The following is a 63923-nucleotide window of genomic DNA, read 5'->3' on the forward strand; positions in this document are numbered from 1 at the left end:
CAACATTTAATCGCGTTATTCGGAGTGTCAAAGCGGAAAATAAATTTAAAGGTGTGGGTGTGATTTGAGTTAGACATATCGCGTGTTAAGTTTAATTTAGGATAAACAAGATCCTCAATTAAGATAACTTGCATCAGTCTAATATTTCTTTTTTATTCATCCATAAACAGAACAGTATAGTCTTCGGGTATTATGTGGAGGTGACAAGTGAGTGACGTTATGGGTGTTTGTTGTGTTCCGTCTGTGTTATTCCATAATCTGTATGTTAAACACTTCACTGTAAAACCAATAAACTACAAAGAAAGGTTTGTTTGAGTGGCATTTTAGAAGTTGAGGTGTTCAAATAGGACAAATTGTTATGGATAACAACTTCTTTATTGCGTGAGTGCGACGTTTCGATGAAGATTCTTGTACCGTTGTCAAGCAGGAGTGATGAGTCATCATGCAGACGTACAAAGAAAGGCTGTAACCGACAGTGGAATAACGAAATTCACTACGTCTATAAATCAATACAAGTCACTGCAAAACAAAATGGCTGTACAGGTTTAATGGCAATATAATACCAAACAGTAAAGATATTGGCAATAACATCAATGATATTACTTCTGCCTAGAAGTTTCAAAATAGGCCTTTGTTGTATATTCAGGGTGGAGAAAGTATCTTCACTGGCTGCTGGTGTGTGAGATTACAGAAGCACTGATGAATAGTCATGACTATTCTACACTTAGACAAATCTAGCTTTAAGGCCACAACACGTGCCCTTCTCCATTAGTTAAACAGCTTTCATATATTGTTATACAAAGTCAGGGTATTTGTTGCTGTTTTTCAGGTTTCACATTACTCTTGACTCCAAAAGTGTCTGATTGCAGCTTATTGCAATTTCACAACTTAAACAATGCTCTCCTCCGTTTCAACAACATGTAATGTTGTTGCTGGATATGGACACATGTGAAATATGACAGTTGTTACCACCCGATCGTCATGTAAATCCACTCTTACTGCTCGGGCAATAGAAAGCAGACAGGGACGTGTCAGGGAGGAAGAAATGGCACATTTACAGGATGACTTACATTGACATGATTCGTGAAAAGAGATCGTCATATATTTCAGAATGCTGTGCATGTTTACGGGGAGTCCAAAATGTTCTTATCCTCTGACTTTGTCATATTGCAGCATTTTCACAGATGGCTGTCAGTACTCGAGTAAGGACCAGAGATTTATTGAACAAATAACTATTGGTTTCTTGAGGGAAGTCGACAAATGACACATTATGAGCACCCAGTCTGTATTTATGACGGCTCTCATGACAAACATGCCACACTGGGGAGATATTTTACCCTTAATCCCAGCCGGGGAACTTTAAACAGCTTTCAACATAAACTCGGGTATCGACGACTTCCATTCTCTGACTCCCTCAAGGCTTAAACTTGGACGGCGTGCCACACACTCACAATCTTATGAAACTTTTGACAAACCTTTGTGCTTAAAATGTTTGCTCAAAGACCATTATTCTTAATGTATACAACGGTTAATTTAAGGCAGTTTTGCTGGTCATCTTGCCTGGGTCGACATGTACCTTAAGAGGACACTAGTATTTATTCAAGAATGGCGTAGATTCACCAACGTCATACAAGATCGAATGCCAAGATTAATGCTGCCAGTTCATTCAACATTAATTTCAGGCTTTAATGTGACTGTCATAGACTGTATCTTTGCCACCAAGTGAAACGATCTGAAATCAGACCAGTCGAGATATTAAGGAAGGCGTCTCGATCCTAATGACAGGCGTCAAGAAACATTGCACTTCATCAAATCCAGAATTGGGTCCAATTTCCGCTCGTGTCAAACAAGTTTACGTACATCGGATTCAAAGATTTTGTGGATGGTTGAAACATATGTGTCGTCCTTTTATCTCCTAATGGTCTCTATCTGTAAAGGGTTAGCTGGAGTTTCAGACGCACAACTCAATTTCAAAGCCATGCCTGATACTTTCAAATAAGGAGACCGGTACCAATCTCCACGCCAGGTCTCGTTATCACCGATAATTGGTCGTTTATATGTTAGCATACACTGTTAATGTCGGTGCATCTTCTCCTAATAGCATCACTTCTCCGCTGTAAATTGGAATTGACAAAGTTTTAAACTGTTGTCTACCTTAAGGGGCAACTGTGACTGAATAGAACCCACACGAAATTATGAAAGACGTTTCAGATGCTTTCTTAACGCACAGACTGAGAAAAAACGAAAAAGCCATTTCAAACTATCGAGGATAAGTCTCTAGGAACCCATTTGTTTTAATTTGTAGTTGCCAGATCTCTGACACATAGGTATTACACCTAAAGAAAAAGGAACTCTTTGGTCACCAGTCACCTCCTACTCGTCAACGCAAACGCCTTTTTCTTGCCTCCGCAGAAATTCCGCCGTATTCTGAACAAAATCTGCGGATACACACGGGGACCGTACATATGTTTTATACACTGTCTTCGTCGTTCGCGAGCGCTGAGTATAATTACTGCGGATTGTCTAAGGGCACCCATTCATAATCAAGTGAAGCAACGTCAGTAATTGTCACTCAGAAGAGAGACTTTGATAAGTGTTCTAATCGTCGACGACCATCAAGATCTATATGTAGCTCTCTGACAAGTTAATATTCTCTAGAATGAGTGGAGCAATTGCCCTAACTTTCATCTCAACACCTCGCGTCATATAGGATAGACTAAACAGACTGTACCTCAAGGCAATAGGAGATCGAGAGGTCGTGATCAATCTCTGTGTCTCTGCTGATTGTGTTGTTGGAACCTGATGCCTTGAATATTTGTGCATGATTTCAGCGACTACTTTGTGTGACCCTGACTCGATTATTTACACGTAAGTGACTTACTGACGACTGGATGTTGCGATAAACTGACGCTAAAAAGAAAGTAGACACAGATTTTGAGAAACCATGGAAGCAAACCTAAATAAACTATGTCAGAAAGAAAACATTCACATTTTGGAGGTTGTAAAGATGAACAAAAACCAAGATCTTTGAACAGCCACATTCATCATCGCAGTGTTTCAGAGTAGGTACTAGCACTGTCATGAAGCATGTGATGCCTATGTAAAACATAAGCATCTACGAGGGGTGATTGATGAGTTTTGAGCCTAACAAGGAAAACATAAACCATTTGATATGAAACCTATTACTTATGCATCGTTGGAAACTGAATATGGCCAACTCGACCATCAACGCAGCCATACGTCACCGATAACGTCACACACTTCAGCGCTAAAGCGCTCGGTTCAAACGACATCTAGAGTGCGTTGCAAGCCAGGAATCGCTTAGAGTAAGCAAATGAATCACTTATCCCAGGCTTGCAAAAGCTTGAAGCGTTTCTCACTCTTCCAAAATGGCAGAGGGATTACGGTTTGCTTGCCTGGCCCTAATGAAATAGGTAAAGCAAGAGTCGTGATGACAAGCTGATGAATGTTTGATTGTTGATGACTGCATGGAACCTGTGGAACACGCTGAGGATGCAAGGATGCAAGCTGTCTTCACCATTTCCCAGCTTACAATTCTTGTTAAGCCGTCGAGTTCATATTTCGACGAAGCGACCTCATACAACGATTGGTGCGACTGCAAGCGGCTGAAAATTAGCACTCTGTTGTCAGACAAATTGCTGTACGATTGGTTGTTTGCAACGCACCCCTGATTAGAAAAAAAAAACACAGCAGGTCTCCCAAATGCCTGTGGGATTTTCTATGTCGTCTTGGTTGTTAGTTGTTTATAGCCGCACTATTCCAACTATGTGTGGGCGGTTTGTAAATAATGGAGCCTGGACCAGACAATCCAGTGCTCAACATCATCAGCATCAATCTACGCAACTGGGATAAAGTGGCATGTGCCAACCAAGTCAGCGAGTCTGACCACCCGATCCCGTTAGTCACCTGACGAGCAAGGGTTACTAAAGCCCCTTTCAACTCATGTCCTTCACATGTCCAATGTGTTAGTGGGATATGGCTCCAAGGTATCTAGGCTGAGCACTGGCGGTTTTACAGTTGTGACTGCGTGCGTCAGATGACACGATTACCGAGTGTAGTCGATGTGTTTACTGTCTGATTTGGATATAAAGACACAAGGGTTCTTCCACTCTTTTGTCTGCTCTGACACACTAAATGCTGTTCAACTGAATGCTGTTCACTGTTGACACATGGGCATGCGTGCACCACCGGGCCATCTGACTAATGGCTGTTGTAAGAAGCACCTTCTTCGTGTTTTTGTTCCCAATGTTCTGCCAGCAGCTTTTTATTTCAGTTTTGCATCTATTTATGTTTCGATCTAGAAGCGCTAGATTTAGAAAACATAATTCACAATGAATCCGTGCCGCTGTGATCTTTTTGAATGGTTTTGTAAATGCCTGTGGTCACATAGTATTTTACGGGTACTTGCGTTTCAAAGACATGCATTTTTTGCCTGAACACATACGAAGACTGGTCAGTTTCGTCCTGCTGCGCAACCCATTTTGCGCTACAATTTGCCTGTGGTTTGACACAACGTTGAAAGGCATACTCTGAACCGTCCACTGCATATTCCATATTGTCCTACCGATGTAAATGCTGGGGAGGTAACCGCATAGGGGGCGTAAACAGTGAAATAAGAGTAGAACGTGTTAACAGATAATCCATTGAAAGGGGTATTTTTTGTAACTCTTTAACCTTGTTTTTCTTTCGATCAATTCCTTTTTCGATAGGTCTCTTAAATCTGAGGCGACATAGGGATTTATGGATACTGGTAACGAGTATTCTTGCAAATCTAATGTTGCCTGCAATTGTTGGCGTGTGACACGCTGTTTTTGTTCCATGTTTTCGCATTTCTATTATGCTGTTAACTGTCCAACGTGTTTTTCATCGATAGGAGTGGGAGACTCTAAGACAGTGTGTACGTACGGTATGTTGCCTTGCCTCCGCCTCGCCGGAGACAGCAGCTGTTCTGCTGAATGTATCTGTTCGCAGGAAGGCGACTTTTTAGTTTTAGTTGTTCTAGGGATAATCTACAACTAGATTGATCTACAACTAAAGTTACTTTAGTGACCTACGGTATTGCTAAAAGCGGGGTAAGACCAAACACACTGTCTTCTTTATTGTCAGGTGTAAAGCTTCGCAACAAGTTTAATGTTAGTATTACATGCATATGATTGAGCGGTGTGAACGTGCATGAATACAGCGTATGTCTCCGTGAACAATTAATACGGTGGCTGTTTGATGGCGTCCAGTAAACAACTGGAAGTAAACAGACAATCAATCAATCACCTGTTCAGAGCACAAAGTAGTATGAGGAGTTTAATTGCTATCTGACTCCGCACTCAATATTCCAGCAATATGTGGACGGTTTGTACATAATGGAATCTGGACCAAGTAATCCAGTGATCAAGAGCATGAGCACCGATCTACGCAACTTGGCTACAATGATATACGTCATCTAAGCCAGCGAGCCTCACCAGCCGACCCCGTGAGTTGCCTCCCACGGCATGTGCGTCTGAGGAAGCTCCCGGCAATCTTGGTTTGTGTAATGAGCAGTTACCATATTCAGTCTCGGTGAATCGTTAACTGAATTCATTGCAGCTAATTTAGAAAAGCTTTTGATTATACATTGCAAATAGTGTCCTGCTATTTTCATTATCACGATATACCATGCTTTGAAGTCGATCTGTAATCGTGCAATTACAAAACATCGACAACAATCTTTCAAGCTGTTTCTTTCGTGTTGTTCGTAATTGGGATTTAGCTCTGGGAGGAATACTTACTTCACTATTGCATGTTACGTTCACAAGCTTTCCAGCACACACAACCATATCAAAAACTGCCAAACACAAATATGTTTGTTAAAAACATTTGATACATTTGGTACAGTGTCAGCAGCTAATCAGGAAGAGAGTGTCATGGTTTCTAATGGCTAATGAGATGGATGCTTGAAACAAAATTGAAAGCCAATTTCAAAGCCAATTCACGGTAATCTTAGTTCCTGCTCTGTTAGCCATGCAGCTTATTTTCAGAAGAATGTTTTGTCATATATATGTTTTTCGCGACCTAACATGAAAGTTTAGGAAAACCTGTAACTTTAACGGAATGATTATGATACAAAGGGCTGATGATTTTTCATTCACACAAATACTTCCCTAATCTCGATCCACTACATCAAACAATCTCACTGAAAATCTAAACAGCTATCCTGACGAGCTGCATCCATGCGAGCGATCGCTTTGTCAACAGGCCTACCTCGATCAGCCCCGCTGTTTTCATGGTGACACATATAATGAAGAAAGGCTTCGTGTGTAGTATTACCAGACTGTGGTAATCCAACTTTGGGGTTAGAGCGGTGGGACACATAGGCATCTGATGTCGCCTGAATACTAACACTGATGTCCCCAACTTGTGTCTCCGTGGCGCCCAGAGAACATGGGAAATTGGACTTCGGTTTGAGATAATTTACTTTACTGTAACATGAATACTTTCAATTGATTACTTTTGTTGTTTAATCGTACCTCTCGTGCGTCGCGTGTTAAGAACTGATCTTCGATACCAATAGAAACATGAAATCAAAGACGAGAGGGGCTCCCACTGTAGCATCACGTGTCTACGTACAAAGGGAGATCAGCCAGGGTGCACTTGAGTCATCGTGGAATGGAGGACAATCAGTATCACCCGTCGGGGTATTTCTCACGAAATAAAAGCGGAATGTTTCAAATGATGGATCCCTGCTCGAGGCGTCTGGTGTGATTTGATATCAGAAAAAATGAGTTAATACGGACAAAAGTTGTGTTGAAATCTATCGAAACTATTGCCTTTCTTTATCGACTAACAGTATGAGTTTAAATCCCTAATGTGGAAGCTGTTTTTATCTATAGACAGTATCAATACCCACAATCTAATATGCCTGACACAAGTTTTAGAAACTGAAGGCCTTAACAGCTGCCAGCGCGCCATCGGCTCTCTGTGTGAACACACTGAACTGACACAGCTTGTAAACCCCCTTCATGTGGTCAAAATCGGACACAGAAATATAGCAAAGAAGCGGCGTTTTGTGATCTGGCCTGTTGTGATGGATAGCCATGTTGTTTTTAAAACCGAATTATTTGTACAATGCGGGGTAACATACGCATGCATTGAAGAATGAGTTGGACCAAACTATTAGAAACTTTATCAGTGGGCTACAGGATTGGAAACTGTCGCTATGGCACTCCACAACACAACTATAATACCCTACCGTAGTCTTCACCATTTTATAATGCTTAAACATTTTCTTCTTTGTATTGATTGACACCTCGCATTCGCTCGTCTCGCCGAAGACCCGGGTTCGATTCCCCACATTGAAGGGCAGTCTGATGGCCCCCGCAGTGATATTGCTGGAACATTGCTAAAAGCGGCGTGACTAAACTAAACTCTCCCACTCACACTCAGCAAATAGGAGTGCATGCTGTATTTAGCCCGGACATATATATTATATCAACGACTGGCACGAACTTAGTCATCAAAATACCTAGAAATAATGTTTAAATATTTGAAAGCAGGATGGAATCTGAAGCTATTGCCATTATATGTTGTTATGCATTTTAAACAGTCTCTCATTTTATTGTGGTCAAAATCTCCAGGAAGAAAGTAAACACATATATCCAATCCGATTTTCAAAATAATTAACAGCGTCCCTTTTGACCAGGTGAATCATGTATGATTCTGCTCTTCCTAGTTTAGCAGATCGTGTCCTTAGTATTCCAAGGTACTCATATCCTGAAACAAATTCTTCTATTTCATTACGATAGTACCATTGTCACATTTTAAAAGACATTCCACCTTTACAAAAAGCAATTATGTAAGGTGACATTTAACTTCAAGGATTGACAGTGAACATCTGGTATATTCCCTTGTTTTTTTGTTTCCCACTAATCGATCAAGCATATAAATATCATTATCAGGAAACATCAATAGAATGTATTCATGTAAGTAAGGACATAACTGAACTCTTTCTCATTTATGAAGAATTTCAGCAGCCACCTTACTCAGTAAACAAAGCTGGGTTTAATACTCCGCCCTGTTATAGTCAAAAAGGACAATCAAAACAGTCAGTCCAATCAGCGTTAAAGCGTAATTTTAACAGGAGACATTTAGGGAACATTCTTACGTATATTTCCCTCTTCAGAAACAAACGCCGTTTTGAAGAGTCCAAAGGCATCGTAGAATCTGCCTTCTACCCTAAGTTTAATACTTCTGTATAGAAGTAGTTGGCGTAAACATGTTATCCGTTGTTGCATAGCCAGGCCAGAAACCTGCGTGTTTCCACTCATCTTGTCTTATTCTGTCCATATTTTAATGTAAAGTTAATTATCAAAGGCACATAGTTATTGGGACTTTCACTTCAGCCGTTTTGTTAAAGATCGGAGCAGTTAAACCTTTCTCAATGCATGTGGAAACTGGCCAGTCGAATGTATCTTACGCATACAGCATGCATGTAATGTATAACTATTTTCATGATGAGTTGAACATGCCGTCTAAATACATATCTAAACGTTATGGATTGCCCTTTTTATGACTTTACCCCAGTTAGTATATCTTCTTGTGTACGCTCCTGCTCATTATGGAGGTCATTTCCTTTGCAACAACAGGCGAAACTAAGTAAGTTACATTCCACCTTCGTCCAAACCTGCAACTTCAACAAATCCTGAAGACAGTCAGGACACTTATCTGCAGCTATATATCTTTGGTAATATGTAATGTAAAATGCAAGTATGAAATATCTCAAAATTGGGTATCAATTCATAATTTGTTGAAGATTATAGAAAACATGGAGGCGTTCCCAAGTAATATCAAAGTAATAAAAGTTACGCTCTGAGAAATTGTGAATATGTTTTATAGAACCAAAGGGTGAAGTATTTAAGGCAGAGACTGGCATTTCGGGACCAGCACTTGAACTTTGACCGTATTAGCAGATTTTATATTGATTAAAGTCGCACAGGAACGGTTTCACTGGGCAACTGAGACACTCTGATGAATGGAGGTATCCCCAGAAAATCATAAGCTCAAGTATGGCTGTTTACATCTTTGTGTGTTTTCATCATCATCAAAGGCTGAATCATTGGGAACACTTCTTGATCACATGTCTAGATCCTGTAGCAACTTTTTATGGTGATGTCCAGCCAGATATAGTCTGTAAGTTCAGACAACAAGATTACACTGGAAGTATGGTATACATATGGCGAGCCCTGCCAGTGGCCCAACTCCAGACGGAACATTACATCGATGAACCGCTCACCTTTGTAAGGTGAAAAAAAAACCCCACTGGGCCAATATTTGAGGCATACGCAGCTAAGAGATGCAAGCTAACTACGAGGTCTGTTTGACTATTCACAGTGTTACAGTGAGGCAAATCACAAACGTTCGCACATGAGACACTGGGACATCTGAAACTGTTCTTACATTGTACTCCCTATCATTGTATCTGAATACATTGGCTCGAACATCATCGTCAAGACTTCCAACAGGGATAACGGCAGATGCGATCGTATGATATACTCAGTAGAAGGAAGTCGTGATTCATATGAAGTTCAGTACTGATGAAAATATTCTGAAACTTGCATCTGTCAACACATTTATATGAAAACATCGAGTGTAAGGATGTTTGTATGTGTTTGTGCCTGTGTATGCACGACGCACAGCTTGGATTTCCTATCTGGTGTTTCTGTACAAATGAAACAAAGTATTTCACCCCGGTGATGTAGGGGTAAGCACTTTTAAAATTTGATTAACTTTAAATACTGTTAACGTATCGCCGTAGCTTGCTGAAAGTTGGCATACTGAAGTGGTCATTTATTGCGACAACATCATCTCTATGGAGACGTCACCTACAGCTGGGCAACTGGACTAATAGTTAGTCTCTGAAATGAACATATTTTACTGAAAAAAAACGTCCATAGTGAAAAAGAAAATAATATAATGAAATGGAGCCCTGAGACTTTCTTCATTTTCAGAATCTTTCAGAAATCTAGACTTGCCACATTTTCTAGACTTGCGTGGGCATTCTTGGATATATATATACTTCAGGGTCTGTACGGCAGACTACTCGGCAACACTCATGACTGAGTTCAGCCTTGCCTTATCTCGAGTATCTGTGTGTTTTCAATGTCATGTTTGTGTTTCAATTTCAAATCCACGGAAAAAGTATCAGTTTTTCAGTTTTTTCGTTTCGAGCAAACTGAAAATGCCCCGCCCTGGCAGATATGTTTTGACAAGTGATGGTGAAATAAATGAGCTCTTGGGCATGTGAACAGAAATACAGTCACAAGAGATCAACGAAATAAGGACACGCACTTGTCTATCGGGTTGTTCAGTATAGTTGTAGCGACTGATTAAGAGCCGGGGGGGGGGGGGGGGGGGGGGGGGGGCATTTGTGATGCCCATCTATGTTGTGCTCACCCGCGCAACACATCTAATGTATTTCTCATCGCACTTACTTGTGTATGATATGGTTATTATCAATGCATGTCTATATTCTAAACTGTATAAAACACAGGGTTATAAATGTTAAAAGGCATCAGAAAAAGGGTTATTATTACAAACCACAAGAATTTGGAAAGTATGTTATAATGGGTTCATTCTGAAAAATACAGTACATGTGCTGCTTAATGACTATCTCTTTTGAAGTCCTGAATAGGTACATACGTAACTTATCATTACCCATTTCAACAATCACAATTCCAGTAGAATAGACACGATAGCGTCTTAGAGTATAGTTAGGCAGGCGGTCGACATTTGTCCTGATACATTACGGCTGTTATTTCTACGTAAAGTCATGATTTCGCTGAAAAAAATATCAGCTGTAAATGTCAATGATTATTTTATTCCTGATAGTTTTAGTTAATTCTTGCTTTGGAGTCACTGGTTAGCATGGTGACCTCGCTCCTGACACGCAACTGTACAGAACGTATTCTTCTCTGGGCTCAACCTCTATCATAAATGACGTCAACAGACAGTTTTAAAGAATCTTGACGATGTTGTGTAATTGCATGATTACAGACTGGCTTCAAAACATGGCGCATCGTGATGATGTGATGGTCACGTGAATGGCCTCACGCTGTTTGTCATGTTTAATCAAAAGCTTTGTTAAACCAGTAAAAGATTTGCCAGAACTGTTTATGGTAGCTGCTCATTACACAAAGAAAGATGTTACAAAGGATTGTTGAACTGTGCTTTGAATTTGAGTACGACGTACTTCGAGTTTGTTTTTGTTGATATTATTCAAGGGCTTTGAACCATCTGAAACTGACAGGGAGTGGAGTCACATGCTCTATTCATCTATATTCTCATGTATACAGTTATCGATTTTACACGCAATTTGTTGCGGAGCCTAGTCTTATAATGGCTGATCTATTCTCGAATCTCTCACTTCCCCTCCACCATTACATATCGAAGACACGACAAACTGTCGTGAGTCTTTTACGTCCGCTTCTGCGATTTGTAGATTCTGCCCGGATTTTAGTGACCGGAAGTGCTGCCAGCATTGTCAAACATGGCGACGGTGGGCACGTTGGAAGATGCCGCGAGGAAACGAAAAGAACGATTGAGAGCCCTTCGAGAGAAAAAGCATGAAAATTCAGAAAGTGAAACCTCGGAAACGTCTGGCAATAATGAAAGTGAAAGTCTACCTCGGTAAGGATTTTTCTCCTGAGAGATCTATATTTTTATCACGCAACTCGATCAAGATAATCATAGGCTAACGGTTATTGTTCTGTTGTTTACAAATGCAGAAATGTTTTGTGTTGTGGTAATTATGTCAAAGATACATGTTCAGTGTAGATACCTCGATTTGTCACTCTGGATCCAACACCTTTGAAACTTTTGAACAGGACTCTAAAACTCTCAGCGTCATATTTACACAGTTCAGCGTTATTGTCAGGCTAGTTTAAAGGGCTATCAGATCATACCCACTTTTAACAAGTGCCTACAGTTGCATGCTGATATCAGCAGACAATTTTCGTTCGTTGCATGACTTAACAGTGTATCACCTATGCTTCAGACCCGTATTTAGAAGTTATAAACCACAAGATGACGGACTGAAGGAGCATGCATTGGACACAATTAAACCTGGAGATGGTATGAATTATTATACTATATCAGGCCTGGTCTCACATTAGAGGGCAACGTCTCCATCACCCAGACTCCATCCTGATTTCCTAATTCAATTCCCTTGAAGGATTATCATACCTTAACTGATATCTCATTCTGCCAGCCCGACCCCAACTATCACCTGTAACACCCTTCGTGGTCTTGCTGTTGAGACGACCCCTCCTACCTGTTTCTTTTTATGCTGATAGCGAGACTCCGTTGTAGCCACGTCCTTAACAGTTTCAACATAAGTTATCATTTTTCTACGACAGCTATCGTTTATGATGAAGCTAAGTCTAGTTTAAGAATTGGCATTTAAAGAGTGCCTTTATAATACAATATCATAGCACACTGATTTGCATAAAGCCATGGTCGTTTCCAAATAAATTGCTTTGGATTTGTTTCTGCACTAATCTCTCCTCAGTGAAGTGCTTTTTCCACGTTTCCCATGTCCCTGCCACTGAAACTGTAGTCAGGCCAATCTTATATTAAGAGATACTTCACACTTTTGCATACCAACTATATAAATTTCAATTTCCACCTGTACTTTAGTACAGGAATGATCAACAAAGGATGTAAACCATGTAAAGTGTATGTGAGGTTCACATATTGGTGTACTTTTCAGTTGAGAATGAAGTAAAACATCAGATCGAAGCTGGAAAAACAAAACATGTTGTTGAGGAAGTGGTGAGTAGTCTATGTTAATTTTGTGAAACAAACGCATTATACATGACACTCGAGAGGTTACTATGAAAAAAACAACTGAATAATGTTCATTGTGAAAAAAAGGGGAAAAAAAACTTTTACATGTTCACCGATATACTGTGTTGCCAGTGGTAATTGTTATAAGCTTCTAAGTTGCTGTGCTCTTGATCTTTACTCATGACACATTCTGGATGGTTGGACAAGTAATGACAAATGTTAATGTCAGCTGTAGTGGTATCCTGATTAACTGAAATAATCAAAGATTGTTTGCAGTGACAAATGAGGAAGCAATCGATCGCATTTTCTCACAATCAAACTCAGGCGATTTTGAAAGTTGATTCTGTTGGTATAGTCATTGAAACACTTGATGATGGAACACATCTTCAAAGTTGTCATGGCCTGAAAACTTGTTTAATTTTTAGAAATCTCACTTCATGTCATGACTGAATATTTCTTGAAGACTCCAGAAAGTGTATATTCATGATATATTAGACATTACTTTAAAGTATCTGCAATAGCAACCTGCATAGGCAAAAATAATGCTAATGAGCTTTTGTTGATTGTTTGTTGGTATTGAAGCAATCATCATTTGTGAGATTTCAACCAATCATGACACTAGTCAGCTGTCTACTGGCAAGTGCAGCCCTTGGCCGTTGAAACCAATGATAATTGATTTGAATCATCGTTCATCCTCATTAGATTTTCTCTGATTTGTCGGCATCACAGTAGTTCCCCAAAATGGCAGATATGTGAGACCTGCATCACTTTAGACTTTTCTCCCAAATTAAGCTGACACACTTTACTATGTCAAAATACTGCTTAAAGCGGAATTGTATCATACCCTTCAGTCACTCTCTAGGCTTCAAGTTTTAGTCAGTGCTGTTAGAAATTAGTAGCAGTCATATGTATACAAAGTGTATGCATTTTAGCAAGCAAACTACTGGCAGTTATCAGCATGGTCAGTGGTTGTGAGCATTCTGTTGCCCTAATAATAGTGGTATCTTACAAGTTACATTGACTCATGTTCTCATTGCCTGCATGTGTTTTGTCATGGTATCCTGTGTCAAAATTGTGATGTAAAAATTTGGGTTTATGGGTCTCTTACTCAAATTGGGTGCGAGCACTTGTTCATTGATTGCTGTCTGTCCAGGACCTCCTGAACCTGGCACCCAGGAAACCAGACTGGGACTTGAAGCGAGATATTGCCCCCAAGCTAGAGAAGCTGGAGAAACGGACGCAGAGAGCCATTGCTGAGTTAATCAGTCAGTTACTTGTTTCTTCTGTTTGAGGCTGCATAGTGAAGGAAATAAAAATGTACTGTTATTTTGATGAAGCTGAAATATCAGTAAGAAATAGGTACTATGTCATCAATATGAGAATGCTGAGAAATGTTTTAAAGATATAAGTTCAATATTAGCAATCATACTAAATAATCATCTAATCAGGGTAGGTAATGAAGATAAGTGTGATTATCTCCCTTTGTTCATTCCATACATCTCCAAGTCAAGCACAGGTTTTGTCAGATGATTTGTGTCATGTAAGGAGTGCAGTCTTGTCAGTGTTTGCAGCAGACATCATGTAGCAGGTCTCAGTTGATGAGCTGAACACAACTGTCAGCTGTCATGTTACTTTTGGTATTTGAAGATATTGAGTGGCTGCATCGAAAAGAAAAAACCCTCACCTTCACTTGATTTCCTCTTCTGATTTGTGTTTCCAGGAGACAGATTGAAGGCAAGTCAGGAAGATTTAGCCAGTGTGGTCAATGCAAGTGAGGCAGTCGCCAGAGCTGATGCTGATGATGATGATGACTGATTCATAAGTTTGGATGTCGTGAAATTGAACGGTTCACTGAACTGGTGTCAGGAATGAGAATGCACAGATCTGAATGTGGTGAAACTGAAATGTTCACCGAAAAATGTGTAGTGATGAGTCTTCAGGTCTTGCTAAGCAAGAGATCTACTGTGAGAGTTTCGTCATCTTTGTGATTGTTCCTGAGATCGCAGCTTGTGCAAGATGCTGCTGATATACTGAGTTATGTGAGGATGAGTGGTCACATTTGAAACGAGGACACTCTCTGATTTGTGTGCCTGTGTAAAGACAACTGACAGCATATTTCATATACAAATGAAGATAAGATCCTTTGAATGCATGGCAGTGCATCAAGCAACCCTTTGACAAGAGCTGGGCTAAGTTTCTTGTGTGATTTGTTTTGGGAGCTGTGTTTAATGGTGATAAAAGAAGTCTAGTAATAACATTCCATATACGCAAGTCCATATACCCAATGATCATAGAAGAGTAGTCCATGCAACATTTTTTTACTTTATGTTACTTGCTGCTTTCCAGCCTAGTACAATGAGTTTGTTAGTATCTAAGTGAAAGTTACAATACTTAAAGCTGATATATGTATTGATATTTTTGGCTCTAGTAAAGATGATTGTCATGTCATATTGTGAGAATAAACTGGTAGAGAAGTTGGTCAAACCTTTCCTATGCATATTAAGATGAACTTCTGAATTGTCTGGTTACCAGTGACACTGCTCTAGTTAGGAAATGATGCTCACCAAATTGAACGGAATCATCAGTTATGCTACACATAGCATCCACCGACAATGTACCTTGTAACAACATGGCAGCAGTGATGTCAGTATAACCATTGGTAATACACCATCGTCAGGGTGAGGAGGGTACCTGTATGAAACTGACTGTTCCAAATGCTTCATCATCTGTCATGTCATACATTTAAATGATCAGTGTACCACAGATAGTATTTCTGAATAAAAATTTACAAGACTTTGTGGGTTTGTTATTATCCCCTGCAACACATTTTGCAGGGGGTATTAAAATGCATCCCGTCCATCCAAGCATCCATCCGTGTACAATAATCTTTTTTTATGAAGCAGAACTTTAAAACCATTCAGTTATTTCTTCACCAAACTTGGGACATAGATAGATCTGGTGGTGTATTAGTGCCTTTTGGTAGTTTGGGTATTCTTAAAATAATGTGGGGGGATTTTGATGACTGTGTCTTCTTGTTTAATTTTATTTTCATCCTTGTATCTGCATGATCAGCTATCAACTTTGATGGGACAGACAACCACTGAAATATATATTTATATTAAAAGATGTTTAAGCACCACGCAGTATATTTTACCAAAATACATGGTCTGATACAAAATCTTTCCAAAAAACAATAACCATCATAATTTAGTTTAGTTTTCAGTTTAAAAACAAAACCATTATTGATATTATCTTTTAATTTGAACAGCATGTATGCGCTTATGGAAACCAAGACATTTTGTTTTCCTCATACAAGTTACCTTGTTTTGAATGTGAAAATCAGAAATGACTTAAATGGTCAGGCAGTTGTCATTTTTGATAAGTGAAACCGAAACTGCTATGTTGCTTTGAAAAGCAGTAGCATCACATCTTTAACACTATTTCCTTTAATGCAAATAGAAATGACGATGGCATCATTTACTAGATAAACCTTCTCCAAATATGGACTGGTCTTCCCAAGTATAAATTTCCACAGCATCACGTCTCAGTTTTGAAACAAGCTGGTGCTTAACTTTATATTCTGAGTATAGTTGTGATACAGGTGCAGTTCCAGCCTCCTGAGTACATGAAGTTCTAATACTCATACCCAATCACTCACATTCTTAGAATAGATGCAACCCTTCTTGTGTTGTTCTAAGCCTAGTCAAACACTTACTTCCTGTGTATAGATATCAAATTTTATATGAAATTTAATAATAGTCAAAAACAAAGTGTGGATTACTTCTGTTCATGAGCATTTGTGAAAACCTTGGTCATACACTGTCCACACATTTTAACTTTCATCATATGGACCAGAACTAAGGAAACATTTTACAGTATTACCTTAACAAGGTGCTCTAGCATTATACTTATTGTGGAACTGTTTCTGTTTTCCTATATCTTGTAATATCATTTGTTTTCCTTTTTACAGTTTCCGATTTCTCAGTTTCTTGAACAGTTTATAAACTGCTCTTCGCCTCCATTACCCCTGCCGGCTTCCGGTTCAAAGCAGTGAAGGAACAAGTTATTATTCCGTATGGAATACATTAAGAGTTACCTCCCATGCTTCATACGCCCACTACGCCTGAAGTGTGTTTATTGTAGAATAAATGTTACAAAATATCTAACAACAACGACGACACTTAAGACAAATACATTCCAACAGAATCATGATAAAATTAGGCAATATGGTATATCTTTATAATTTCTGCTTATTCTCGTTCCTTCACTGCGTTGAGCCGGAAGCTGGCAGGGGTAATGGAGGCGAAGAACGAACTGAATACCACGAGTGGCGCTTAAAATGTTGAATAAAACATATTTCACGTGAGTAATTATTAAATATGGGGTTGGAAATCGGAGAGCACAACCTAGTGAGGAAATGGGAGTGTACCTTTGATGGTGGCGACATTTTATTTTGACACGAAAAATTCTTTTGGAACCGAAGCGAGGGAAGTGTGTTGCCAACCTTTGCTCGCTCCGCTCGCACATAAGAAGACTGGTCATTTTCTCTACGCTGCGCAACCACATTTGCGCTACAGTTTGCCTGTGGGTTCCACTACACTATATCAATATCACATGCTGCCCGAGCGAGAAACAACTCAAACGGACAGAGGCCTACGACAGCTGTGATTGGATGAAATAGTGTAAGATGTGTATGTGTTTTAAAAGAACATCTACCCTGTTATTAAAACTGACCACAATTTTAAATATTTAATGCTGTCATTTTTATCACCATGGGTTATGCTTATGTGTGTACATATATTTTGAAGTAGGTGACATTCGGTGCGGAGCTGGGGGGTTAATGTGTTCCGCTTCCTGTGCTTGGCAAATGTGCCGGACAAGTTGGCCACAACTTGTGTTTTATTGTAGGTTAGAGGCCAGACTGCCCATGTGTACATGGAATGGCTGTTGATAGCCTGGATATTTTAAAAAAAAATATAAGGTTACTATAAAAGTCTATGGGAAAACATTTGGTGTTGTGTAACCTGTGACTGAACTGACATGGCTGAATGATGATGGAAGAGTAGTCTCCTGGGGAACAGGTCAAAATGGCCACACTGACCCTAGTCAAAATGGCCACAACCCCTTGTCAAAATGGCCACACAGAAAAGTCAAAATGGCCATACATTGTTTTATTAGTTTTTAATGCTCATGACATTTGTATTATTTGATATCAAAGTGTGAAAATGACAAAAGAAGCTATATCACACTACAAAACGGTGTTTATTATTGAGGTGCTATCCTAATTGATACTTTGAGACTGAGGTGGATGAAAGGTTCACCCTTCTAGAGACTGACTCACAGAAGGGGAAACCTCTACTGATGGAGTCTAGTGGATAAACCTACGTCCAAAAGGTACTCTAGCAATGTTTTCTTATCTACCACTTGTGGATGTTTAATTAAAACATTGCAATGTTTTCTTTCTTAACACTTGGAGATTTTAATTAATCTCTCAATGTTTTCCTCCTTGATACTTACAGGTGCTATTTCAAGACCCTTTAATCATTTGGTAGTGTTATGATAACAATACTATAAGTAAGCAACTTACTTACTTGACTCAGTTGACTCAACTCAGTGTCACGATACATTACTATATAACGCTGGACAGATATGGACATGATATCACTTACCTCTATCATGGCTGTAAAGTGTGTTAAGTGTACCAAGATCGTCAGGAAAAAACAGCATGCAAATGCATTTGCATGTGCATGTGATGAAGTGCCTTGCAACTGTAATTCATGACTAAGGCAGTTTGTTAATTACTGTTTAGCATGTGATTACATCCATAATTAAGATGCCTCATTAACTAATTAAGCCTTAATTGATTGATTCATTGTTCATCGCTGTGTTTATTGTAATTGTTCATATACAATCATGTGGAAGGTAAGTATAAATAAATAATCAGTAATGCTGTACATGAATATAGAACATGCACATATATATTTGTTGAAAATAATTTAATAACATGTGTAATAAACATCAAATTCTGCCTGATATAACTTCTTATGTCTCGTTTGACAAATAAGTACAAAAAATAATAAAATAATGTATGGCCATTTTGACTTTTTTTTGTGGCCATTTTGACTTGGAAGATTTGTGGCCATTTTGACATGTGGCCATTTTCACTAGGACCCGTCTCCTGCACCTTATCAAACTCATGTAGTCGTCCAATCACTTGTACTTCGGAGGAGAAAGGTTTTCATATTCAGGTATTTCATTTATTTGGTGTATGGAATTGTTTTTATTCATGGAAGAAAGAACGTGAAATATTAATCATCAATATTTCATATACACTGTGTATGGTTTCTGTCCTGCGACTGCAATCAGGCTTTCTGAAAAAGAGAGAGGTATTTGCTAACGTATGACCACACCTGAAATTACATTAATTTTATATACATCAGATGATACCATAGTGATAAAATATTGAGACTAATGTCGCATTATGATGTTTGAGAAATTATCTACGAGCGACAACGAAGGGCCTGTGATAATCACACCACGGCTTAGCAATCGAAACCAATGAAACGCGATAGCGTCAAAGTTTGGTGGTAAACCGCTTTTCGTCAGACTCAGCAATATCCTAGTCATGTGCTGTCGCAATGTCAAGAATAGATTCCCATGAACCATCGAAGGTCATAAGGGACGATTAAATGGGTCGGATGTAGCTCTGTGACAGGGTTGGATGAGTGTCATAGTACTTGACACTGTAGATCGTTTACAATCCAACACCGGATTGCCTGGTACTGTTATTTGCAGCTGCAGTTGAGGTAAGCAACTAACACGTTTACAAGACCGACGTAACACAGATCAACACTTGAGGGTGGACCACCTCAGACCGCTTCGCCTTTACAAGACTGACGTGTAACAGGTGACCAGTTTAGGGTAGACCACTTCAGACCACCGTTACAAAACTGGCGTGTAACAGGTGAACATTTGAGGGTGGAGCACCTCGGACCCTTTTCCCTAACAGGACTGACTTGTACGACGCCACACCACCTCACCCTTATAGCACTGACAGTTACGACTCATTGGTGGACTATCTCAGATCAGTTCACAATACAATACTGACGACCACTTGAGGGTGGTCGACTTTCCATTTCAAGACTCACCTGTCAGATTTCAACAGTTGAGGGTGGAGAGGAGGCCAATGTTGACCTTCTGGGTTCCAACCATCTTGCCATTGTCATCAGTGCAGAAGCAGACGGATCCCTCGCACTTGTACTGTTGGTAGTTTCCATTACTCTCACAGGTGAACGTCTGGCCTAATAACCCGGTCTTGGAGAACTGCTCCTTGTCACGGGCACACTCTGAAGTTAGACGACAACAGCGTGGCTATCTTGTCGGTATTCGATAGTGTTGCCTACCCCAGTTCGACATTTCACCATTTCGGTTGATCGTAACGCATGAACATATAGATCTCCCCACCCACCCTCATACACACAAGGGAATTACATTCAAGCCCACGAACCATTCATGTTAACATGAAGCTTATTTCGACATATAGTCTTATACACGTACAGCCCCTTCACAACCCTCCAACACACGCTCGCACTTTAAACTCCGTGACGAGTGGAGATTACTGCTTGATGTCATCCAATAGACATTGTTGTTAGCTTTATACTAAAGCTGCTAACACTGTGAAAACCATGTAAATCCATATAACACAGTCAATGAAAAGGGAGATGTAGACAAAACTGAGAACTTCAAATCAGTGCACGAAAAGTGAAAGTGAAATCCAACTCATAAACAAGTGACGCAGGTGATAGTGCAGGAATCGCGTGTTGTCAGTTTGACAAGACACAAGAATTTCTGGTAGGAAGCGGTGGGTCCACGTGAAAACTTAACTGCCATATACCCAACCAATCTTCGGGAGCGCAAGCATTTCGAGTACCTTGTGTCGGAGGCGACAAGAACCGTCTGACACTAATGAAGGTAATCGTTCTTTGTGAAAATGAGTCTGATATTATAAGGCTAATGTTCACGGCCATAAACTTGATTTTGATAGATCAAGAAATATGCAGTTCGCGAACGGTTTGTTAGTGGCGTCACTTGAAAGAACTTTAGTCTTATTGGATTACTGTGTCGCCACTCTTCCGCCTCATGAGCGAAAGTTGTAACGATAGGAGTTTGATCCCCTGTTATCCGATGTACACTGTCGCATATTGCTTCCTCATAATACGTCTGCTGCACATTTAGACCTTGAAACGTCCGAAAATGGAACAAAGGGAAGTTTCACAATTTGATTAGTTCTTCCAGTCGTTATGATCCAATATCGTTTTGGAAATACTTGAAATCTGGGGTACAGGGTGTGAAGTACAGCCACTTGACGAGTTATTCGCCTTTCCGAGCGACCAGCACAATATGGCGAAGGACATGATATTAGTAAGTCTTAAGTATCGGGGGCATGGATAAAAACATTTGCATGAAAAAATCAAATAACACCAGCAGAAACAGAACACCGTGTAAAACAACTAATATAGAGTTTTCCGGACGTGATAGAATAATACATGAATACATTGAACATTCCTTAGAAAATATTGATAAGAATAGCAAGATTTACGGTTCTCAACTTGTCAATAACAACGTATCGGAGTAAATGCTTTCTCCTTCTTTCTCATGATGATGACATCCATTCATCTTCCTTTGCTTATACTTTCCACTCATGAATGCACTTCAAAGATTTTGAAATATTGATCTTCATATAAGGTAAATTATCATATGTTGTCTTAATCCTGAATCCATCGTAGAACCTATATTAACAAAGGAGACCATCCCACCCAGAAAGCTGTAGGCAAGTTTGTGTTTCATGTCTGGGAACATTATTCAGTAATCAATAACGTATAATCGAAACAATGTATGAAATTCGACTTTATCGAGTTGCTGATGGTGTGGTAGAAAACATTTTTTTGTATATTGATTTTATTCGTGGCAAACAGAGTCTGAGCAGAGGGTCGGGCTTTGAGACAAACAAATATCGCATAATATTTCAGGAAAAACCCGTCTCACGATAACTACTTTGTGTTCTTTCCCAACTCGTCTAGGGTGTGTCAAGGCGAAATTCTATCGCCATTAATATTCTCACCTTTTGTAAATGGACAATAGTACCTTGACGGTCATAAATGTAATGGTATTCAAATGATTCGCATCCAATAAGTTCTTATCAGTCATTTTTCCCCGGGTATCAATGGTAGAAAATCTGTGTTTTGTACACGTATGACTGGTTCAATGTGGATGTTATATAAAACGGAAGGACACAAAACAGAATTAGTACTAGAAGCTGTACTTTATTGTGAATCTGTTCGCTACTGAACCGGATACCGGGGAGCGTAATACGACATAAACCCCCCACCTCCTCTCTCTCTCTCTCTCCCTCCCCCTTCTCTCTCCCCCTCTCTCTCTCTCCATTCCGCCTTCAAATAATGAATCAATAGAAAAGAAGGAAAAAGGTAGAATCTCGACAGTCAGAGAATTGCGGGTATTCCACCCATATACTCACGACAGTTCTTGGTTGGGAAGTCGGCGGCTCCGACGCTTGTTCTGTAGCCAGCAATCTCAACCCCGGCAGAATCCACACAGTAGCATCTACAACAAACACAGCTCAGCAAGGCTTCAATATTATGGACTGGAGAATGCCAGTCACTTCAAAACGCATTCAGCTTTTCAAATCTGGTCACGGATTAGATTCTTCATTATGGCCTGTTTCTGGTGTCGATAGTAAAAATAGTTGCCACACTGTTGCCAAATTATGTCACCATCCGTTATCCAGTGCATTATATCTGTTTGTCAACTAATAAATACCCTGGATGAAATCACCCGAAAATAACCGTTTCACTTATATTTCCTTCCCAACAGAACCAATGGTGGGATATGAGTTTACAAACATGTATGCACGCGCGCGCGCGCGCGCGCACACACACACACACACACACAGAGAGAGCGTTACGACTTGTTCACAGAGACATTGTGGTCAAATATATAGTTAATGGCGTAATGTTGACGTACTCTGATCCCATGCACTGTACGGCCTTGTAGGACCCGTCCTGGTTACACGCCGGGGTCTGTACACCAAGCAGTGGGGTGCCACTCTGTAGCTCTTTCAGTTTCAGTGCGCAAGGGCCAAGTGCTACTGTTGAACCGGTAGAGGGAATACATAAACGCAAAAACGAGAAAAATGTTTTTTCCTTGACGCCTCAAATCATAAACATATTATAAATATCATTTTATTTTCATATATTTCAATACGTATTTTAACATGAAAACACATAGTTATCAAATAAGTGAATTCGCACAGCACTGGAAATACGTATGTCAGTCACAGATATGTACAGTCACGTACTGCCACGCAACTTCCCATATAAAGAAAGGCTGAAATTGCTACGCCACAGACCTTGAGACATTCTATAAGATATTGTTTAGTGGTGCATTTGATCTCTCCAATGATTCTCATAAATATTACATCGCCAACGAATGTCGATTTCATGTTCATGTTTATTTCAGCTACCACCAAATTGGGTACAACCATTCTTTTGGCCTAGAGTCGGTAACACAATTTTGAATTTCGAATTCATCTACACTTACGGTGTGCTCATGGCAAAAGTATAATATGTAATGTTAAAACGTGAAGAATCTGACCTTGTCTTTTGACAGTTTTGACACAAGTCACGGTGTCAAGGCTACAGTGTAAACCAGGCCCACATTGGGAGCTTGAGGGAACGCCCAACAGGAAGCTGAAGGTACACTTCTCATTTTCACCTGAAAAGGTAAAATTCCATTGTCAACAGGTATATCTTCTTCTCTAAGGGACTAAACTCTGAACAGCAACTTGCAGAGTTTGGAAGAAGGGAGGCAGGGTAGATGTTACTTTCAGACCCTTTATTATTATTTATTGTTTCCTGTGTTGGCCTACACCACTTTACCAATTCTTACACAAGGTCAGTGTGATCGATTGCCAGTATAATCTAGTTTTGAACAGTTCAGGGGGCAGTAACGCTTGTAGTGTCATGTTTACAAGATTTACACTGTCAGCCCGCCTGGTGCTGCTGATAAGAACGTTCCTTGTACTGTCCTCCATTCAGTATGGGAAGATTCAGCTGATAGCCACATGGCCACACTGACCGTAAAGCTTCTAAACAATACAGAATAAATATGGCATCAGAATTATGGATGAATTTGTGCAAAGAAATTCCTGACAAGAAAATCTCTCCAAAGTAGAAATACTCACTGTCATTCAAACACTAAAGAACATCTGTTATTATAATTATTTTCCTTTCAATATACTTTGAAGACATACTTTGAAGAGAACATTTTCACGTGTATTTTCGCAATTATTCGGAGCTATGAAGAAAGCAGTACAACTGGTAAGATCTGATAGTTTTTCCTGTAAGAAAGTCCAGGTGTTGTATGGCGAGAGGCGTATCACCACGGACTGTGCGGACATTATGTGCACCTGTCTGGTCTTTGACCAGCTTATACATACCTGTACTGTCGTTGAGCATGTACCTGATATCAGCTGACAACATCTAGGTCTGCTCACAGTGTTATTTGAAACCACGGTAATATGTTGCGGCCCATACTAATTAGCAGATGTTTCATTCAACCAATCAACAAAAATGTTGCAAAGGGCATGTTAACTTTATTATGATTACACACAGATCAACTGTATTAGCTCCCTAATTTCAGAATTTGTAGGTTCTTTTCAAAAGAGATAATAAAAATAACACCTTCTTTTATCTTGTGCGTATGATCCATAACGTTTGGAAATTATATAAAGCAGCAACACCATTTAAAATAGTGGGCGAATATTTTGTATGATATCAACTATACAAATTGAATAAAAAATATTGCATCTGTCTTCTCAAAATGAGTCATGTATAAAATAATGTTATTACGATATAAGTAGTCCTGGCGGAAGGAAGAACATCGTGAATCCTTACCAAGAAGATTAACACAAATATCGCAGCAACCACAGAACCCGCCATTGCGCTTGACCGTGCCTTTACAGTCGCTGACGTCAGGGCAGCTACCCTTGCACATGTCAGGGGTGCACACAATGGCCTCGGCAGCCAGAACCCCACAGGCGGCGACAAACAGAAGTAACATGGTGTAGATGTCTTGCGAAATGAAGTGCTCCCAGCTGAGGTTACCTATATAGCAGCGGTGAGAAACCTTATCTCTGTGTGAAGGTGGTGTGATAATGCAGCATTGACAGTAACCTGTACTGTAACGGGACTTGACAGGTCAACTTACAGACATTGCTAATCCACGCCATTACAACACTTCTGGAGTAAACCTGGACCTAAAGGAGAAAACACACCTCCGAGGTTTTTGGTAGGCAGTATAAACCGACTTAGGAGGGAAAATCACGTCTCTAAGGGTTTATATTTGCTACCAAAACCTCGGAGGTGTGTTTTCTCTGACTTATAAACCGTTATGGATGTTGAACACAAATGTGTATTGTTTTCAGTTTGTTCAAATGTTTTATGTACATATACTGAGCAGAACAATATTGATGGAACAGCCCACAAATGATGGAACATCACGTGTCTAATGTGACATCCCGTGACGCGCAACTGCACGTGCAACATGCTCCGTCATTGTGTATTTCAGACGACGTGTGGCTAACGACACTTACTCTTGTCCGCAGGAGAGACGTGAGTGAGTGAGTTTAGTTTTACGCTGCACTCAGCAATATTACAGCTATATGGCGGCGGTCTGTAAATAATCGAGTCTGGACTAGACAATCCAGTGATCAACAACGTGAGCATCGATCTGCGCATTTGGGAACCGATGACATGTGCCAACCAAGTCAGCAAGCCTGACCACCCGATCCCGTTAGTCGCCTCTTACGACAAGGATAGTCGCCTTTTATGGCAAGTGTGAGTTGCTGAAGGCCTAAATGTATTTTAATTTAGCCGGGCACAAGATAACGATAATGCTTTTAATTATAAATTGGGAAATCGCTTCACTGACGACTAATTTCAAGTTTGTCGCCATAGCACCCTTCAAAATACCGTGAAACGTAGGTCTAATACTCGGCATAAAAGTCAATGGCTGAGGGGATGGTGTAAATCCAGCTAGGGTCCATCCAGGTAGCGAAAGTAGTATTAGTCCCCATGGTCCCTAGTGTGGTGATCTACGTTCAGCTGATGGCGATAACCAGCCCTATACTTTGTATAGTCCAAACATATATATGCTAGCTAGTTTTAAAACAATATGTGATAATCTAGTAGCTTTTCTGTCCTTCGTTGACAGGATTTTATACTAATATCTATCTGTTCCAGTTCTGCTGGTATCCGGAGTCGAAACACGAGTATACAATGGACAAGCAACGTATTTGTGAACAAACAGGTATTGTATAATTAAGACTTATCTGTATTAAAATATTTATATTAAGCATTCTTTGTTAGTTTAGCTGGTCTATTATATGTGACATGTCTGTATTTTAGTGAGAAATGCGTAATGTCCATCAGTGTGTGATCTCAAGGTAAGAACGGACGTTTTTAAACTGCCAAAATAATCACTATCACAATTTTTCATTCAAATTCCTTACATTTCCTGGTCACCGAATTAAAGCCGTAAGGATCTACTGAAGAACTAGCGATGCCCCCAAACAACTAGTCTCCAATATGTTGCTTGACAGTCAACAAACACACAAGGTGCACTGAAATGGAGCGACGGTAGCCACTTCCGTAACAACGGTAACCACTTCCGTAACGACGGTAACCACTTCCGTAACGACGGTAACCACCTTGGCAGTGAAGCTACCTTCATCACCGACAGCCAAACACGGCTCGACTACCACCCCTCCCTTGGCAACTTTCATGGTAAACGAACAGGCGTTTACCAGCCCAACAAAGGAAAGTTACTTCTATTACAAATGTGACAACGTCTTTAGCCTCGGTTTCTCTTGTTCGGCTCTTCAGTATAATGAAATAAAAAAAAGCTGTATTCACCCTTGTTATTTGTCTTTACTGTGCAAGAGTTTTACACCAGATCCAGAGGTTTTACTAAACGTAATATCACCTGCTGTAGGGTTAAATTTCAACCTTTGGTAAAACCTGGATATGCTGTCATACCTACGGAGAGGTTATCTCAAGAAATGAAATGACCTGCACATAAAAAATAAAAAAAATAAAATAACAAAAAAATAATAAAAAAATAATAGTAATAAAGAAATTAAAAATTCCGGAGGTAAGTGTATCAATAGATTACACATGCACTTCTTATTTGTATCCACGTATTTATTTGCAACATCCAGATGACATCTGGCGTGATGCCTTGCTTTTGCATGCAATATACAATCATGCATTATGTTGAAACATTATCGAAACGTGTTACAAACTCCTCATGAATAAGAACAGATGTAGTGATGCATTCGGCCTTCTGTTATTGACGTAACATAATTGTACAACAGATCTGGATGTATTTGTTACATCAACATTAGATTGACCTGCAATGATATTGCTCCAGGTGTTGTCCTATTCACTTCCTGAATATTGTTTCGTATCCCGTTTAGCAGATCCACCTTTAATATAAAGGCCTGTGAATTAAAGCGATCTGAAACTGTGATCAGCCAACGGTGTCCGCTATTGGTGTAAGACTGCATATGCTACAGAAAACCTTTGCCCTGACCATGTCCGTGCCCACTCAAGCAGATACTACTAGGAAGCTATATTACTCTACAAGGGCATAGTTTTTGTGTGTTGTTTTATGCCACTCTCAGCAATATTCCACCTATATGGCGGCGGTCTGTAAATACTCGAGTCTGGACCAGACAATCCAGTGACGAACATCATGAGCAACCGTGATACGGTGGCGTTTCTCGACCATGTAAGCGAGTCCTCTCGATCTCGCCAGTCGCTTCTACCAAGACTGGGTTGTGAAAGCCTAATTCTAACCCAGATCTTGACAGGTCCAAGGACTCACAGGCATCAGATACAGGGAACCCACTCTGTCCTTACATGCTCGCTCAGATATTATTGACTTTTTCTACTCCGGCATCCACACGGGTAGTATACTCAGCAATTGCAATCCTACCAGAATACGGAATACTACCATACGGCCCAGGACCCGTGTAACAAGCCTATGTCTTCAAGACATCAGATATGTCTAGCTGTCAAACATGAGGTGATCATGGTTATACCATGAACTGTCTAGTGCTTGTAAAATATTATCATCAGTCGGTCATGTCTTGTTGAAGAATTTCGTGTGGGAACATGGTAGTCCTCTGGTCGTGCCCAAACATCAGTGTGCAGGCTGTGCTTGTTTGCCCTATTTGTTGTTATTGTTTCTCTCGGATTGTACTTGTGACGATCTCACGTCACACATGTTGAGGCTTATCTCTTCTCACACTACCCTTGTTTCCCGTACCGCATGTCCTGTTGTTACTGTGTGAGTCATAGGTGACTGGGTACACAGCTACAATTGCTGTACACAATGTAACCAGGCGAATCCGGACAGTTCCGCTTCCACAGAAATCGTCCTTAATTAAAACGACGGCCACGTGGTTGAACTAATGAAACAAAACCAAGATAAAAACACGGAACCATGTCTGACTGATCGTACATTTTTACATTTGACTATATACACAGTCACGACTGTCAGGTTGCCAGTTTGACTGCATCTCTGTGTTTGTTGTTTCACGTCGCACTTCTAGCTATAAGGCGGCGATCTGTATCTGGTCGCTTCTTGACCAGACAATCACAATATTCCAGCAACATGGTGCGGGTCGGTAAACAATCGTGTATGGACCAGACAATCCAGTTATCAACAGCATATTCATTGCCCTACGCAACTGGGATATAACGACGTGTGTCAACCGCGTCAGTGAGTTTGATCACCGGATTTACAAGAAAACTGTAGACAAACATTACATAGGCTATATTAAGAAGACACAAACAGAAGTTGGACTCATGGATAAGAATGATCCACTGCGTTTTGGAATTACTTAAAATCTCAACCGTCTAAAGATGAAAATATCTCTTTAGAAAAACTTTGACTATTTTCGGTCACTAAGTATAAGCAATGAAAGTGACGACGATAAGAAATCATTTGATATTGACGACATTACAGAATCAAACGAGGAACTCGATAGAGACATTTCTACAGACGAAATTCTTTTTGGCTACTAATAATCTAAAGAATAGGAAAGCTGTAGGTGTTGACAAAATAGAAAATGAACATATTATTAGCACAAAGGACATCTTCCTTCCTTTTTATTGTGAGTTACTTAAGTTGGTGTTAGGAAGTGGATATATCCCGGAAACCTGATTAACTGTCATTATTAAGCCCATTTACAAATAGAATGGCGAATGTGATAACCCAGAAATTTATCGACCAATTACTTTATTGTCTTGCCTTTCGAATTTGTTTACCTCTGTCCTTAATGCAAGACTTACTAAGTATGTTGAAGGAAATAGCATTCTTTCTGAAATACAGGCTGGGTTCCGAAAGGGTTACTCAACAGTGGACCATATTTTTGTCCTAAGCAACTTAGTGAATATTCTTAAATCGGTTTAAACTAATCGACTTCCAAAAGGCATTCGACAACGTTTGGAGGTCCTGTCTTATGGTATTAACGGAAGGTTTTTCAGGATACTATTACATATGTACGATAATACTAAATCATGTATTAAATATAATAATAACACTTCCGTGTATTTTAGCTGTGGAAAAGGTGTCCGTCAAGGCGAAAATCTATCACCCCCTTTTGTTTTCTTTATTTTTAAATGATGTCGAAACACATATGCTTTCTTATCGATCTGAAGGAGTCACACTTGAAACAACTACTGGTATTATTAAGATATTATTGCTCCTATATGCCGATGATACAGCTTTGTTATCCGACAGCCCTGAAAATTTACACCATTACTTTAATGTTTTTCATAATTACTGTAGGCAATGGAAATTGACAGTAAATATTTTAGAAACAAAGGTTATTATCTTTGGAACTGGACCAGCCAAAATGACTAAGCATTGTTTTACACTAGATGATAAGAAGCTTGATATTGTAGATAACTATGTATACTTTGGTGTTAAATTCCATGGAAACGGCAAACTTAAGTTTGTTGTTAAAACATTACATGATCAAGCTTTAAAAGCAATTATCGCTTTATTATCAAAGTCAAGACATCTTCATTTACCCACGGACTGCATGTTTAAATGCTTCGATAGCAGGGTTTTACTAGTACTGTTGTATAGTTGTGAAGTATGGGGTTACACAAATGCCGATAATTTGGGAAAATGGACATCGATTATTTCTAAAGATTATTCTGAAACTGAAACTACGGAGAAGCACCCCATGTTATATGCTCTATGGTGAAACAGAACGGTTAATGTATACATTAAAAAACGCATGGTATCATATTGGTTCAAAGTTGCCACAAACACAAATAAGAATAGAATAAGTTGACAGCTATTATCTATGATATCATTATCTATAAGTTTTCCCACGATATGTTTTTATCGCCATGGATATTATTTGTCAAATGTATTGTAGATGATTGTGGTTTGTCTTATGTGTGGTTTAATCCCTACAATTTTGAACATCAATGGCTAACTTCCACTGTTTTCAAAAGATTGTTGGATCAGTTTATACAGAAATGGCAGGCTGACCGGTCAATTTCGCATAAAGGTTACCTGTACTGTTGTATAAAACCCACGTTCTGTTTGGAGGAATACTTATTTCTTTCATCAAAATTGTCCCACCCTCTCATTAATCTCCGTACATGTAATCATCAGTTGCCTGTGGAAACTAGTAGATGGTCAAATATTCCTTTTGAAAACAGACTGTGTGAACTGTGTGATACGCCACACGTCGGCGATGAATTTCATTACCTTTTTCAATGTCAATATTTTAAGGAAGAAAGAGAGTTGTACATGCAACGTTTCTATTATGTTAACCCCAACTTTCATAAGCTTGACTTGCTACTTGGGCAACTGTCACACCGCCGCATGTCATATATCCGCAAATTAGCCAAGTCTATAAAATGCATACTCTCCACCTTCATCTAGAAATATTTCTGTTGTCCCCACAAGACATTGTGAAAGTGTACAGCTACATTATATTATAATTTTAAACTTCTGTACATCCATGTACCACGGTGAGTGGTCTTTGGAATAAACTTGATTGATTGATTGATTGACCCGTTCTCGTTAGTCGCGTCTTAAAGTACGAATAAACTCAATTTGTGGGTACTCTTTTCACCACTGCATATGAAAGATTTCTGGTTAGTCTTAAACGGAACACAATTTTAAAAAACAAAAAAAAACCCCAAACCCTTGTGGTTAATTAATGCCAAACGCTTAAAAGTTAAATAACCGTCTTCTTCTCACTCGCCCGCAAACGAACCCACAGACAGGTTACGTAACTCTGTCGAGCCCTGCAGTGACGTCATAGAAGGAACGATTTTCATTTAGTTGTATATAAAATGTGTAGGAAGCGCGTCATTTTGCTGATTTCTCGACGTCACCAAAGACATGCCGAATTGTTAGCGTTGTGTTGCTGTCAATTGCTCCTTGGGGTCGGGTGATGGTGTCACTATACACGTATTTCCACCGGACCCCGTAGTTTGTGCTTAAATTGGTTGTTCATGTGTGCGAAACGAGCGTTGTGGAAGCCTGTGGTATATACTATATCGGATGGTTCGCCGCCTCCCCCACCCCCTTACCGCGCTTCCAGGATAGAAAATGTAGTTCAAGTTTCATCGAGTTTATAAAATCAAGACTGCTTACTACACATTGCTGGCCAAAAGGATTTTGCATGAATATAACGCTTTCTTCCTCGGTTGTGGTCGAAATAATAAGCAATGTCATGTAAAATCCTAATGTGCATCAATAAAATGCATATTTTGCTACCAGTGGAAAATAATTTTGATTTTGTAAGTCGGTGAAAACAAACTTCGATAGCATCTATTCTTGTCCCACCATGTCTAAAGTCCGTTAGATTTATTGAGATTATGGTTTGTTTTTTCATCAAGTTAGAAAATCAAAACTACTTTTTACTAGTAATTAAATATGTATCTGAAGCCAAAAGGATTTTGCATGACACAACTTGTAACAGAACGACTTCTTTCATGGAAGCAAGGTGGGGGTCGAAGTGACATTAATATTGCAAGCACTGTTATATTGACCTCCACCTCACTTCCAAGAGTAAAATTGTTATGTTATAAGCAATGTCATGCAAAATCCTATTGTCCATCAATAAAATACATATTTCACTATCAGTAGAAAGTAATTTTGATTTTGCAAGTCGGTAAAAACAAAATTAAATAGCATTCATCCTCAGAGAGGGCGCCGACATTTTTGAAAATCGTGAAGTCACCCACTAAAGTATATTGGAATTAATGAGATTACGGTTTGTTTTCATCAAGTTAGAAAATCAAAACTACTTTCTACTAGTAGTTAAATATGTACTTGAATGGTGACCAAAAGGAGTTTGCATGACACAACCTGTAACATAACATAAGCGAGGTCGGTGTCGAAGTGAAAATATTGCGCGATAAATTTCTTCACTTGCTAAATTTACTTGGTTTGTAACGTTCACTCATCAGTATGTAGACACTTGTCAATATACGGCTTTATATTTGGTCTCATATTCCTAATTACGTCATAATCATACTTGTATGCATCTTGAAACTTAATAAAAAGAAGCGATCTGCGAATGTATAACAGGAATGTAATATCTTGACATTTTATAGTTTGCCTATATGAATCATAATTCGCACGCACGCCCTAGTGTATGTCGTCTGTATCATTACACTTCACGACGAAAACAATGATTTTGTTGAAAACTACAACTTAATAGAAACAAAATGCAAATATTAAAATTAAAACAAAAAAATAAGTTATAAGAGCAATTTCAGACTATTACCTTGTTCGAGGAATGCATCCATCAATATACACAAAAACGAGTGATATATAATTCATCTAGTCTTTGAAGGGCACTTAAAAGTGAAACACATAAGAATGAAGAATTTTATGGGTATCAACTTCTTTATTATGAGAACACAACGTTTCGGAGTTAATGCTTACTCCTTCATCAGGTGAATGAGAATGGGGTACAGAGTTATATTTATATGTACAGGTAAACAATAACAAAATTCGTCATTCTTATAATTCATTTCCCAAGTGATGCGTCTCTAAACAGTCTAATATACGAAAACGTGAAGAATCGTTTCAGCTTTTTCACACTGCTGTATAGTCTCATTGGTCACCCAAGATAGCACACCTGGCAACTAATTGCATAATGTGCGTCATTCTTTTTAAAAAAGTTATTTAGTTAGCCAATAATGAGCAATCAATCAATGTATTGGCCGTTAATCTTTTGAAAGAAAGGAGGTGTTTTTACATAGACACAAACACGACAGAGTGTATTAAGTATAGATTAGTAAATATACGTACATAAACACTACCTTTTGACAAATCCTCATTTAAATCCGCATAAAAGTAATTAATCAATCAGCGTGTTATCGGTTAATCATTTGATCGATCCAGATGCAAGAAACGCCAAATGGGGACCTTTGTCGGGTAATCTAAGTGGCGTTACCACTAATTATACCTGTTATAAATTCATTAACTGAGCATCAAGTGAATAATGACAATTAACGTGTAGGTTATATACCTCCTAACACGGATTACGGGAGCAGGACAATTCCCACCCGGACAAATGCCACCCAGACAATTTCCACATAGGGCAATTCCCACATAGGACAATTCCAACCCTGTTATTTTCACTATAATCCCCACCATACCATATGAAATTTTTACTTTGTGCAATACTCACTTTGATAAAATATAAACTTGATGAAAGTTTAAGATCAAATGTTTATAAAACCAGTTTGTTTGAGCTTGGGTGCTACTGTTGTACAATATACATAATCTAAGATGGTGCCAAAAGAAGACCTATTTATTAAAATAACATTGAGAAATGTGTCTTGTGAGCAAGTGCTTGGCAGATCAAGTGTTTTTAAAACCAATTTATTTGAGCTTGGGTGCTACTGTTTTAAGGGTACATATTTTGAGATGAATCTTAGTGTGAATGTTCTTATAATGTGAGCATACATACTTTGCTATAAGAACAGTGGAATTCTACAGGTTTTATCCTTTTCTTTTTCAGCAACTAATTTAGTAGTGTTTGTAGTAAATTAGAGTTGTGCATAAAATGGTCCGACTCTGTATTCCACATGCACCTCACTTCCACCCTGGATAACCAAGTAGAGTATGTTATGTCGCAGACAGATGTCAAGAAGGTTCATTTCAGGGCGGTATCGGTATGTTAGACACAAGGATCTGAAGAATGGCGTTGTCAGCTACCACTGTTAGCTGAGACGGAATGGACAGTGCAGTGTGTCCATTAAGGTTCTCCACGACCAGCGTGTTGGTGTCCTGCATGAACATACACACCCGTCTGACCAGATCTTATCAGAGGTATGTTGTATTGTGTACACACACACGTAAGTGATAAAAACAGATAAATAAAATACACACATCTTCAATTTTTCATTGAATTTAGATTTACAATACAGTGATACTTTAGGTGCAGAAAACCAAACCAGGGCGTTCATCAAGGAGAAGGCAGAGACTTTAAGAGGAAACTGCACAACAGATCCTGACTGCAACAGCCATGTCAACATCAGACGGTGCCAGTGCCATGATGTCAGGTGTACCCGACCTGCGTCGATGGATCACTCCCCGAATCTGTGGCTCCAGCCACTATGGTTATGCCAGACAAGTACAAGTTGGCTGGAGCGGGAGAAACCTTCCTTCAGTTTGACGGCGGAGAAGACAACCAGAACCGCATTTTGATCTTCTCTACGGCACGAAATCAGCGCCTGCAGTCAATCGCCACAGACTACCCCAACAGACGGTGTCTAGACTTCTTACGTTGCTCACAATATTAGAATGTGCAAACATGATATCAGTAAACGTTACAATAACCCTATGTATGTCACAAAATAGTCCTTCGTTACTTTAAAAAATGCTATCATTTGTTATGTATTAAATAGGATCAGTAAAACTGAAACTAAAGCATGTCAGGAAGAAGGCAATAGTTCATGTTTGTTTTATATGGAATAATATTATATGGTACCTTAGTTAAAATGAATAAATGTTGAAACTGAACTATGTTCTTCATGTTACTTTTATTTTGGGGTGGGAAATGTCCCGGTGGGAATTGTCCTAGGTGGGAATTGTCCTAGGTGGGAATTGCTCTAGGTGGGAATTGTTCGGGTGGCATTTATCCGGGTGGGAATTGTCCGGGTAGGAATTGTCCTAGACCCACGGATTACAACCTAGCGACACCAAGTGATTTTGACGGAATCGTCTATGAAAACAAGGGTTGTAACTCGGAAAGCAGGCAAAGCAGGAGACAAAACTAAATGATAGTAGATTGTGAGAACATATAGCTTTCATTTTTCACAACAGCTGTCGCGATCTCAGGTTTGTACAAACCTGTAAACGAAATACTTTAGGCCCTGAAATGTAGATGAATTCTGCATAGACCCGGCACCCGTGAACGACCACCTTCTCGTGGTGGGTGCTGGGTAACGCTGAGAGCCGTTCACATCCGTTGTGGACCCGGGGGGATAGTTGGTCCAACACAACCCTTCGACCCTTACTTCACCCAGACGGGAGGTTGAATGGGCCCGGTTCAGCCAATCGGCTGGTCATGCCAAGCCCCGTGTGTGGACTGTATATATGTCAATGCACAAATCTTATTTGGAATTGTTTGATTTTCGGATTTGAACTTATTATTACAGTGCAATGATTTGGATTTTGAAATATGGTAATATGTACTTGAACTTTGGCTAGAGTCGTATGCCCAGAAGGCGGTGGCTCATGGGCCAGTCTGGTGGATTAGTTATTTATAATTCTTCCGCTAGCGTATATCATCTGAGTATCCTTGGTGCTGCAAGTCGGAGACACACTTGTTTTTAGCATTGTCCTTGTGATACTCCATGGTTGGTGGGGAGCTCAGATGATGAACCATACTACAGTACCCATGGCTTACACAACCCCCCTTAAAAGAAACAAACGTCAGCTTGACTATGATGATGATGATGATGAACCTCGACCGTCCAGCTCAAACGAATACTGGCCACGATTTCTCGTTATGGAAACTCTTGACAAATCACCTATTAAATTAAACCCTTTTGCAGTATCAAAAGGTATACAAGGTATTGCGGGTGGGGTCAGAAATGTCAGACGATTACGTTCAGGCTCTCTCCTTATAGAGTGTAGTCGAAAACAACAATCCACCAACCTGATGCCCGAGTTGTTCGTTGGAGTTCCGGTCGCAATTTCCCCTCACAATAATCTGAACACGAGCAAACTGATTGTCAGAGATAGAGTTCGACTGTTTTCTGATATATCAGAACTTGATATCGTGTCAGAAATGAAAGAGCAAGGGGTGACTTTTGTCAAAAGATCTACAACACGAATAAATATTGCAATCTCAGTGGTGATACCTATATTCCCAATTCATTGAGATGTTTCAAATGTCAAAAGTATATACTAACTCAGTAACATGCGCTCATTGCAGTGAGAAAACTCATGTTACTGAGAACTGCAATAACAACATTTAAAAATGTGCAAACAGCTCTGGGACACATTCATCTTTCTCTAAACAATGACCATCTGGACTCAACAAATGGAGATAAAGAAAATTAAATTCACGCAAAATATTAATTTTGCTGATGCCAAGAAACTTGTTCTTTCCCCAACAGAACAGACCACTTCGTATGCCTCAGTTACGAGACTACCCTCAGTAAAAAAGCAACAGTATCCACTTCATCAATGGTGAGCCAAACTGATCTGATGGATACATGGATGGATACAGAGAAACCTGAATTATACACACCCAAATAGTCGACCCAGATCGCTAAATCACTTCCAGAACCACTTGCCCCATTTCAGTCACGGTCATCTTCTCAAGACCAATCATCATCACAGCCCATATCTAAACGTCAATCACAAAATAATGAGAAAGATATTATCAAAAATAAAATCAAAACCAGAAATGACTTACAAATATGTCAAAGTAGCAGAACCTCCAAAGATTCAAATGACACCATCAAACTTTCTAATAAGTTCGGATCCTTAGAGGACATGGATGTGTCCGAAAACATCCAAAGCAGGGCACATAGCTTGTCACCCTCAAGGAAATCAAGGGGTAGATCCCCAATAAATAGTCCGATGAAATAGTTTCTTCATATATTATTCAGTGGAACTGCAGAGGCCTAACGACTAATCTTAATGAGCTTTACCTATTAGTCCAAGACTTTACACCATCAGCATTCTGCTTGCAAGAAACGTATCTAAAACAGACAAATACTTTTAACTTACGTCAATATAATGCGTATCATTACTTTTCCCCACCTGGTGATAGAACCACTAAAGGTAAAGGTACTAAATCTAGTGTTCTTCATCTGAAACATGGAGATCAATTACTTACCGGTAAATCAGATATTGCAAATAAACTGGCTGAAACCCTCGCTAAACATTCTTCCACTTCTAATTATGTGTCTAAATTCCAACAATATCAAAAACGACAAGAAAAGAAAACTATTAATTTCAACTCAGATAATGGGGAAGATTTTAATGAAACATTTTCTATTCATGAACTCCATACTGCCCTTGATCAAGCTCACGATACTGCTATAGGAACTGATAACATACATTATCAACTTCTGAAGCACTTACCAGAATCATGTTTACAGACGCTGTTATATATTTTTGATGATATTTGGATTTCAGGAAAATTTCCTTCTTCATGGCGTTATGCTATAGTAGTATCAATACCTAAACCTGGACGTGACCGTACGGATCCATCCAATTATCTACCAATTTCACTAACCGGCTGTGTTTGCAAGACCATGGAACGCATGATAAATCATCGACTTGTTTGGTACTTGGAAACAAATAACCTTATAACAGATATACAGCGTGGTTTCCGTAAAAACAGAAGTCCTGTCGATCACCTAGTGCGTTTAGAATCATTTGTAAAAAACGTGCTGATTAATAAACAACACGCTGTGTCTATCTATTATGATCTCGAAAAAGCATATGACACAACCTGGAAATATGGTATTTTAAGAGATTTACATGATTTCGGTTTGCGAGGCCGTTTGCCTGAATTCATAGCCAACTTTTTAAATAACAGACAATTTCAAGTCCGCGTGGGTTCTATCCTGTCTGATCATTACAATCAGGATCAGGGTGTTTCACAAGGCAGTATTTTGTCTGTCACACTTTTTAGTATAAAGATAACTAGTTTATCAAAAGTTTTAAACGATTCAAATGATGGATCGTTATTTGTACATGATTTTAATATTTCTTGTCGTGGTAAAAATATGCATACTATTGAACAGCAATTGCAGCTGTGTTCATACAAAATAAATAAATGGTGTCTTGAAAACGGCTTTAAGTTTTCTAAATCGAAAACCAAATAACACGTCATTTAATTCTGGACTCACAAAAGTCCAGAAACTCTCAGCACTGTGGCCACTCTCTCACAAGGGATTTCGCAAAATTAGACAGGCAACTGTTATGTATATGTGCTAAGGATGAAAAAATGAAATATTTTTTTTTCGAAAACCCAAAATTTAAACTCGCTCGCCCATGGGCACGCCCATGGGCGAACAGTGGCCAATGGGTAGGCCCATGGGCAGGCCCATGGGCGAAAGTGTTTCATTTCACCCAGAATAAATTTTTTGGAGGTTGTAAATGAATGAAAAAATGTTGATGAGTATCATGACACAAATTTCAGCTTGTTGTGACTTGACTCTGCTAACTGACAGCGATTTTGAAAAATCTCGCCCATGGGTGAAAAACATATTGGCCCATGGACGAGAATAATTATTTTCATTGAAACTACACGTTTTTTCCAGGCTTTGCAGCTTTTCAATGAATGAACGTGTATTTATTATTGTCTTGACACGAAATTAAGCTTATTTTGACTTAATTCGGCTAATTTAAAGTGATTTTACAAAACGCCTCGCCCATGGGCGAAAACCATTTGGCCCATGGGTGAGAATATTTACTTTTACTCAAAATACACCTTTTCCCATGTTTTGGAGGTTGTGAATGGATGAAAGTATGTTCATAAGTATCATGTCACAAAATTCAACTCATTTTGAATTAATTCAGTTAATTTAGAGCTATTTAACAAAATCTCACCCATGGGCGAAAAACATTTTGGCCCATGGGCGAGAATATTTCCTTTCACCCCAAACACATCTTTTCCAATATTTGGAGGATGTAAATGAATGAAAGTACATTTATGAGTATCATGACAGACATTTCAACTCATTTTGACTTAATTCCTCTAAATGAAAGCAATTTTGAAAACTCTCTGAGTGAAAGCAAATATTCTCGCCCATGGGCCAAAATGTCTTTCTCCCATGGGCGAGAATATTTGCTTTCACTCAAAATACATCTTTTCCTGTGGTTTGGAGGTTGTAAATGAATGAGAATATATATATGAGTATCATGGCACAAAATCCAACTCATTATGACTTAATTCTGCTAATTGAGACCGATTTTCAAAAACATGTCGCCCATGGGCGAAAAACACTGGGCCCATGAGCGAAAATATTTCCTTTTCACTCCAAATACATCTTTTTCTAATGTTTTGGAGGATGTAAATGTATGAAAGTGCCATTGTGAGTATCATGACACAAAATTTTGACTTACTTTTGCGAGTTCAGGAAGATTTTTGCCAGAATAATCACTTTTACTCAAAATACATCTTTTCCTGAGTTTTGGATTTTGTAAATGAATGAGGATATATTTGTAAGTATCATGGCACAAAATTCAACTCATTTTGACTTAATTCTGCAAATTTGTAACAAGTACAAGAATCTGGATTTCCACTTAAATTTTCATAGGTTTTTTTTTATTGTCTTGGGGGTTGTAAATTTATGAATGAAAGTGTGTTTATGATTATCACGATAAAAAAAATGAAATCATTCCGGTCTTAATTAGACTAATCTCTCTCGTGGACGAAAATATTTTCGTTTGCTCGTTTTCTCTATTTTGCAAACGTATGCTTTAAAAATAGATGAAATTCTAATGTCAATTCAGCTTAATTTCGTGAGTTTAGTTTTATGTCGCACTCAGCAATATCCCAGCAATATGGCGGTGGCTTGTAGATAATCGAGTTTGGATCAGACAATCCAGTGATCAACAGCATGAGCATCTACCTGCACAATTGGGAACTGATGACATGTGTCAGCAAAAGTCAGCGAGCCTGACCACCCGATCGCGTTAGTCACCTCTTACGACAAGCATAATCGCCTTTTATGGCAAGCATGGGTTGTTAAACCCCTCTTCTACTCCAGATCTTCACGGGTCCCGAACACAGAGCTGTACTTCCAGCAACATATACAATACACTTAGAATACTAAGCCTTGAGATTCTTTTGAATTTAGGTATTCTATAAATATACCAAAATTCAACCTATATCTATGAAGTTGAAGTTATTTGTGAAAGCCCTAATCAAGAGTGACCAAACTCCAGTGACTATGCTGGGACACATTAATAAACGGTGTTGTGAGATCTTTAAACTGTATTGAAATATGTGTTGTGTACCTACCCAGTTTAGCATGTTTCGTTTTAATAGTGTGGTCTCCATTTTTAGTAATTCCCGTTTGCCCGTCCCGGCTTTTCTTCGTCCGAGGTTTTATGGGGTATTCTCCTATTTGTCAGACCAGAAATTATCTACAACAGGGGTAGGTCACTCGCTTGTTTTCTTTACCATTTGTACTAATTCGTATGCGCCTCCTCATGCTCCAATGCACACAGTGACCTGATTCGTCTCCATCGCAACTTAGGCTGCGTTTAACAGTACTTCAGCCAGTTTACTGTATCAGTAGAAATCTTACAATGAATGAATGAATGAATGAATGAAGAGCAAGAAGTTTATGTGAATGAATGAAAGAAATAATAAAAGAAAGAAGTACATATGTGAATGAATGAAGGAATAAATGATACACCAGGGTCATCCCTTCCAAAACATGCTAAAGAACGCAAAACTATCGTTAGATTACATGCGTTAACATCAGCTTGATATTGTCTCCCTGGTCAGACGTAACAAATGTCAGACAGGTTGAAACAACAAACTATCTGGTTGACTGCACAGCTGCCTGTTGACGTAGTATACCCACATCACCTACTTTTCCAGCGTAACCTTCATCTACATCACCACCCTTAATATATTGAGCAGAGAGCACAGAAGGCACTATAGCTGTAACCACTGAACCGTGGCGTGTCTCTGCTCCCAAGTTCCCAAGTGGGGGTGTCCTTTTCTACCTATTCCATTAATCTTTAAAGGTCACATGCAACCAAAAAATCAAACATAATTAAAACACATTTATCACTTATTCATGACACATAATATACATTGCTGCTTTTAAAAAAACAAATAAACAAAATTATAAGCGTACAATCGCGATTCAAAAGTGCTATATTTTGTACTTGGGCTTGCTTCCCCCGAAACGAAGCCCTCGGGAGACCGAACCCAGTCTTAGTACCTGGATGTGCACTCAAGTGTAACGACGGATTCTGATTGGATGTTTCATTTGCTGATCTGCTGAGGGTTCATTGTGTGTACAGACAGATGATCTGTTTGATGGGCATTTTAGAAGTATAGCGAGTCACAAGAAAGTAAGATTCTTTATGGATAACAACTTCTTTTTGTGTACTTGATGCGTCGTTTCAGTATGGATTCAAATACTGTTGTCAAACAAAATCATACACACTAAAACAAGTCGTTATCCATGAAGAATGTATATAGAGATGTTGGGTTTGGAAAATACATGTTCTCCGAATTTGCGCTCGATCCAATCAAAAATGACATCAGTAGAGATGGTAAACTACTGCGTGGCTGGAATCTGCCATTCGTCCAAGTACAAGGCAGGACTTGAAAGTGACAAGAATTTGCACCAGTTTCCGTCAGATCCAGTCATCCGAAAAAAGTGAATGTAGTTTGTTTGCAACCCACAGACATGAAAACATGTCATGTGTATCACACGTGCCTAATTACATAATGTGGCAGAGACGGGACTCGGGTGCACGAGTCATAAATCAACTTATTTTCTTTATGTCGTATACTCTGATAGGTGTTAAGTTCAAATTACACGTGGTCAATGATTGAAGCTGTGTACTGCATGTTGTCTTTAGCAGACAGACAGGCAGACATACAGGTGTGAATAAACCAGACACTGAGCTTTCTCTGTGCTTACCACAATCAACAAGTTTTTTTTACGTAACGAGTAGACCATTTACTTGTTTGTGTACACACTCAAGATTAGACTACTGCTCACGACCTCTGACGCTGGGCATGCATACTGTTTCAAGTCCCGCGAACCTATTCACTGCGCATGCGTTATGGACGCAGCGCAGCACAGCTGTTGAAACCAGTTTTCCCCCCAACGCTGGGGGGAATTTAGTGAAACGTTTGAACTCCGATTTCGCGGGCTTTTTTTTCATCGCGTTTTTTTCAACTTTATAGGTTGAATTGGCATTTTTTAGGATTTGTTTCGGTAAGTGCATACCGAAAGGTACCAGAATCTGCAAAGTTGTGTTTTACGTTGCATGTGACCTTTAAAACATCTAATAAGCTCAACGCATGCATTCTTTTACTCAAATGTGATGTTATACATATCATAACAGTATTTTTTATGTGTTATTCTGTTGATAAATTATTATTTCATGATACATATATGTACATTTTGCTTCGATTCTGTAACTACCCACATTATGACATTGAGACCATTCTGATTTATCGAGTAAAATACGATTGTATAGTTTTGAGTTTGAATCTTGGCATATTTTACCGGTTTGCCACTTTTGCACTCTACCTTTTTAAAGAGGGCGTGCATATTTTGGTAAATGATCCTGAAAACTGTCATTTTCAACATTCACCTTGCAAGCAATGTTACCAAGAAACTAAATAACTCATTACTAATGGAAGGAGTGAAATGAAAGCCCATTTTATTAACTGAAGTCACTGATAGAACTCGCTAACATCGATTCACTTACATTCTGGTACACGTGTCTTATTTCGTTTCCTGAGGGCACACATTTTACTTTTTTATAGTAAATCCGTGTCTAATCCCATAAAGCAACACCGTTGTCACTAAAGGATTTTGACCTCGACCCAAAACAAAGGTTTAACTTACAGGACTACCTGTAAGATATCCTTTTCTTGATAACGAGTTTAACAGCTACGCCGAAATGCTGCTTACCTTTTAAGAAGTTGTATATCCATAGAACTTTCGTATTTTTTTCCAAATGATCATGACCTGAACAGATATTACTTTGTCAGAGACTTCATGAGTGATTTTCAAGTTCTAATCCACACACTGATTTCCACTTTTTCATCATTTTGACTTTCATCTCAGTTTGTTTAGTATGTCAGCATAACTCGCAAAGACAATGGAAACTGAGCGGAACGATGACGCTCTCTGTTTCTTCCGCGTTCACTTACGTAATTTCCGCAAAGCGCCTACGAAAATTTGCGCCGAAAAAGTCATGTCTCGTCCGCTGGTCTTGTTTACTGGAGTATAACAGCTGCCGCTTTCAAGTGTATTTTACTTGTCATTTACAAAATTCATCCATGGATCACATTAGGTCATTAGGGGACACCAGCTTTGAAATGAACAGGTGTTCGTGAGTGTATATGGATGAAAAAGACTGATTGCGCAAAGACGCCCAGCCAAATATTTCACATTCAAAGGAAATCTCGAATTGATTGTTTTGTAAGGCGTCGAGCTGACCGGTTGGTTTGGGTGTTGTGTATAAACCTCGTTTGCAAGAACTTTGTCAAGCATACCTGCTTTGTCCTTTTGCAAGACCTGCACATATTAGTCTTTGAAAGACATTGACATTTATGTGCAGGTGCTCTGGAAAACCTTGTCCGGCACGATATTCCTTCCAATTTAGTTATTGTGTGCATGCTGCATTTCAATTTTGGAAATGTGCTTAAAACATATTTTGATTCTCAAAGAATGTGGTTCCTTTAACAAGCAAAATATTGCTTCTACTATACAATATTACAGAATACACAAAACCGGATACACAAAAACGACAAATTATAGCATTGTGATTAGGGGTATATGGGGTTATAGGAGTCCCGTTTTATCCACCGAGACAAGTCCTACACGCCCTGGTGGGGTGTGGATTCGGGGAGGGGGTAACGGAGGAGATGACCAAGACACACGTACTCCATACGCTATCATGGTCTTCCTTACTGCTTGAAGATCGACCTTTTCTCACTGTGGTCTATGATGACTTCGGTGAACGGAAAAGAACTTATTCACTGTGAAAACCAGAAAATAGTTGAATCCGTCCACGATTTTATCATAAAACACAAAGCTTGAGTTTTCATTTTTAACAGGAAACTAATTAACTTGTCAAAAACCTTCTCACAAATGCTCAGTGTTTCTACAAAGAGCTAGTAAGACACAACAAACCATAATTCTATTTTTATATGATATGATTATGTGATTTACTTATATGATAGATGTATTTGATGTAATGATATGTATGCATATGTTATTATATGATAGTTCATATGGATGACGACACATGCTTCACTTATATTTTGTATTATATGCTGTATGGGTGAGGTACTGTAAAGCTTGTTCACCAGTCCCAATCAGAGTTACAAAACACACAAAAATACAACAACATGGAGATGTGTGGAGAAAATAGAAACATATGGAGAACAGCAATGTCATAACTGAACAGAAATCATTCCCTCTATTAGTGAAGGCCGTGTGGGATTAGTTAAACATAGAAATCTAGTCGACCATGCCTCCTAATCCTCTTACTCCTTAAACAAACGACTTGCCTGGGCTGTCTAAAATTGAATTGAATTTTTTGTAAATTCGATGTTTCGGGTATTACGTAAGGAGGTAATCAGGTGTCAACACTATAGCGTTCGACGCTCCGGACATGAAGGAAAACCAAATACGTTATAAAGTACAGTAATGTGGTCACTATGAGCGAGGCAGACAGTCTGATGAGCACAGCTCATAACGGAAATCTCTTGTCTTTGGAGCTGCTCGTTGAGACGCTGAAGCCTTCTGTCAAGTTCTTCTTTATTCTTTATTGTGGCCACTGTGTCACAATATGCAGTTTACATTGCTCACAGACCCTCGATTCATGATGACGCCAACTTTCTCGACTACTGTTCGTGCGACGACTATCATTCAGGAATTGGTTCCACAGCTCATTCTTTCACCGAAGTCTTTGTGTATGTGTTTTAGCTCGTTAACTAGCGTAGAGACGAGTCTTCTGCTATTCTCGGGCATTCTCGGGCACAGGTTCTCCAAGGTAGTCGACGCTCCGGGTGTCATTAAGAACAGTGTTGAGCACTGTCACACTCCACTGCTTTTCGACAGTCCTGTTGTGTATTTGATAAAACAATCGACAATCCGGGTGTGAACCAAAAGAGGATACCACCATTCTCATCGGTGGATGAAATGGGATGAAGAAAACCCGCATACTCTTCATCACATTGCTACACCGTATTTACCATAACGAATGTTTAAATATCACTTTATGTAAATAGAGCATCAAAACAAGCTGAAACCATGTATTATATTAACATGGTACTAACTATAGTCGATTCGAACCACTGCTTTACAGTTCACTGACTGGATGCAGGCTTTTCCCACGTGGCGGGTTAAAACTTAATGATCTATTCTCCCTCGCAAGGCCACCTGAACCAATCAGAAATGGACATTCTTAAATGGGGTAAGAGAAATGTGCCCTGTGCGTTCTTATGAACCTTGATCTTTCAGGTACATTTCATCAGTTGTGTGCTCCATATATGTTCTTGTTTACGTCCCGCTCGTCAAACGTCAGAATAAATTACAGGTATCAAAGCAGACTCACTCGCTGGGCCACTTGCAATAAAAAACCCAAACCAAGCAAAAACAGGTAAATCAGTTAATTTAAACAAATAGATGGAATACTAAAAAACACCTAAATATTAGTATGCACGCCCCATTTAAAAAGATAGAGCGCTAAAGTGGCAAGATTCAAACTCAAAACTATTCAACCGTATTGTACTCGATAAATCAAAATGGTCTCAATGTCATAATGTGGGTAGTTACAGAATCAAAGCAAAATATTTTACATGTACGATTTATTTAGCAAAGCCAGAAAAATCCCCGACAAACACGGCCGCTTCTCCTCAATACGTGGGTTTGTGAGAGTGAGGGTACTCCCTACAAGGCTTACTCCCATTAGTTAACAAGGCGTCCTCCCATTTTATGTATTTTTTACTCGATAGGTACGGAAAATTAATTGGGCGATGTGGGTATGTCATGACTGGTTGATTTCTCAGGATTAGGTGAATTAGGTATGGCAGAGTCGATATACTATGATCATAGGGGATTTAGCAGCCATGTTGGAGTGAAGGAATGACAAATCTCTGTGATAGATTAATGAGTGTCTTTTTTAAGCATTATGAAAATGGGAATGGTAAATTAACACAAAATGCCCTAGACTTGTCCAGCGTGTCATATATATATATATATATTATGATCATGGGCCCAGTGTTTTTCGCCCATGGGCGACATGTTTTTGAAAATCGGTCTCAATTAGCAGAATTAAGTCATAATGAGTTGGATTTTGTGCCATGATACTCATATATATATCCTCATTCATTTACAACCTCCAAACCACAGGAAAAGATGTATTTTGAGTGAAAGCAAATATTCTCGCCCATGGGCCAAAATGTCTTTCTCCCATGGGCGAGAGTTTTCAAAATTGCTCTCATTTAGAGGAATTAAGTCAAAATGAGTTGAAATTTCTGTCATGACACTCATAAATGTACTTTCATTCATTTACATCCTCCAAATATTGGAAAAGATTTGTTTGGGGTGAAAGGAAATATTCTCGCCCATGGGCCAAAATGTTTTTCGCCCATGGGTGAGATTTTGCTAAATAGCTCTAAATTAACAGAATTAAGTCAAAATGAGTTGAATTTTGTGACATGATACTTATAAACATACTTTCATCCATTCACAACCTCCAAAACATGGGAAAAGGTGTATTTTGAGTAAAAGTAAATATTCTCACCCATGGGCCAAATGGTTTTCGCCCATGGGCGAGGCGTTTTGAAAAATCACTCTTAATTAGCCGAATTAAGTCAAAATAAGCTTAATTTCGTGTCAAGACAATAATAAATACACGTTCATTTATTGAAAAACTGCAAAGCCTGGAAAAAAACGTGTAGTTTCAATGAAAATAATTATTCTCGTCCATGGGCCAATATGTTTTTCACCCATGGGCGAGATTTTTCAAAATCGCTGTCAGTTAGCAGAGTCAAGTCACAACAAGCTGAAATTTGTGTCATGATGATTATCAACATTTTTTCATTCATTTACAACCTCCAAAACATTTATTCTGGATGAAATTAAACATGCCCATGGGCGAGGGAGTTTAAATTTTGGGTTTTCGAAAAAAATTGTTTTCATTTTTTCGTCCTTAGCACACATACATAACAGCTGCCTGTTTAATTTTGCGAAATCGCTTGTGCGAGAGTGGCCACAGTGCTGAGAGTTTCTGGACTTTTGTGAGTCCAGAATTAAATTGTGACGTGTTAATTGTATACATTTTTGCAGGAAATATAAGCCACATAAGGACGCAGAACTATCTCTAAATCAAACCCATCCCATCAAAGCTGTAATGGAGGCCAAGTTCTTGGGCTTAATCTTTGACTCACACTTAACATTTCTGACTCATATCAAATCCCTTAAAACTAAATGCCTGAAAACTTTTGACTTGTTGAAAGTTGTTTCCAGCTCAAAGTGAGGAGGGGATCAAGCGACCCTCTTACACCTACATCGATCACTGGTCTGTTCAAAACCTGATTATGGCTCCATCGTATATGGTTGAGCCTGCAAAAGCAACCTCAAACTTCTTGATTCTGTCCACTATCAAGGATTAAGACTTTGGCTTTAGTCTTTCCGAACCTCACCTATTGACAGTCTCTACGTTGAGGTCGACGAACCATCTCTTACACAAGGTCGTATAAACTTATCCTTACAATACAATATATCACTAAATTTTACTCTAATGAATCTAACCCTTCATATAACTGTGTTTTCAATCCCCTTTATGAGGATTTATACAGCAAGAAACCGTCTCTTGTTCCACCTCTAGGACATAAAATTAAACAATTTCTTTCTTCGGCCGGCATTGTGCCGGAAAATGTAGCTCCTTCCCGTGTTCTTTCTTCTCCCCCTTGGCAATAGTTAGACCACATGTTGACCTAAGATTAACATCATTTAAGAAATCAGAAACTAATGAATTACAATATAAACAAGAATATCATCAATTAAAAACTAAATCTAGCAACTGTAAATCTATACACACAGATGGGTCCAAGGACGGTGGCGCAGTGGCATGTGCCACTGTCATTGGACACAGAACAATATCTTCTAGATTACCGGATAATAGCTCTATTTTCACTGCTGAAGCTAACGCCATATTAACCGCTCTTTATATATATATATATTCAAACACACCCTAAACGTAAACAATATATAATCTATTTAGACTCTCTTTCTTGTCTTCAGGCGATTAAACATTTATCATGTTAACATCCACTTTTAATTGAAATCATTGAATTGTATAATAATCTTGCTACTGGTCAATGCGACATCGTCTTCTGTTGGTTACACCCATGCAAGTAGGTATCAATAAATTACATGAAATAAAACCGTATATTGTTTACACCTACTTGGGCTGTCAGTCAAGATTTGAAGAGGTTATTTTACGGCGATGTCGTACTGGCCATACACGATATACTCTATTGAAAGGTGAGGATCATCCGTTTTGTATCCCTTGTGAAGAGTGAATCACGGTCAAGCATATTTTGCTTGACTGTGTTGAATTCTCCATCACAAGGGATAAGTATTTTACAGTTAAAACGATTAAGGATCTTTTTAGTTCTTATTTAATGAATGTTTTTTTAAAAGAAATCGATTTTTCTGTTGAATTTTGAATAATATGTTCTGTAAATGGATGTATTTTAATGACTGGTAGTTTGGATTAGTAACTTGAATTGTTGGTGGCTGTACCCTCAAAGGGGGTTGAGGTATTGTAAAATTACTGTCCTCCTGAGAGGGTACGTAAGTCCAAAACCTTTCAGGTCTGTGTGAATTTTCCAGGCTTTTTAAACGTAGAATTCTTGTTGTTTTAATTTTGGCTAACTTTTCCTACAATCGCCAGCAGCTGAAGGGATGGTGTAAATACAACGGGGTCCATGTTTGTAGCAGAGGTACTGTAAGTTCCCACGGTCCCTAGTGTGGTGATCTACCTTCTGTTGTTGGCGATTTATAGCCTGTTTTTATATTTTATTGTCTAAATGGTGATATTAGTTTGAACTTTCCATGCTAGTCTTAATTCAAATTGTGATATTCTAGTTGTTTTACTGTCCTTCGTTGACAGACTTTACCACACGCATATATTTCATTTAAATGTTAAATTATGTTTGCTTTAGATACATCACGCTTGTTGCTAATTGGTGGATACCAGTATCACCCACTTTACTGATATTTTCCTTTGTAGTCACCTTTGAATTAAGTACTGTCATCAATTGTGAACTGCCACTGGCATCACTTTGAAGCTATTTGAATTCATTTGTACAGGTAGATAAGTCTATAACACAGTTCTGAATCTGATAACATTTTTTTCTTTCGTTGAAGTCTTTCGCATATAGATGTATGGATTTGCTTGTTGATTCAGTGTGAAAGTCGTACAGCGGCAGAATTTACATCAAACACTCTTAACGAAGAGATAATGAAACACAAACAAAATATTGGTTAAAGGAACTGACGAACCTCAGATTGTGAAAAATGCAACAAAGCAACCACTTCCAATGTTTGATGGAAGTTTGAGTTTGAGTAATTAATCGACGCTAAAATATTATGGCAAATAGCACAGTATCTAATAATCGATCAGATTGCCTTAACTGGATGTAGAAAGAACTCATAACCAGCTCCGAGTCTATTTCCAGTCCAATTCGATCTGGCCGTGACAGCGTGTAATTGTAGTGGAAAGGTGGCTCAAGGATTCTCGATCGGAGAGGAAGGAAAGTGTCAACACATGGGTAGCCATCCTTGCATTGAATCGACTGAAACTTTAGAAATGACTTTAAACGAATATGTGTAGGTGTTGATTCAAACAACGAAAGAGCACTCAAGAACCAAATTATGGTGAAGTGTAAACTTTAACCTAACTTATTTTTTAACTAAACGTACAGAAAAATATCGGATTTACCGTCATGTTTCTTCGCGTCAATGGTAACACTGATCACTGGTTCTACTCAACTCTTGTATTTTGATTTTTAATTTCCTTTGTTTGAAACTTAAGATAGTTTAAGGAAGATAAGCAACATAATTCATGAATGCATAATTCTCAGTTCGTAATACAAAATATCATCTCTGGGAAACATAATACGAATTATTCATGATGGTAAGACCATGCATTCATAGTTGCTGGTAATATTTTTCATCAGTTAGCTCAAAGATATTTGAAATCCTTTTCAGTAAACCCCAAATGATACAAAAAAACCAGTGTTTTTCATATTCATTAAAGTCCGATATTCTATTACTTAATATAATATGCTCACCACTCCACTGAGACTGGTCTTGTTCAAGGCCTAAATGATCTACGACTTGGTTTGGACAACCACAGTCTTGGTATTTTAACACTTCTAACTGTTCTCGCCTTCCCGATCTCTCCGCTTACAGAATAAGAACTTGCTCGTTGTTCCCTGTTGTGCAGTATTTGGCGACAGTCTAAAGCACTAATAATAACTGTGGAATTACAGTTGCTTCATGATAAATGTCTCGCTCGTTCCTGATTTTCCATTGTTTTCAATGATGCTAATAGCTTCGTCACACGATAGCATTGGCGAAAACGATTTTACGTGATATCACCGCCTCTGTGGTGTAGTGGGCGCTGCGTCTGTTTGAAGACCACCTATGTGGTGTAGTGGGCGGTTCGTCTGTTTGGTGACCGCCTATTTGGTGTAGTGGGTGGAACGTCTGTCCAGAGACCGCCTATGTGGTGTATGGGGTGGAGTGTCTATCCGGAGACCGCCTCCGTTGGGTAATGGATGGAGTGTCTCTCCAGAGACTGCCTATGTGGTTTGGTAGGTGGTGCGTCTGTCCACAGACCGCCTATTTGGTGTAGTGGGTGGAGCGTCTGTTCACAGACCGCCTATGTGGTTTGGTAGGTGGTGCGTCTGTCCACAGACCGCCTATGTGGTTTGGTAGGTGGTGCGTCTGTCCACAGACCGCCTATGTGGTTTGGTGGGTGGAGTGTCTGTCCACAGACCGCCTATGTGGTGTAGTGGGTGGAGCGTCTGTTCACGGACCGCCTATGTGGTTTGGTAGGTGGTGCGTCTGTCCACAGACCACCTATGTGGTTTGGTAGGTGGTGCGTCTGTCCACAGACCACCTATGTGGTTTGGTAGGTGGTGCGTCTGTCCACAGACCACCTATGTGGTTTGGTAGGTGGTGCGTCTGTCCACAGACCGCCTATGTGGTTTGGTAGGTGGTGCGTCTGTCCACAGACCACCTATGTATTTTGGTAGGTGATGCGTCTGTCCACAGACCGCCTATGTGGTTTGGTAGGTGGAGCGTCTGTCCACAGACCACCTATGTGGTTTGGTAGGTGGTGCGTCTGTCCACAGACCACCTATGTGGTTTGGTAGGTGGTGCGTCTGTCCACAGACCACCTATGTGGTTTGGTAGGTGGTGCGTCTGTCCACAGACCACCTATGTGGTTTGGTAGGTGGTGCGTCTGTCCACAGACCGCCTATGTGGTTAGGTAGGTGGTGCGACAACAGTACAAAAACGGACTAGATCACCCGAAGGCATTTTGCCATGTTACATAACAACTGAAATCAGTAGAATACTATAGTAGAATGTCAATGCACTTCAGTGGTCCTCATAATATATCTGAGATTAGAATAATATCGTGTCTCATCAACAGAAACCGTGTTTTTTCAGAAAGAAGTTACTGATCCGGAGTTCAACCTCAGCAGCAAGTTCTTCAATGAACATCGAAAACTGAAGTGTATTGAAAGTCACATGCAACCAAAAATCAAACATAATTAAAACACAATTATCACTCATTCGTGACATATAATATACACTGTTGCTTGTAAAAAACAAATTAACAAAAGTATAAGCGTACAATCGCGATTCAAAAGTGCATTTTTTGGGCTTACTTCCCTCGAAACAAAGCCCTCAGGAGACCAAGCCCAGTCATAGCGGGTGGGTGTGCACTCAAGTGTAACGACGGCTTCCGATTGGCTGGTTCGTTTGCTGATACGATGAGGAGTCATTGTGTGTACAGAATGATGATGGGCATTTTAGAAGTATGGCGAGTCACAAGAAAGAAAGATTCTTTATGGATAACAACTTCTTTTATTGTACTTGATGCGTCGTTTCAGTATGGAATTCATATACCGTTGTCAAAGAAAATCACATACACTAGAAGAAGTTGTTATCCATAAAGAATGTATATGAGGATGCTAGGTTTGAAAATACATGCTTTCTGAATTCGTTCGATCCAATCAAAAATCATCTCAGTAGAGATGGTGAACTACTGCGTGGCTGGAAACTGTCATTCGTCCAAGTACCAAGCAGGACTTGAAACTGACAAGAGTTTACACCAGTTTCCGTAAGATTCAGTCATTCGAGAAAAAATGGATGTAGGTTGTCTGCAGCCCACAGACTTAAAAACATGTCATGTGTACAAGTGAGTGAGTGAGTTAATATTTAACGTCACATCGGCAATATTGCAGCCATATCGTGACGAGAACGAGTAATTATGAAAATACAATTGCATTAATAGCACATACATTGTAAAACCCTGTCGACGAAGGACAGTAAAACTAACTAGGATATCACACAGTAGAATGTAAAACTAGTGAACAGACCGAAAACAATGTATCTAAAGAGGACAGTACAATATAAAAATGAGCTATAGGTTGCCAACAACTGAAGGTAGATCACCATACTAAGGACCATGGGGACTTACAGTACATTTGCTTCCTATGTATCTTCACCTTTCAAAACGTATTCATGTGTATATCTCGTATGGCCAATACGACATCGCCGCATAATGACCTCCTCAAATCTGGATTGACAACCCAAGTGGGTATAACCAATATAAGGTTTTATTGCATGTAATTTATTTACACCCACTTGGGCGTCCCACCTCTTTTGCATCAGATCTCGGATATACGATCTAATTGTAGCTTAATAATCAGAGTATGGGATAAGAAGTGGAGTCACGGATTTTTTGAGTGCTGCCTTGGCAGCAAAGTCGGCCATTGTGTTGCCAGAAATGCCTACATGGCTGGGTAACCAACAAAAGACGATGTCGTATTGACCAGTAGCAAGATTATTATATAATTCAATTATTTCTATTAAAAGTGGATGTTTACATGACAGGTTTTTAATTGCCTGAAGGCAAGAAAGAGAATCAGAATAGATAATATACTGTTTATGTTTAGGATGTCTTTCAATATATTTAAGAGCCGTTAATATAGCGTTTGCTTCTGCTGTGAAAATAGAACTATTATCTGGTAATCTGAAAGATATTGTTCTGGATCCAATGACAGTGGCACAAGCCACTGCGCCACCATCCTTGAACCCATCTGTAAATAAAGATTTGTATGTATTATACTTACTTTTTAATTGATTATATACTTGTTTATATTGTAATTCATTTGTTTCTGATTTTTTAAAACTCGTCAGTGTTAGGTCAACTTCGGGTCTAACTAACTGCCAAGGTGGAGACGAAAGTAGACGGGAAGGAGTTATATTGGCTAGCTCAATGCCGCAAGCAGACAGAAAAGGTTTCACTCTAAGTCCCAGAGGCGGAACAAGAGAAGACTTTTTATTGTATAGATCCTCATAAAGAGGATTAAAAACAAAGTTAAATGCAGGATTGGTCTCATTAGAATATAGTTTTGTTATATACTGTAAGGAGAGTTTTATACGTCGTTCAGGAAGAGATGGCTCATCGGCCTCGACATAAAGACTGTCAATAGGAGAAGTTCTAAATGACCCACGACATAGTCTTAGACCTTGATGGTGGATAGAATCAAGTAGTTTGACGTTGCTTTTACAGGCTGCACCATAAACGATGGAGCCGTAATCAAGTTTCGAACGGATGAGAGATCTGTATAAGTGGAGTAGGGTAGTTTGGTCTCCTCCCCACTTTGAATTGGAAACAACTTTTAACAAATCAAGTACTTTCAGGCATTTAGTTTTAAGTGATTTAATATGTGGTAAAAACGTTAAATGTGAATCAAAGATTAGACCGAAGAACTTGGCTTCCTTCACAACTTTAATGGGCGTGCCATCTAGAGACAGTTCAGGGTCTGTATGTGGTTTGTATTTACGACAAAAATGTATGCAATTAGTTTTCGATTTGGAAAATTTATAGCCGTTTTCAAGACACCATTTATTTATCTTGTTTAAACACAACTGCAACTGCCGTTCAATGGTATGCATATTTTTACCACGACAAGAAATATTAAAATCATCCACAAATAACGATCCATCAATTGAATCGTTTAAAACTTTTGATAAACTGTTGATCTTTATACTAAAAAGTGTGACTGACAAAATACTGCCTTGTGGAATACCCTGATCCTGATTGTAATGATCAGACAGGGTAGAACCCACACGGACCTGGAATTGTCTGTTATTTAAAAAGTTTGATATGAATTCAGGCAAACGACCTCGGAAGCCAAAGTCATGTAAATCTCTAAGAATGCCATATTTCCAGGTTGTGCCATATGCTTTTTCAAGATAAAAAAAGATAGACACAGCATGTTGTTTATTAATTAGTGCGTTTTTCACAAATGATTCCAGTCGCACTAAGTGATCGACAGTACTTCTGTTTTTACGGAAACCACACTGTATATCTGTTATGAGATTATTTGTTTCCAAGTACCAAACAAGTCGATTATTTATCATGCGTTCCATGGTCTTGCAAACACAGCTAGTTAATGAAATCGGACGATAATTGGATGGATCAGTGTGGTCACGTCCAGGTTTAGGTATTGGTACTACTATGGCGTCACGCCATGAAGGAGGAAAGTTACCCGATGTCCAAATATCATCAACAATATTTAGGAGAGTTTCCAGACAGGATTTTGGTAAATGTTTCAGGAGTTGATAATGCATGTTATCAGCTCCTGTAGCAGTATCGTAAGCTTGATCAAGTGCAGTACGGAGCTCATAAATAGAAAAGGTTTCATTATAATCTTCCCCATTATCTGATTTGAAATTAATAGTTTTCTTTTCTTCTTGTTTTTGATATTGCTGGAATTTAGGTATATAATTTAGAAGAGGAAGAATGTTTAGCGAGGGTTTCACCCAGTTTATTAGCAATATCTGATTTATCAGTAAGTAATTAATCTCCATGTTTAAGATGATGGACACTAGATTTAGTACTTTTACCTTTGATTTTCTGAACCATGTTCCATACCTTGGACATGGGTGTCGGAGAATTTATTTTAGATCCATAACTTTGCCAAGATTGGCGTTTGTTCTGTTTAAAAGTACGCCGCGCTTTAGCATTTAAAACTTTAAATTTATTTAAATTATGCACCATAGGGTGGCGACGGAAATAATGTTCTGCTTTTGCCCTTGCCTTCCTAACTTGTTTGCGTTCATAGCTGAACCATGGTTTTCGAATATGTGGAACTGCAGAGGACTTTGGTATACACTCATCAGCTATGGAATTCAGTTCATCAGAAAAAGATTTAATAGCATCAGGAACGTCAATAAACCGTTCGGGTTTACGTTTCTCAGCACACAGTGTTTCATATAAAGCCCAGTTAGCCCTTTTAAAATTCCATCTTGATGATGGAGGAACATCAGATGGAGTTACAGCTTTTAATATATAAGGAAAATGGTCACTTCCACAGAGGTCATCGTGGACTGACCATTCGAATTCATTTAGCAGTTCTGAATTTGTCAATGACAAGTCGAGAGCAGAATAGGTCCCTGTACCAGGGTGTAAATATGTGTTGGAACCATCATTATAAATACATAAATCATTGTCAGAACAAAAGTCCTCAAACAATTTACCTTTAGTGTTTGTAGTTACACTACCCCAGAGTGGGTTGTGCCCATTTAAATCTCCCATTATAATACAGGGCTTCGGGAGTTAGTCATATAGAGCTTGAAGATCAGTTTTGGCAAACGACGAAGACGGCGAAATATAAAGAGAGCATAGCGTAAACGCTACATGTAGCGTAATTCTCACTGCCACAGCCTGCATATTAGTATTAAGTGAAACAGGGCTTTCAATAACGTTTTGTCTGACTAGAATGGATGATCCGCCAGTGGCTCTATCACCCAGAGGTGAAAAACAATGATATGCATTAAACTGACGAAGGTCAAATGTATCTGTTTGTTTTAAATATGTCTCTTGGAGACATAAAGCTAAAATCTTGGACTACTAGCTGTAATTCATGTAAATTAGTCCTTAATCCTCTGCAGTTCCACTGTACAATATTATTGGAATAAACTATCTTTTGGGGGAATTTATTGGAGATCTACCCCGCACTCTTTTGGAGGGCGACAAGCGACATGTGCCCTAGAAACGTCCATCTCCTCAAGAGACCCATATTTATTAACAACTGAATTTTATTTTGAGACCCTTTAGGAGCTCTGCCACTTTGTTGTTTTGAAGCATCAGGCTTTGTCTTCGGTTTACTTTTCACCGTCTGTTGACTATCAGCTGTCGATTGAGACTTTGAGTGTGACTGAGATGATGATGATGATTTGTGATCAGAAGACGAGTTTCATGTACTAGGAAGTGATTCCTCAGTCTGAAATGATATAGAAGGGTACAAAATCTGTGGAGAATCGCAATTTATCCATGTCAAGGTAGTCTGGCATTCTGTGGATGATGTTGTTATTTTAGAGGTAGACTCCGATGTTGTTTTTGCTACTGTAGCAAAACGTTCTGAAAGATTAGACCTCTTTACCAGTTTTTTGCCTCAGAAAAGGAGATATTTTGAGTGAACTTTATTCTGTTTATCTCCATTTGTTCTTTCCAAATAGGACACTGTTTCGAAGAAGGTGAATGGTCGCCTGAACAGTTGGTGCATTTTTTAAAATCACTGTCACAATCTTCTGTTGTGTGTGTCTTCTCACCACAGTGAGAAAACACCTGAGCGGAATGGGGATGTAGGTATCAACTTGTATGTTACAATAGCCTGCCTTCACTGATTTAGGAGCATTTGGACATGAAAAAGTAAACAGATAGGTATTAGTTTGGAATGTTTCATTGTTTTTTCGGGTTGAAAACCGCTTCACATACAGCACACCTTGATCTTTCATTTCTGATGCAATGTCAATTTCGGACATATCAGCAAACAATCGATCACGATCTCTGATGATACCTTTACTAGTGTTCAAGGTCTTGTGAGCAGAGACCGTGACCGGAATGCCCATGAAAGATTTAATGTTCATCAGGTTCGTTGCTTGTTGCTTTTTCCCGCATTCGACTAGCAGGGCACCCGAACGCAAGCGTCTAATGTTTTTCACCTCCCCAGCAATACCTTGGATACAGCAAAGGGGTTCAACTTTAATGGTGTCTTGTCAGGAGTCTCAATAACAACGAAACGCTGCCAATATTCAATCGATGCAGACGGTCTATGGTTAGTATCAACAGGGTCAATATCAAGTGGACGTTTTGTTTTTTTGGTTTGGGTTTCATACGCCATAGTTAGTGTAATATGGTTCATCATCCGAGCTCCCCACCCACCACGGAGTATCACAAGGACAATGTTAAAGCAAGCGGGCCTCCAGGTTGCAGCACCAAGGATACCCGGATGATATACTGCAGTAGAAGAATTACAAAGAATAAATCGACCAGATTGGCCCATGAGCCACCGCCTTCTGGCATAAGACTCTAGGCAAAATTCAGAACTTCAAATACATTCCAAAACCAGAAAAGTCGATGAATAATTCAACCAAGACCGAAATTTAAAGTCCAAATAAAATTTGTGCACTGACATATGTACAATCCATGCACAGGGCTTGGTATGACCAGCCGATTGGTTGAATCGGGCCCATTCAACCATCCGTCTAGGTGAAGTAAGGGCCAAAGTGGTGTGGTGGGCAAATGGAAAGCAGTTAAAAACCCAAATGCCCTCAACCACCAGGTTCCCGTCCTCCACCGACACGGGACGCAACCCACGGCAAACGGGTTGGTGGACCAACTATCCCCCCGGGTCCACAACGGGGGTGAACGGCTCTCAGCGTTACCCAACACCCACCACGAGGAGGGGGCCGTTCACGGGTGCCGGGTCTATGCAGAATTCATCTACATTTCAGGGCCTAAAGTATTTCGTTTACGCGTTTTTTCAACTTTATTGGTAGAATTGGCATTTTTGATGATTTGTTTCGGTAAGTGCATACCGAAAGGTATCAGAATCTGCAAAGTTGTGTTTTACGTTGCATGTGACCTTTAAGCAACAACCCCTGTGTGTGTGTCACTACAGAATTGAAGGGTTAAGCTGAGCCTTGTCTTTGATAAACATAATGTATAGTTATAACCATTCTGTAAGAGGCAACCCAGTTTATTTATACTGACCATAATTTCAGGTGTTTTTTCTGCTGAAGCTTTAACTTAAACAGCAAACAAACCATACCCAAACCAAACACCAAATCAGATTGGTATAGGATAATCACCATACTCATTTAAATAAACTCTGCGAGGGCTTTGCAGTAGTGAGAGTGATTAAACGGCGCACACCACGACAGCATACATATTTAATACGCCTGTAAGGTATTAGGCATGATAAAGATTTTCAAAATAAGTACAATTTTATTTTTAAAACTAGAAATAATTGTCCAAGGTCATTTAATCAGTTATGAGTTTGAGTGAGTTAGTATTTAACGTCACATCGGCAGTATTGCAGCCATATCGTGACGAGAACGATTAATTATAAATATACAAATGAATTACTAGCACGGACATTGTAAAACCCTGTCAACGAAGGACAGTAAAACTGACTAGAATATCACAGAATAGAATAAAAAACTAGTGAATAGACCGAAAACAATGTATCTATAGAGGACAGTACAATATAAAAATGAGCTATAGGTTGCCAACAACTGAAGGTAGATCACCATACTAAGGACCATGGGGACTTACAGTACATTTGCATCCTGCATGGACCCTAGCTGGATTTACATCATCCCTTCAGCTGTTAGCAATTTAGACAAATCTAGCCATAAAGTAAAAACACACTTATTCTACGATTAAAAAGCTGGAAAACTGAAATTTGCTTCAAATGTTTTTGGACTTATGTACCCTCTCAGGAGGACAATTATTTTACGGTACTTCAACCCCCTTTGAGGGTACAGCCACTAACGATTTGAGATACTAATTTAATCTTCCAATTGTAAAATATTTATCTATTTACAGTTCGGTTAACAAATTTAATTCCTTTAAAAATGCAATAATTAAATGAGGACTAACACTGTTTAAAAGATCCTTCATAGTATGTGAATTAAAATACTGATCCCTTGTGATGGAATACTCAACACAGTCAAGCAAGATATGCTTGACTGTGATTCTTTCATCACAAGGGATGCAGAACGGAGGATCCTCACCTTTCAAAAGGTACTCATGTGTATATCTGGTGTGGCCAATACGACATCGCCGCAAGATGACCTCTTCAAATCTGGACTGACAACCCAAGTAGGTGTAACCAATATAGGGTTTTATTGCATGTAATTTATTTATGCCCACTTGGTTGTCCCGCTTCTTCTGCATCAGATCACGGATGTAAGTTCTAATGCTGGCTTTATAATCAGAGTATGGGATAAGAAGTGGTGTCACAGATTTGTTGAGTGCTGCCTTGGCAGCAAGATCGGCCATTGCGTTACCGGAAATACCTACGTGGCTGGGTAACCAACAAAAGACGATGTCGTATTGGCCAGTGGCAAGATTATTACACAATTCAATAATTTCTATTAAAAGTGGATGTTTACAAGATATATTTTTAATAGCCTGAAGGCAAGAAAGAGAGTCGGAATAGATTATATATTGTTTACGTTTAGGGCGTTTTTTAATATATTTAAGAGCTATTAGTATGGCGTTAGCTTCAGCTGTAAAAATAGAACTGTTATCTGGTAATCGAGAAGATATTGTTCTGGATCCAATGACAGTGGCACAAGCCACTGCGCCACCGTCCTTGGACCCATCTGTAAATAAGGATTTATAATTGCTCTATTTATGTTTCAGTTGATTATATTCTTGTTTATACTGTAATTCATTCGTTTCTGATTTTTTTAAAAGTCGTTAATGTTAGGTCAGCTTGTGGCCTAACCATCTGCCAAGGAGGAGAAGAAAGAAGACGGGAAGGAGCTATGTTTTCCAGCTCAATTCCGGCCGAAGAAAGAAAGGGTTTAATTCTGAGCCCGAGAGGTGGAACAAGAGAAGACATTTTGTTGTACAAGTCCTCGTAGAGAGGATTGAAGACACAGTTATATGCAGGGTTAGATTCGTTAGAGTATAGCTTTGTGATATATTGTAAAGATAATTTTATACGACGTTGTGTAAGAGATGGTTCATCGGCTTCAACATATAGACTGTCAACAGGAGAGGTTCTAAAGGACCCAAGACAAAGTCTTAGACCTTGATGATGAACAGAATCTAATAATTTTAAGTTGCTGTTGCAGGCTCCACCATATACGATGGATCCATAATCAAGTTTAGAACGGACAAGTGATCGATATAGATGGAGGAGGGTAGCTTGATCACCTCCCCATTTAGAATTTGATACCACTTTCAACAAATCAAGTGCTTTCAGGCATTTAGTTTTCAGAGATTTAATATGAGGCAGAAACGTAAGGTGTGAGTCAAAAATTAATCCCAAGAACTTGGCTTCCTTGACAACTTTAATGGGAGTGCCATATAAAGATAGTTCAGGGTCTTTATGTGGTTTGTACTTACGACAAAAATGTATGCAATTAGTTTTCGATTTAGAAAATTTAAAGCCGTTATTTATTTATTTTGTTTAAACATAACTGCAACTGCCGCTCTATGGTGTACATATTTTTACCACGACAAGAAATATTAAAATAATCCATAAATAAGGATCCGTCAATGGAATCGTTTAAAACTTTAGATAAACTGTTGATCTTTATACTAAAAAGTGTGACTGACAAAATACTGCCTTGTGGAACACCCTGATCCTGATTGTAATGATCAGACAGGGTAGAACCTACGCGGACTTGAAATTGTCTGTTATTTAAAAATTTGCCTATGAATTGAGGCAAACGACCACGCAAACCGAAATCATGTAGATCTCTCAGAATGCCATACCTCCAGGTTGTGTCATATGCCTTCTCAAGATCAAAGAAGATAGACACAGCATGTTGCTTATTAATCAGCGCGTTTTTCACAAATGATTCTAAACGCACTAAGTGATCGACAGTACTTCTGTTTTTACGGAAACCACATTGTATATCTGTGATAAGGTTATTTGTTTCCAAGTACCAGCCAAGTCGATTATTTATCATGCGTTCCATGGTCTTGCAAACACAGCTAGTTAATGAAATCGGACGATAACTGGATGGATCCGTATGATCACGTCCAGGTTTAGGTATTGGTACCACTATAGCATCACGCCATGATGAAGGAAATTTCCCGGATGTCCAAATATCATCAAATATTGATAAGAATGTCTCTAAACAGGATTCTGGTAAATGCTTCAGGAGTTGATAATGTATGTTATCAGCTCCTGTAGTAGTGTCATGAGTTTGATCAAGAGCAGTATGGAGTTCATGAATAGAAAATGTTTCATTATAATCTTCCCCATTATCAGAATTGAAATTAATAGTTTTCTTTTCTTGTTGTTTTTGATACTGCTGGAATTTAGGTACATAATTAGAAGAGGAAGAGTGTTTAGCGAGGGTTTCACCCAGTTTATTCGCAATATCTGATTTATCTGTAAGTAACTGATCTCCATGTTTAAGATGATGGACAGTAGATTTAGTACCCTTACCTTTAATTTTCTGGACCATGTTCCATACCTTGGACATGGGTGTCCGTGAATTTATTTTGGATACATAATTTTGCCAAGATTGGCATTTGTTCTGTTTAAAAGTACGCCGTGCTTTAGCATTTAAAATTTTAAATTTATTTAAATTATGCACCATAGGATGGCGACGGAAATAATGTTCTGCTTTTTTCCCTTGCCTTCCTAGCTTGTTTGCGTTCATAGCTGAACCATGGTTTTCGAATATGTGGAACTGCAGAGGACTTTGGTATACACTCATCAGCTATGGAATTCAGTTCATCAGAAAAAAACATTTAATAGCATCAGGAACGTCAATAAAACGTTCGGGTTTAAGTTTTTCAGCACACAGTGTTTCATATAAAGCCCAGTTAGCCCTTTTAAAATTCCGTCTTGATGATGGAGGAACATCAGATGGAGTTACAGCTTTTAATATAGTAGGAAAATGGTCACTTCCACAGAGGTCATCGTGGACTGACCATTCGAATTCATTTAGTAGTTCTGAATTTGTCAATGACAAGTCGAGAGCAGAATAGGTCCCTGTACCAGGGTGTAAATATGTGTTGGAACCATCATTATAAATACGTAAATCATTGTCAGAACAAAAGTCCTCCAACAATTACCTTTAGTGTTTGTATTTACACTACCCCAGAGTGGGTTGTGCCCATTTAAATCTCCCATTATAATACAGGGCTTCGGGAGTTGGTCATATAGAGCTTGAAGATCAGTTTTGGCAAACGTTGAAGACGGCGAAATATAGAGAGAGCATAGCGTAAACGCTACATGTAGCGTAATTCTCACTGCCACAGCCTGCATGTTAGTATTAAGTGAAACAGGGCTTTCAATAACGTTTTGTCTGACTAGAATGGATGATCCGCCAGTGGCCCTATCACCCAGAGGTGAAAAACAATGATATGCATTAAACTGACGAAGGTCAAATGTATCTGTTTGTTTTAAATATGTCTCTTGGAGACATATCGCTGAAGGTGTAAAATCTTGGACTAATAGCTGTAATTCATGTAAATTAGTCCTCAGTCCTCTGCAATTCCACTGTACAATATTATTGGAATAAACTATCTTTTGGGGGGATCTATTGGGATTTATTTATTATCTACCCCGCACTCTTTTGGAGGGCGACAAGCTATGTGCCCTAGAATGGACGTTTTCAGAAACGTCCATGTCTTCAAGAGACCCATATTTGTTGAACAATTGAATTTTGTTTTGTGACCCTTTAGGAACTCTGCCACTTTGTTGTTTTGAAGCATCAGACTTTGGTTTAGATTTGCTTTTAGCAGTTTGCTGACAGTCAGCTGTCTATTTAGACTTAGAGAGTGACTGATATGATGATGGTTTGTGATCAGAAGACGACTTTGAGGTACTAGGAAGTGATTCCTCAGTCTGAGATGATATAGCAGGGTACAAAAGCTGTGGAGAATCGCAATTTACCCAGGTCAAGGTAGTTTGGCAGCCTGTGGATGATTTTGTTCTTTTTGAGCTTGACTCAGATGATGTTTTTGCTACTGTAGCATAACTTTCTGGAAGATCAGATCTCTTTACCATTTTTTTTGCCTCAGAAAAGGAGATATTTTGAGTAAACTTTATTCTGTTTATCTCCATTTGCTCTCTCCAAATTGGGCACTGTTTAGAAAATGACGAATGATCGCCTGAGCAGTTGGTGCATTTTTTGAAATCACTGTCACAATCTTGTGTGTGTTTTCTCACCACAGTGAGCACACACAACAGACAATGTGCAAGTATTTACACCGTGTCCATATTTCTGACACTTAAAACACCTAAGCGGGTTGGGGATGTAAGTGTCAACACTGATTTTACAATATCCTGCTCTTACTGATTTTGGAATACTTGGAGAAGAGAAGTGGAAGAGATATGTGTTAGTAGGTTTTGTTTCTGAGTTTATCCGAGTTGTAAATCTTTTAACAAAAGTCACCCC

At 39.1% G+C, this 63923-nt stretch overlaps 2 protein-coding genes across 2 annotated transcripts; one reads left to right on the plus strand and one right to left on the minus strand.

Annotated features, from left to right (window-relative positions):
• Positions 1-11498: 11498 nt before the first annotated feature.
• On the plus strand, positions 11499-15628 carry LOC137298102 (coiled-coil domain-containing protein 12-like). The gene is made up of 5 exons (XM_067830180.1): positions 11499-11676; positions 12044-12120; positions 12758-12819; positions 13988-14099; positions 14555-15628. Exons 1-5 carry the CDS (start codon positions 11537-11539, stop codon positions 14647-14649), a joined length of 486 nt encoding a protein of 161 aa, XP_067686281.1. The 5' UTR covers positions 11499-11536; the 3' UTR covers positions 14650-15628.
• Positions 15629-17999: 2371 nt separating this feature from the next.
• LOC137297673 (nidogen-2-like) lies at positions 18000-25170 on the minus strand. The gene is made up of 6 exons (XM_067829586.1): positions 24807-25170; positions 23506-23625; positions 22876-22999; positions 22370-22455; positions 19983-20180; positions 18000-19205 (listed from the first exon to the last, which is right to left on the minus strand). The coding sequence occupies exons 1-5, from the start codon at positions 24970-24972 to the stop codon at positions 19993-19995; spliced, it is 684 nt and encodes a 227-aa protein (XP_067685687.1). The 5' UTR covers positions 24973-25170; the 3' UTR covers positions 18000-19205; positions 19983-19992.
• Between the last annotated feature and the right edge of the window lie 38753 nt (positions 25171-63923).

Source organism: Haliotis asinina, chromosome 10 (assembly GCF_037392515.1).
Source record: "Haliotis asinina isolate JCU_RB_2024 chromosome 10, JCU_Hal_asi_v2, whole genome shotgun sequence".
NCBI lineage: Eukaryota > Metazoa > Mollusca > Gastropoda > Lepetellida > Haliotidae > Haliotis > Haliotis asinina.

Excerpts from the sequence above, each read along its gene's own strand:
- LOC137298102 (XM_067830180.1), top strand. The coding sequence starts at position 11,537 with ATGGCGACGGTGGGCACGTTGGAAGATGCCGCGAGGAAACGAAAAGAA. Across the intron at positions 11,677-12,043 it reads GAAAGTGAAAGTCTACCTCG|ACCCGTATTTAGAAGTTATA; the intron begins GTAAGGATTTTT and ends CCTATGCTTCAG. Across the intron at positions 12,121-12,757 it reads CACAATTAAACCTGGAGATG|TTGAGAATGAAGTAAAACAT; the intron begins GTATGAATTATT and ends TGTACTTTTCAG.
- LOC137297673 (XM_067829586.1), bottom strand. The coding sequence starts at position 24,972 with ATGTTACTTCTGTTTGTCGCCGCCTGTGGGGTTCTGGCTGCCGAGGCC. Across the intron at positions 23,626-24,806 it reads TATTTGTGTTAATCTTCTTG|GTGAAAATGAGAAGTGTACC; the intron begins GTAAGGATTCAC and ends TTACCTTTTCAG. Across the intron at positions 22,456-22,875 it reads GTACAGTGCATGGGATCAGA|ATGCTACTGTGTGGATTCTG; the intron begins GTACGTCAACAT and ends TGTTTGTTGTAG.